At 38.7% G+C, this 54,844-nt stretch overlaps 2 protein-coding genes across 2 annotated transcripts; one reads left to right on the top strand and one right to left on the bottom strand.

Annotated features, from left to right (window-relative positions):
• Positions 1-1,518: 1,518 nt before the first annotated feature.
• On the top strand, positions 1,519-43,851 carry LOC133983851 (ankyrin repeat and IBR domain-containing protein 1-like). The gene is made up of 20 exons (XM_062423062.1): positions 1,519-1,653; positions 4,175-4,460; positions 5,864-6,164; positions 7,219-7,401; positions 8,338-8,455; positions 11,126-11,334; positions 14,642-14,730; positions 14,813-14,957; positions 15,394-15,560; positions 18,288-18,376; positions 24,042-24,172; positions 27,772-27,906; positions 28,466-28,552; positions 28,935-29,001; positions 31,034-31,179; positions 31,668-31,846; positions 32,025-32,076; positions 38,064-38,175; positions 39,461-39,504; positions 40,521-43,851. The coding sequence occupies exons 2-20, from the start codon at positions 4,273-4,275 to the stop codon at positions 41,445-41,447; spliced, it is 3,369 nt and encodes a 1,122-aa protein (XP_062279046.1). The 5' UTR covers positions 1,519-1,653; positions 4,175-4,272; the 3' UTR covers positions 41,448-43,851.
• A 137-nt stretch (positions 43,852-43,988) lies between these two features.
• zgc:110410 (uncharacterized protein LOC553618 homolog) lies at positions 43,989-50,311 on the bottom strand. Its single transcript, XM_062423066.1, has 10 exons — positions 50,116-50,311; positions 49,791-49,941; positions 49,333-49,411; positions 48,859-48,912; positions 48,466-48,556; positions 48,270-48,307; positions 47,548-47,635; positions 45,829-45,918; positions 45,090-45,137; positions 43,989-44,476 (listed from the first exon to the last, which is right to left on the bottom strand). The coding sequence occupies exons 1-10, from the start codon at positions 50,242-50,244 to the stop codon at positions 44,324-44,326; spliced, it is 921 nt and encodes a 306-aa protein (XP_062279050.1). The 5' UTR covers positions 50,245-50,311; the 3' UTR covers positions 43,989-44,323.
• Between the last annotated feature and the right edge of the window lie 4,533 nt (positions 50,312-54,844).

Genomic DNA, 54,844 nt, shown 5'->3' with positions numbered 1-54,844 from the left:
CAGTGTGTTTAACATTGTTACGTACGTTTCATTGTGAATACATGACTGTATCTGCCTTTACACTGAGGAAATGTGTTTACAGATTTATTTATTGAAGGCCTGTAAGAAACTTGTGCACTGTTAAATGTGAGGCTAATATGCTGTACATACCTTAATTGCAATGTTCAAATATTTGATAATAAAAGACGTGTGTTCTATGGACTATCTGAGTGGTTATTCAATACCAGCATATTTTTATGCGGTAATAAAGACAAAGAAAGATAAAGATAAATCATTTGTTTTTCAGTAATGGATTATGTTTGGTAGACATTTGATAAAAAATTGCTCATTGCACATTTAGACAAGCATAAACAGGAATGTGATGGAATGCCATCTAAATTGAGATGACCCTCCTTATTAGACTTAGTTTAAAAAAAAAACAAAAAAAAAAAAACAAGTCTAAACCAAATCAAGCAATTTTAAGATTGGACTGTTTAAAGGATAAAAAACACAACTTCATGTTCCGCCAAAAGCTTCTTTTTTTCGTGGACTCTGTCGCTCTCTAGTGTTGGTTTGTTGTACTCACAGTCACAACTATGATCAGAAGACAACTTCAGAAGCCTGAGACTGAGTGCATCTGACAACGTTGACTTAAATACTCATTTATTTTGGAGCTTATGACTGAAACATGGAGCCTTGGAACTCTTTTAAATGAATGACAGATACTGAGCTGGAGAGCCTTTTATGTCTTTCATATTGCCATTGCAACACAAACGTATGTACAGTTATAGGCTAATGCTGTGTCTTTGTGATAGCTGTAGCCTATATAAAAGACCACAGAAAAAAGGAGGATTAAAATAAAAAGATGCAATTTTCTCATCAGTGCATGTCATCTGACCTGTTAAGGACAGTCCATCCAGACCCATCAGATCATCTGGTCTAATTGCACCCAGAATAAGATCCAGGTCTTCGGAGGGAGCTTTTAGTTACACTACGTTGGTCCCTCTCTCTGGAAGAAAGTAAATGACTTGATATCAGTCACGTCCGTTTCCACGCTTAAAAGGAAACCTAATACCTGCCTGTTTTCTCATTCTTATGAACAGTCAACTTCTTAAATGAGTGTGTGCGGCTGGACAACTGTTTTTCAACTTAAAAAAAAAAAAAATGTATCGCCCCCCCTCCCTATTTTTATTAGACCATTACGATTTGTGTGAATGTGTGTGTTTGACTTTGATTTTGTGTTCGTTTTCGGTTGTATTTCTGCCTTTTTAACCTTTTTCTTTAAAACAATGTTGCTTTCATGCTGATATTAAGCGCGTGTCATTGTAGCCTATACGAAAGATGATAGACCTACAGATGAAATGACTTGACTACTGTGTGTTTGTTTTAGATGTAAAAGTAGCGACACATATATAACATGCTATCATTTATGTCTGGGAATATATGCCATGTTTTCCCACCTGTTTTGGGGGGTTGTGGTGAAACCTGGCAGCCCAGTAGCAGTCAGCAGAGAGCCAGCGGAGAGTTGACAGGAACAACATCACCGATCTGAGCACACACATTATTTATGGAGAAACGTCACTTCACGTAACGAGAAAAGCCTCTGTTTACTGCGATAGCGACTGACACTTAATTCACAAGCTCGCCTCTACAACAACGACATGAATCATATGAGTAAGTCGTAATACTTGTTACTCATTGTTTACTGCGAGTTTATCAACTGGGGTTAGCTTTGCTAGCTGAGCCGCTAGCGTATCCACTGACGTTAGCCAACGCAGATGCTAGCGTCATGATGTGCTTTTTCTTTTTTTGTTGTTTTTGAATAACAGTGCTAGCAAGCAATATAATGTAAGTAGTGATTAACACCAGCCCTGGCAACAAACAGAAGAGTTTGCAGCTAACATTATCTAAGGTCAGTTGGCTGATGAATGTTTTTTTTAAGCCAGATATGTAAAAAAAGCTTTTTTATCGCGGACTGTTAACACAACACACTAGCGTCGTTTTTGAGCTAGCGAAAATGGTAAACACCACACAGCGTGGGGAAAGGCCTTCGTGAAGGAGTTTAGTGACAAGTGGCGAACTACGCAGACACACTGTTATATTCCTTTATTCATAACTGCGACTCCTCGTAGCCATAGTTAGTAATGTTGTTGTTTGGCGCTGTCATGGAGGAGCGTCGTTAACTATTGCCAGCTTAGTTAATTAGTTATACATGTGGAGAGTCGCCTTATAAAGTAGTTTGTATAGGCGTTTATGAGGTTAGATAAGTCTGGTTAGATATTACTGTGTGTATTATCAGGTGTTTACACTGTCTGCTGGTCTTGACCTCTGTTTGTGGTTTTGAGGCTTGTCTTGTCTTCACATAGTACACTGGATACAGATGCAAGTTCACTTCTGCCACCTGGTTTCACTGTGTAAAGATTGAAGATTGTTTTTAACGTGTTATTAGTGTATCATTAGAATATAGGGTCACATATTGAGGATGGCTACAGATTATTTACCCTCCTGACATTACCAAGCATTAACATAGTTGGGATAAATAATCAGAATTGAGCTGTTTAGCTGGACAAAATTATGAATAAATGATGAACTAGGTAGCTATGTGAACTTATTGTGGACTTGTTTTATAGTGAGGGGAGCTGAAGTCTACTTGTATACTGGATTTCATTCGGAGTTTCTCCTATTATTATTTCTTAACAACCTAAACGTGATATTGGGGAATTATGTAAGTTACATATTGCAAAGCTAAGTGGGTTTTTGCTGTTCTACTTGATTTGAGCACCTGTTAATTTTATATATATATAACACAATATACGTATTGTTTTGTTAATCAGTGAACCTCTTGATTCTTGGCCGCAGGTGCAATGGAAAAACCTCATCATTCTACAGCCGCACTAATGAACTCCATATGGTCCACTGTGTACATGTGTATGTGTGTGTATGTGAATGCATATATTTGCATGATTATTTTGTATTCAACTTCTTCCTATGTTCATATTGTTTAAGCGTGACTCTCAAAATTATCCAAAGTCATACCAAGTAATACATCTCCTTGGGAAAAGATCAAAGGTCACCAAGATGACCTGGGAAAGTCCCTCCTTTTACAACGTATCTCTCTCTACACACACAGTGTCTCTTGTGGTTAACATTGCTAATATTGTGTAAATATTGTATAATTAGGCCAATGAACCAAATGCTTTCAGTCTTCACTCTGTTATCATAAACAGTGGAAAATCATTGTCAGGCAAATGGCATGTCAACATTAATGTACCATTTTATTAATCGTACTTGCCAACCTATGGGTAGTTGGACATTTTGCACGTATACCTAAAAGGTTTTCCAAGAGCTGTATTTATCTCTCTTGTACACAGAACTGTCTACACCAATGCAAAATAATTAGATTGGAAAAATTAATATGAATTGATAAAAATAGCAGAAAACTGAACTCTTATGGTTTTGTTTTTTTTAAAGTTTTCTTCAGAGAACAGCAAACTTTAACATAAAAATGTGAGCTTTCTAACTTGGTAGAATAAAGTAGAATATAATTGGCTGATGGAGATGGTGTTATGTCCTCATGATCTGTGCTGTACCTCACCAGAAATACATAAGAGCATCCCTTTGCCCAAACAGTCATGACCATATGGTGCTCTGGTGGAAGGGAAATGCTGACTCGCTGCATGTTGTTCTTGAGTTGAGGATATCTTGCTTCACAATGACTCCTGGCCTCAGTGGGATGGGCAGCTTTGGCACACAGAGGCGGAAGCTCCTAGTGATGCCAGAGGAAGTCTTGTCCCTCTCTCTGTGTGAGCTTTGTTGGCACTATGTTGAGTTACACAAAACAAAAAAATAAAAAGAGAAACACAAGGAGGTGGTTTAGAGTGCAGTGGTGAAGTGGTGAAGCCTGTGCTGACACACAGGCTTGTGGCAGAGCAGCCTGACCAACCTTGGACGTGAAGCTCTTGTCCTTGTGATTCAGAGATTCAGAGGGAGTGGAACTGATTAATTCTGTAAGACAAAGGGGCTGGTTTTCTTGAAAGAGTGGTAAAAATATGTTTGGCTGCAAGTTTTTCAATGATAGCTTTCTTTGCGTCAACTGATGTTCATTTATTTTATTTTTTTAGCTATAAGGCCTTGTTGGACTCGGACATAGCCGTGAGGGATTTTAACCCCTGTTCTTCTTCTTCTTTTTCTTTAGGGCATTCAGTATGTTAGCCTTTTGGACTTGAACAAGTTGAAGACGACTTAAGAGGCTCCTGTGTCAGTCAGAGCTCTGAACCCACAGTAGGGTAAGACATGGGGAACACGGCGACCAAGTTCCGCAAGGCTCTCATCAATGGGGATGAGGTACTGGCCTGCCACTTGTACGAGAGCAACCTGCAGTTCAAGGAGGCTCTGGATCCCAACGCTACATATGGAGAGTCCTACCAGCACAACACTCCGCTACACTATGCTGCCCGGCACGCCATGACACGCCTACTCAGGTCAGGATAAGTCCCATAAAGGATCAAAACAAACAAGAAACAAGGCATAAATGTGCACATTCAGAGCCATATTTTTGGATAGGCTGCTTTAAAAATGGGGAATGAATATCTAAGGGTTGATAGATGAGGGACTAATTTGTTAAGTGCTGTTTTTTTTTGATATGGGTCTATTGAATAATTAAATTATTATTCGCATTCCTTATATGGCACCCTTTTAGACATGAAACCCTTCTTTCACTTTGTTGCACTCTGTTGTCCCATCTACTTATTCATTGCTGCATTGTAAGAAAAAAAAAGTTCATGTTTTCTCTCTATATGTCTCAGTCCCATCTGTCTCTCCACTTAGCCATCTGTTAGCAGCTCTTAGGAATGCAACATGCTGAGATAGAATAGGATGGGGCTCCAAGAACATCCCATCCCACAAGCTAACAACCTTGCATGTGTTTATATTAACCACTCTCGTTTCTCCCACCAAAAAAAGGATGCTTGCGCTCATTTTGAAAAATGCTTTAGGGGTTGTAAAATGGAAGCAGATAATTCAAATAAAGTGAAAGCAAATATATGAGTTGATACTATGATGGGTGGATGGATAGATAGATATAATTGATGATTCTAGTTTATGCTTATTGCACTGAAATTCAGAGACTGAAGTACTGTAAGAAAGAAATCATGGAATTCACTTGGAAATGATTCATTTGAGGTTATAATCCAATGCAACAGCTGTGCCACAAATTCTGCTTTTATAAAGTTTATACATTTTCAGGGTTTTTTACATTGTCAGAAAGGTGATCATTCTACTTTATGTTTATTATTGAGGTCGTAATCGGTTGTGGTGGTGTACTGGATTGCATTATTTTGAAAAGAGTATCATATATTTTGCCCCCCTGTTAATGGAGTGGACAACATAATAGGAACACTGATTATACATAATCATATTTTTTATATTATTTATTTTTAATATTATTATATAGAATATAATGCACCCCAGCAACACCACCACCATTGCATTAGACTGCACAGGTGTACCTAATGAAGTGGCTGGTGAGTGTATATATATTATAGTGAAAAGCTTTTTAAGGGTGTGGAGATTTCTTATATAAAACAAAAGTTGAATATATACTGTGTTTCTCATAACTTGAAAAAAAGAAGAAGTTTCTTTTATATCTGTTTGCTTGCAAGTCGTCTTCTTCACTGCTTTTATTAGTGCATTGCCACATTTGTTGGTGTGGTACTGCCACCAATCGTTAATCAGCAGAGGAGCATGAAACCAAAGGCTTTGAATGAGGTCACCTGTGGGCTCGCTCACATATATGAGCGTGCCCAGAGGTGGCCTGATTCACATCCTGTAAAAATGAGCAAAACCTTGAAATGAAGTGGTATTCCTGTCTGTCTTATTCTTTTAGGTCTTTTCTCCGAAACAAAGATGGGAATCCTAACAAGCGTAATGTGCACAATGAGACATCTCTGCACCTTCTCTGCATGGGGCCCCAGATCCTGACTTCAGAGGGGGCGCTGCAGCCTAGGATTTCACGGCCATACGAAGACGAACAGCGTCGGGCTGAGTGTCTACAAATCATTCTGACATGGACTGGAGCAAAGCTGGATCATGGAGAGTATGAGACTGCTGATATCAACGCCACTGACAACAAGAAGAATACCTGCCTGCACTATGCTGCTGCCTCAGGCATGAAGATCTGTGTTGGGGTAATATTACGCAATCTTTTGGAAATTTTTCAGCCTGGGCTAATGTAAAATATTTCCAAGTATGACATTTTTAGGTGCAGATCAAAGGCAACATAGATGGAATTGAAGGGGCCCTGAGAGGCAGAGAGCAATTTGAAGGGAAGGAAGATAAAAGGAGACAGAGGAACCCTGATGTTAATACAAATTATTTAATATCTGTCATTTTATTTTAACGATATATCTTTGGAGAATAGTTGCTGGTGTGCTGCCTTATGTTGAGTCCAGTTCCTGGTTAAGAGACAATAATATGCATGCTCACCACACCCATACGTAAAGTTTTGGTAAAAGCACTCCCGGGTGAGTTTTGGAAAGATGCTGTGCAATACAGTACATCTTTATTCATCTCAGGGCCAGGATGCATCAAATGTTGAAAGACACACATTGTTATGAAGACCCTGAATTAGTAGAGCGAGTATAGTTTTGAAATGGATGGTGTGTAATCTTCATGATGAAGGATTTAAAGTTCAATGCGAACAAAAGCAATCATCAAATGGATTTAACTGTGACTGCACAGCTAATCGTAGATAATCAAATTGCAGTGCTCATGCAGTATATGATGCACTTGTATGGCTCTTCATTATGTAATTTAATATAGTAAAAAAATAAAGATATTTTATCCTAGAAGCCTTACAGTGGCATACCTTGCAAAATCTTATGTGCACCATTGCCAAGACCAAACGTCAGTGTTGAAATTGCATATTCTTAGTTAAGACTACTATGTATTTAATTTTTTCATCTTGATGAAACATTTTTATTTGAATTTGATTCAGAAGCACAACAATAACAACCACAAGAAGATGTTCTCTCTGCTGCTTCTTTGATAATATTTATCAGAATAAATGGGATTAGCATTTCTGCCATGATTTCTATGCCATGAGTATTACAGATTAAGTGGTCCTCAACTGTTTTTGTAGTTTGTGTGTTTCAAACTACATAGAGGCCAGTGAGCTTTAGCATGTGTCTCTGCCTATAGTATGTGCCCCTCGATCCAAAAGACAAATTTTCATCCTCACAGTTCCTGGTGCAGAGAGAAGCGGACCTTTTCGCAGAGAACGAAAACCGCGAGACTCCATGTGACTGCGCAGAGAAGCATCACCACAAGGATCTGGCCCTGTGCCTGGAGTCGCAGATGGTCTTCTCTCTTGCCCCCGAGGCAGAGGGTATAGAGGCAGAGTACGCAGCCCTCGACCGAAGAGAGGTACATAATAAAATACCCAGAGGCAGTGGGTATACAGCTTTCATTTTGTCACACTCAACTGGTGTCATTTACAACACACCATTAAATAACTTGTACTTTCACTTTATACCATCATTTCATGAAATTCTCTTTATGATAAGATGACACTTAGGTACACTTTTCACAGATTTGTCAGTTGTGTAATATCGGTACTGATAAAAACCTACAATACATTAAAAACACAACCTCTTCTTCAGGCATAATTTAATTTTTTAATTTAAAATTTAGTTAGAAAAGTGCTGACCAGCCCACCACTTCATATTGCAGATGCTTTGGTTAAAAACAAACACACACACACAGAGATTAGTCACAGAAAAATAGTTTGCTACAAGGCATGTGACTCCTATCATCATCAGTCTGTTACCTCATTGGGGCTGGCTGAGTAATGCGTCATGCATATTCGATTCGCTTTTAATACCTCTGTTCTCTTCCGTCACTTTGCCCCATCTTTCTTTCTACTCCCACCTTCATTCCTTTTTTGCTGTCAGAGCTCCGACCCTGTGGAATTGCTTAGAGGAAGTTAGACTAGAAAATCCTCTGCCTTCTTTTAAATCATCTCTCAAAATGTACTTTTACTGTATGGCTTTTCCTTAATTTATTTTATCTGTTACTTATTTTATCTGTTACTTTAATGTGTTACTCTTATTTTTATCACTACTTTTAACTGGTTTATGTGTTATTTGCTGACTGTGATTTTATATATGATTGTTTCCCTGCTTTCTTTTATTAGTTCTTGTTTGTGAAGCACTGTGTAATTATTGTGTTTTAAAGTGTTATATAAATGAGGTTTATTATTATTATTATTATTATTATTATAATTCTGTTCCTCTCCTGTCTTTATCTTCCTGTCCTCCTCTCTTGTCTCTGTCCTCTCCTCTCTCCTGGCCTCCTCTCTAGCTGTATGAGGGCCTGCGACCTCAGGATCTACGCAGACTGAAGGACATGCTGATAGTGGAGACAGCTGACATGTTGCAGGCCCCACTTTTCACTGCAGAGGCACTTCTTCGTGCCAATGGTACATTAAACACACACACGCAAACACACGCAAACACACGCTACTCCTTATTGGTACTGAATATTAAAATTCAAGGCTACATTCATATATTGACTTTATAGATATTTAATGTTTAACTTGTAAAGAAAACATTAATTGGGGTTGTCTTCAGATTAGACTGGCATTCTCACACATAAACTTCACACTACACTCCAGTGACTTCTTTACAGTCAAAGAGGCAAGATGTCACCAGCTGGCAACAGCTATTGTTATCTAAAAGAATTTCATTTGAATTGCTCTCACTGTCACATGCCTCGGATGCTAATTTCGAGGCTTGTCTTTTCTATCAAATATGTGAGGAAGAACACTTGTGTACTGTAAATAAGATTGCCGCAACACACACTGGCTTTTCATACAAATGAAAGTGTGTTCACAAACAAGAAGAACCAATCCTCAGTACGTGTAATTACATAAAAGGTTTTTTTGCAAAGAAAGTATACTAACAAGTATGTTACTTGTTTGTATCGCTTGTCTTATTTTTTGACAAATGAATAACTGTAATGACATTGAGTTGTAATGCTGTCAGGTAAAATATTAGCAAAGCAAAGCAATGTGTCTGACACTTTAATTATTTGCTGTTTTATTGCTAACAGAGTTGCTATTAAGCAGACAGTGTGTCTGCAGTGTAAATGCCATAAAGAATATAAAGTATGAGAGTTTGAGTTTATTATTACAACACGGGTTGTAAAAATAAATGTGTAACATCTATTATGTAAAGTAATGGTTGCTGTGAATTAAAAGCGGAGATACACGGCTTGTTAAGGGTATGAATGCATCCACACAACACACATAATATACACATTCACACATTCACACAGTTCAGCTCATGTAAAATGACTCAGTACATATGATTCTTTCCAGACAAATGCATGTAATCAACTCAATTACTACCTAACAGCACACCAAGAAATGTGTTGCTGACACGCTAAATCAATGAAGGCCTTTTAACATAAAGAGAATGATAGAATTTGGCCATGTTCTCTATACCTACAAAACTACAGCTTGGCCAAGTACTGAGTAAGTTTGTCACAGTTTTGATTTGATTTGCAGCTTTAAGCAAACGGTTTCTCAAACAAGCTTCATTTAACCTAGCTAAAATAATGTGTGTTAGGGCATTCAGATGTTCAAAAAGATTGTTATTGGACTTAAAGCCTTTGAAAACCACAACCCCAGTTAATTTAACTTGGCTCAGATTATGTCAGTAGAGGAGTTCAAAGAATATGCCTTTAAATACCACCTTCTGTAATTCAGTGGGCTGAGAAGCTGGTTTTTAAGCTGTGTGTGCTACATATGAGACATACTTTTGGGAGCATAGAGAGTGACCCCAGAATGGTGCTATATTTATTCAGCTCAGTTTCCTGTCTGTCTAATAGGGATGGAACATTTCAGGATTTCTGTTAATCTCCAGGAGAAGGGGGTTTGGGCCTTTTCATGAATTTCTTCACACATGTTCATACTTACTAGCACATATTTCTGTATAAGTCTTTTGTGTTCTTACCAAATGTCTTGCTCGCCTGCCTAGTTGCCTGTCAGTCAGTCTTTGCTTCTGCCAATTTGTATTTCTCAAGCAAAGTTTTTATATCTAAGATTAAATGTGAAGACTTTTAATTTCAAATTCCTTTAATGGCCTAATGCATGGAGATAGGGTCATTATTGATGAGTTTTAATTGAATGGAGTTGGAGGAAATTGTTGCAATATTCATTATCTAAACGAGGCCATTTAGGGTGTGAGGCTTTTTTTCTTTCAGTGGTGAAACATGTCTCAAGGCTGATAATGGCCTAATTGCACAGTTGACCGGGTCATGTCCCTTATTTTAGGAGGGGACCTTTTCATCAGAAAATTTAGACTGAGGCACAATCCAGAACTCATTCAATATTTATACGGAAAAGCTCTTTTAATGTCAGATTGAACAGCTATTCTAAAACAGAAAACCAGATGGCAGCAGGTCTACACTGTTCACTGTTTGAAAAGGCTTTGCTGGAATTGTTGTGACTGAAGTGGGATTTGTGTGTGCTTTGGTGTATCAAATAGATATTTAATCATATATATTTATAAAATTAAATGAGAAAACCTTTTTGTGGATTTTAATAGAGATAATCAAGTGTTGTTTTATCAGTCATGATGGATTGGTGTAATAGATTGTCTTTGATGATTGTCCGTATCTGTCTAAGGCCCACATTCATGAAGTATTGTAAAATATTATCACAAAAATACACTGTTTTTGTTTTTAATGCTCTGGTGATCCAGCAAGTCTACATCAGTGCTGCTATGGCCTGTGAACATGTTTGCTTATCACATAGCTTAAAAGTCTGGGTTATAGTAAAAAGATATGATGTGAGGAGGTCACCTTGCTTCAAAAGGCCATTCCAAATACCTATTCAAATCTTCTTCTTTTTTTTATAACTGGCTGACTGACCGGCCTTTTACAACATTGTACACTTATTCAATAATAATCTGCTAATAATCTCCCCTCCCTTTTTTTTTAAATTTTATTCTTGACTATCTTCCAGACACTTATTTTCATGCACTCATAACAAACCTTTAACATTTCTCATTTACCTCAATTAGGCTCCTCTGTTTTGTTTTGTGTTAACTTTTCTGTCTCTTTATTTATGCCCTTTTTGCCTCAGACTGGGACAGGGAGAAGCTCTTAGAGGTTTGGATGACCAATGCGGAGGAATGCTGTCAACGCTCAGGGGTACAGATGCCCAACCCGCCTCCAAGTGGCTACAATGCCTGGGACACCTTGCCCTCACCCCGGACGCCACGCACTACCCGCTCCTCTGTCACTTCCCCAGACCAAATCAGCCTCATCCCTGCCGATGACGAGTCTTCTCTGGTGAGACAAGTCTTCAGATCCCCTTACACTAATGTTTCCTAAATGAATAGAATAAGATTATGAAAAAAAAGAATCACTTTTTCTACCAGCCAAATTGGTGCTAAGCCTGACAAGAAAGTCATATATGTAAATGAAAAAGGAGGGCCTCTAACAACACTGCAAAGGGTAGGAATCTAATTTTGACCAGGCAAAGTCATCACAGTTTCCTCCAAACTCTTTTTAGTTTTTAGAAATTTTGAGTTAATAAGTTTAAGGAAAGTTTTTGAATTGCAGTGACAGATATGATAGATGAGAACATCATTTGAGTGAAATCTGTCATTTAACTGTACTGTCAGTGAGAAGCCATCACATGAATTTAAACTACAGGAGCTCCAGGGAGCAGCATGATTTCCTGTGCAATAAGCTACTACAGTGGCAAGGGTAAAAGCTAGCATGGAACGGCACATACTAATAGTAACTGGTAGTGAAGCCATGAAAACTATACACCAATGGCTATTTAAATTAAGTTAATGAATTCATTCAAGGGTTTCTACTGAATTCTTTATATTTTCTACCACCATGCCTGTCTTCCTGCATTAAATTGTCTTATTTTCCAGCTAGCAGTCATTAGTATTCATGCCAGGGGTCTCCCCTACAAACATAAGCAGGAGTTCCTCTACTCCTGGGAGGATTTTGTTAATTACAGTGTTTGCAAGTTATGAATATGAGAGAATATGAAAATACTCACTTCTTAAAAATGTTATTATTATGTGTATAAAATAAATCTTTCCTTCGGCCAGTGAGTAAGACAAAATGTCAGTATCAGACAAGTGTTAAGGGTCAAACTACATAGACGTCCAGATGTGTTTATTTGGTGTCGAATTGTCATGCTCATCATGCGGGTTCCCAAATAGGATGCTGGATTTACAGGGCATAGGGAAATAATAGATTTTTTTTGGATGGTGGTTGCCTTTTAATATAGGGACGGTGTAGATATGACAGGAAATGAAGGGAGAAATGGCGGCGGATAAAATCAATATGGTTGTTAAAAAAAAGTATTATGTTCCTAATCAAAGTTAATAGACTTATTTTTCACCTTTCAGCCATGTGAGATGCAATTTCTTCCCTCCTCTTACTGAAGTGCCAGTTGTGTTGCTTTATTCTGCACTAACTGGAGCTCATCACTTGACCTAATTACTGAGCAGTAATCAAGATGAGACAGCACTATAAACCTTCGAGATGCATGGACTAAGACATCGGGAGCATCGTCTTATAATAGATAGTCTTCTTCCCATTTTTGCTGCTATTTTGTTTATGTATGTGCCTATCCTAGGACAGTTGCTCATCAAGAGTGACCCCCAAAAGTTTAACCTCACTGAATTGTACTATAGAGGTGCCCTTCACTGAGAGACTAAATTCGTTATTCCTCCATATTTCCTAGCTTGAGCCAAAAACCATGCATTCAGTCTTGGACACATTTAGAGCTAAATACTTTTTGTCTCTCATATTACAAATGGAAATGAAACTCAGAAATTCAGTCTTCAGTGTATTACTTAATTAATTGACATTAGTTGATGAAGTGTACACAGTGGTGTTACCAGCAAATATTGTTAAATTTGCTAAATCTATAGTCTAAATCAAATGGCATATAATAATTAGATATAGGGAATGAAATAGGTAAGTTTAGTTAATGCAGGGCTACATACAAAAGTGTCAGCCCTCACTGTCTACTTATTGTTTTCACTCTGCGGCTAACCCAAACATGCATCAAGTACTATCTGCAAATTTAAATTTGAGCACCAAAGAAAGAAACATTATTTTGTTAGCTTTCAGCAACTACAGCACCCATGAGTCACAGATATGACATTGTGCTGCAAATCATATGCTGTTGACAGTTTGTCTCATTCAACCACTCACTATAAAAGAACACCAATAGAAGTATAAAGAGTATTGGATAAAAAATCAGGGTGTTCAAGCATGTGTTCTCTTTTATATTGATTTATTTAAAGCTTATTGTGACTTCCAGTGTTAACAATGTGCAAAATGGAGATAGATTTCAATGTTGAAGACTTTACCAGCTTTATGCTAAATGTGAGCCAAGAAAGAGAAAAATCCATGTCTGTTGTGATTCTTCTTGTTTTGTGCACACAGCACTCCACTAGCTGAGGATGTTAGAGTTAGTCACTGTTTGTTGCATTGTTTGCATTGTTTTGTAAACAAGACTAAGTCACAACCTAGTATAAGGCTGGACCGTGTTTGAAATGCTAGAGGGCTTTTAATTTGGAACAGATACGGGAAGTGGTGGCATTCAGTCGGCCAATGGTGTAACTTCATTACCCAGTCAGTGACTCACTCAGTCAGCCTGGAACAGACATTCGCTGTCCCTATGGTGGTGGTCCAGCCAAAAATAAGTTGGGACTGTGCTGTAAGCAGAAAAGTGTAATTTTCCTGGTCAGTATTTGAGAAATTGTATACAAAATAATGATGAGAAGCTGATCTTTATAATCAGTCAGAGTGTTCTACAAAAACTTTAAAGTAGCAGTGTTTGATACCTGACATTAATCTGGGGAAAGTCAGCCTGTCTGTCTCTAAAATGTTTAGTTTTAGAGGACAAAATCTTTTTGTTGAGCTGTCCTGTAATCCTTTGGTGGATGTTTCAATCCAGAGTGTTCTGGCCTGTGAGCTAACCTTTTGATTGATGGTAGCTCAAGCTGACAGACTTGATTTATCAATTACTGTATGAGAAATTATAGGTTATGCTTGTCAGACAATATCTTTTCATGTGGCTCTTAAAAGGCTTGCCTTGAACTGTGCCAATCAACCGGGGTCTAGTCAGGGGCCCATTTAAAGGTTACAGTTGATTATATCATATTATGCTCTTTCACAAATCAATACTTTCATTGTTAAAGTACACTACTAGGGTCAGTCTTTCACTGTAACATGGATGTGTGTGTGTGTCTCAAGTTTCTGTGTGTATGTGTGTGTGAGAAAATCATTTAGCCACATTCTAAGGAGAGGTCATCATCTTAACCTGCGCTGGCCTTTGGCACAGTGGTTTTTCATAAACCATGGGTATTATTGTGTGTAGTTACACACACTCAAATATCTATTTATTAAGGGCATAACTTTCCCTGCCATTTCATTCCTTTGAATATTTAAATTGAATCATAACAACATTTTGAAAAGATGGCCCTGTCAGCTCGTTGTTTAGCTTGTTAAATTTCAGGCAATGCTTACTCGGAAAAGGGTCTTGCATGGTAGGATTCATTTACATAGACTGACAGACTGCATCTTGAAGACTAATATTACCTCTTCTTTTGTCTGACAGTGTGGTATCTGCATGTCTTCCATCTCCGTCTTTGAGGAACCTGTTGACATGTCCTGTGGCCATGAGTTCTGCAGAGCATGCTGGGAAGGGTATGTTATATTTAGGTTTGGTCTTTGAATTGGCTTGAGGAAGTCTTAGTTTGCTGTCTCCAATATATGTATGTTTCTTCAGGTTTCTAAATCTAAAGATCCAAGAGGGTGAAGCCCACAACATCTTCTGCCCAGCCTTCGACTGCTATCAGCTTGTGCCTGTGGAAGTCATAGATTGTGTGGTCTCTCGAGAGATGGATAAGCGCTTCCTTCAGTTTGACATCAAGGTAGAGAGATGAAAGAAATGGACACTTGCAGATTTCTATAAAAATTAGCATTCAATACAGAATAGTGAAATTGTCTTATCACCGACAAAGACAAACGCATGATTCCTGCAGTTTACCTTTAAGGCAGAGAAAAGACTACACTGTATGTAGACACCAGTTGAGTGATGAAGCTGCTGTGAAGCATTTTTTTATTTACCCCTGGTAGAAAGTTTAAATTAATGTGACATAGTGTTTATAGGGGATATCATTTGTGAAATAGGAATTTTGAAATGTCATGGTAGAAATAAGAATAATACAAATGAATGCATGTGGTATGTTTTTATGTTTTGCATATTGACACCATATTAAGTTGTAGTTAAACCAAAACACCTCACAAAAATACACAATAACTTCTTTTTATTGAACTATTGATTAATTTTTATTCTCCTGTTGACAGGCATTTGTGGAGAACAATCCAGCAATCCGCTGGTGTCCTCAGGTGGGGTGTGAACGGGCAGTGCGACTGAACACCCAGGGCCCTGGAGCATCCACTGCTGACACTCTAAGCTTTCCCTTACTTAGGGCTCCTGCTGTAGATTGTGGCAAGGGCCACCTTTTCTGCTGGTCAGTAATCAATGCCATCCCCTAGATATATGAAAACATTTATGAAATGTTAAGTGTAGGTCTTTGCTTTATAATAGTAATGATATAGGGTACTGAAAACAAACAAATAACCTTCTGGATCATCTGCGGAGGTTTGAATGCATATGTGGGGAGGCCTGCCAATAAGAAGTTGCAGTAGTCAATGCGTGAGCCTGTACCAGGAGTTGTGCTTCATGCTTAGACAGGTAGGGTTTGGTTTTAGTCATATTGTATAGGGCATGACCAGGCAATTGAGGCCATGTGAACCTTAAAGGTTAGTTGATCATCAGTCATGGTACCCAAGTTTTGGGCAGACTTAGTGGGCATGAGTTGGGTTGATTCAAGCTGGATACTGATCTGTTGTGGTATAGAGGGACTGGCTGGGATGACAAGTAGCTTGGTCTTAGAAATGTTAAGTTTAAGGTGGTGGTCTTTCATCCATGGCGAGATCAAAGTCGAAACTGTGTGATCTTCTGGACGGAATAATAGGAAGAGCTGGGTATTGTCAGCATAGCAATGATATGAGAAACCACTGGAGCAGGTAATTGCACTGAGTGAGGTGGTGTAAATTGAGAAGAGAAGGGGACTGAGCACTGACCCTTGAGGAACCCCTGTGGATAAGCATTTCTCCCCTCCAAGATACTCTGAAAGATCTCCTTGAGAGGTAGGACATGAACCAGAGGAGGGCAGATCCTGAGATACCAAGCTCAGTGAGCATGGAGAGGAGGATTTAGTGGTTAACTGCAGCTGACAGATCTAGCAGCAATAACGCTGAGGACTGACCAGCAGCTATAGCCGAGCTCAGTGAATCTATTCCCAAAAGGAGTGCAGTCTTGGTAGAGTGACCCCGCTTAGAGCCAGTTTGTTTCACGTTAAAGACTGTGCGCTCAAGTATTCTAGATAGGAAGGGCAGGTGTGACAAAAAGCAGAACTTTTTTTTCTTTTTTCTTTAAAATAATTGATTGTGCTCTGTTGAGGTATAAAAATCTACTTTCAGAAACATTTGATGTAGCATATGACCTTCAGTGAAGACGCATTTTACATAACTACATTTGTTGCTATTACGATAAAAATTGATTTGCTTGTATAATCAAAACTGACTAAAGTAATTTCTTAAACAACTTGGGATAACTGGCCCAGTGGTTTCTGATGAGATGTTGAAAGGATTTTGAGAAAATTGAGAAGAAGTCACAAAATTTGACAATTTTAGAGGAGAAGACTAGTGGAGAAAAGATGCAGATGACTTGGGGGATTAAAATGATAAAATAATTTTGACACTAGGCCAAGCAATTTTTGAGATAATTGTGAAAATGCGAACTCGATTATTACAGTACCACCTTGAGTTCTATGAATGTAATTTTATGTGCCAACGTTGGTGTTTTTAGGTCTTACTGTTTTTGCTGCATGAAAACTTCAAGTGAAGAAATGTATGAATAATGAGACCAAAAACAATCCTATTGTTCTTATCTTCACTTGGATGCATGAAGAATAAAACATTTTTTTATTGGTTTGAGTGGAAGTCCGCTACGCTTATTTCAGGAGATATTTGACAGAAAAGCACTAAAAACATCAGGTGTCTTTGTCTAGAACCGTGTGTGTTTATGTATGAACAGATGCATCCATGTTTTGGTTTTTTTGCCATTCCTTAAATACACTATGTAAAATTAAAAATTAAAACCTCTCTAGGGCTATAATAATTTTAAAATCATAAGAAGTTCCCAGGTGCTTTATTGCTGTGAAATGGAAAACGTTTGAAATCGCTAAGACTCATGTAAGAGTTGGGTGTCCAGTCAAACCCTACAACTAGAAAAAAAGAATCCAATGGTCACTTCAACAGAGAGCTCTGAAGCTCTATTGGGAACAATTTCTCCAAAAAGCAGCACTCCATCGATCAATTCTTAATGATAGAGTGGCTGGATGGAAGCCACTGTTGAGTAAAAGGTGATGAATGACAGCCCTCTGAGAGCTTGACAAACAGCCCTTCAAGAAATCTGAGAGTATTTCCTCATCTAAGAAGACATCAAGCTCTTGGGTGAAAACCAGGTATTACTCGTGATCTGGCTAATACCAGCATTTATGCAAAGCTAAACTAAACTCCTCATAACTTGTACTCTGTACCTAATGCACAATCATGACATTAAAATTGATTCCCAAACTATCAAATTATTCTTTTGACTTGAAAGTTTAAAATCTATAACTATGTTGTCATGGATTATATGCATAGACTGGTGGATAAACACATGTGTGTTCTAGCTTGGTAGCATGCTAAACAGAGTAGAGCCCAGATACTATGTAGTCCTCCACCACGTCCTCTGTATTCATCCTCCCAGGACCCTGTAAAATATCCTTGCAATTACCTCACCCCAACACATATTAATTACCTAACTGCACTATATGATTTCTGAGAGTGGCTGTTATCTTCACTTGAGAATTCACTTGATAGTTCAGTTGACATGACATTTAGTAATGTAGCTGGATGCAATATAGGTTCAACTTTTATTGTTCCTTTGAAGCATTTGGTTGAAAGGCAGATTGGACCAATGAATGTTGGTTGACAGTTTTGACAGCATCTCTGGCAGCACTATGTGATTGATGTGTTTATCTTTTGTGTTAATTCCATGTATTATCAAGATACAGAATGCTTGCTTTGAAGAGTTCCTTTTAGCAGTCTTCATGACATGTATCTGTACCTGTCTGTGTGTATTCCAGGGAGTGTCAAGGTGAGGCCCATGAACCCTGTGACTGTGAGATCTGGAAGTTGTGGCTGCAGAAAGTCTCTGAGATGAGACCTGAGGAATGTGAGTATTGACATTAATTTTCTATCTGTAACTTTTTTTCAGTTTTTCAGTCTGTTTCATACATGGTTTTACAAAGTAATTACATAGTTTAATCATTTTAGTTTTTTTTAAACGTTTGAACATCATCTAACTCAGTCTTTTTACCAACTTGTTTGTAAACTTGTTGACACTTCTCTAAAGCCTGGGACAAAGAGAAAATCACACTTGGAGTGTTTGTTGATTTATCGAAAGCATGTGATACAGTCAACCGTGTCATATTATTACAGAAGCTCTCTCTTTATGTTTTAAGTGGAACTGAACTGTTATGGTTCAAAAGCAACCTATCACACAGAAAGCAAATTGTATCATGGAATAATTCATCATCTGTTTACAGGTTGATTTATTGTGGCATCCCTTAAGGATCAATTCTTGGCCCTTTATTATTTCTTATTTATGTAAATATATACATGACCTCATCAAAAGCACCCAAATGCATCAAAAGCAAGCTTAAGGCCAACAAACTATCACTCAACATAAAGAAAAGTGCATACATGATGTTGCCTAGAAAACCACAACCAAAATCACTTACCCTACTGTACATATAGCCAATAATATTTTAGAATGGGTTTCAGTCACTACATTTTTAGGAATTCTTACAGATAAAAACCTGGAAAAACTTGGAAAAATCACATAACATTTTTTTCCAATAAGATTGCAAAAGTATTCAAGTCTGCACTCTGCAAAAGTGTATCAAAATGATAACATTTTCCAAGAGTTATACCAGTTCCACTTTTGTTCAAATGTTTATGCATCCTCCCTATCTTCGATACAAACCATCTCTTAATCTGTTGTTTTTCAGTCTATTCACAATTTACTCAAGTATGTTTTCAAATTTTGTTGTCATTGGTACAATTCATGGTCAGCCAATAACTACATTCCGAGGTCCTCTGTTGGAACCATTTACCAGATTACATTAGAAATTCCACCAGTCTAAAATCATTTAAGAAACTAACCATACCTCTTCTTTTTCTATTATGTGTTGTGCTTCTTTTTTTTTTTTTTTTACTTACGTGCAATAAAAAAAACAAATTCAAAATTCAGAATTAGATGAAGCTACCTAGTGGTAAATTGTTATAATAAAGTGTATTAATCAATCCCCTTACATACCCAAATTTTTTGTGATGCAGTCAAGTGATTGATTTGAAGCTAAATTGCTTGGAACTCAACCACGGTAATTACAAACAGTTTAGTGCTAAGCCAATTAAAACCCACCATGTTGATGATAAATTATTAATTAAAATGAACAACCCACACTGAAAGTAAACAATGTTTAGAAGCAGTAATTGCACTGTTGGCAATCTAATAGATGATTAAAGATGGTCCATGTCCTTCCAAATTGCTAGTTCGTTGATGTGACAGTCAAAATATAAAAGCAATTATTTTGTCTTCCCCTTCAATTTCCGCATATTCTGTTTTATCTTGGCATTTATCTTTATCTTGGCAGAGCTCTGGTTCCGTTTAACAGTTGGTGGGTTGTTATGCTCTCTTAGGAAACATTAGTGGATTATTAAGGTTTCAACATATGCCTGATCAACATCAGCCTGATCTACTCACAGATATGTGATTTTATTTAGCTTTTCCGAGTTGTATCACATTAAAATGATCGTGCAAGACTAAGGACAAACATTGGGCCAGATGCAAAAACCACTCGTACGCACAGATTCGTTCTTAAACCATGCGTACCGGTGATTTACGCGGATTTGCCGCATTTACCAATTTTCTCGTATTGCGGATTTTCTCTTAGGTACGAACAACATGTACAAGTGGTGCAGTCGTACCTGTCACGCACAACCAACCTGCAGTCCTCCAAAGCAATAAAACATGACTGTTACTGTCTAATTGCCTAATGCCAGTGTGCCAACGATATCATGTCTTTTGGGGGAACTAACATTTTTCCGGGGGGGTTGACATCATATACTAGATAAGCAAGATATGATAATCACTTAATGTGACTGTCATAGCTGCATCTGCGTCAATTGCGATGATCGCTGAGCTGGACCACTGTATCAGATATTGGAAGACAAGAAGCTTCTCTATACCTTGGTGTCCTTTGGTATTGAACTGGCAGCTGCAGCAGGGGACTTGGATTCAACCATCCTGTACATAAATACCATTCCAACCCAGTCCAATGATCAATGGGTCCTACTGGGAATAAAACGCAAGGCTCCCTTCGACTCTACCCCACAGGTGCCAGAACCATGGACTGTGATTGGCAGGAGGAAATGTGGTGGAAGGTGTGCCTCTCACTCTCCTTTATCACAAGACATTCAGTTGGCAAACAGATTCAATATCTTACATGATTGCAACTTCACAGTTTGGTTATTGTGCCTGCCATTTCTGCTGCACCCACAGCAAACTTGGCCTGGTGTGTACTAAGCAAAGTACCACTAAAGTACGACCAGGTAACAGATGCCTCCTAAGGTCTGATACTTCATTCTGGAATTGATCCACTTCACTGCTTGCCCCATCTCATCAGATCGATCCCTACTCCCTCCTCCCCCATCCACAAATTGGTGGTACATAGGTTTCTTCACTCTTTTGATGCCAGTATCCTGACATCTCTTGCAGTACTCACCCTGGATTGGGTAGCATCGTCTCCAAGGTATGCAGGCACCCAGATGGTTGGTATTGTTGGTGGAGGCGGTGTTGAGGCTTTGGTAAACTCCACCAATTCTGCATATAGCTTCTCCCTGAAGTGGTTCTGGGTAAATGGCCTTTTCATTGTGGGATTGTTCTTCTTTTTGTATAGTTCCTTGTAAAAGAAGGTCTTGTACTATTTCATAATTTTGTGGTACGCACTGTAATAGCCAATCAAAGCATCACACAGATCCACAGCACCAATTATGCTCTGTAGTCGTTGTAGTTAATGATACTCTAAAACAAGTCAGAAATGGTCACATTCTTGGTTTGCCACACACTAGCGTCTTTCATTCTCCTCTTTCAGACTGTCCGTAGAATGCTTCATGCACAGTAGATCAAATGGTCACTTCAAGTGTGTCCATCCATTTTACAAACAGAAATTTGTTTTAGCGTATCCACCACATATCTCTGCATTTTTTGGTTGGTCATTCTGTTAGGCCTTTGGAAATCCAATCCGGTTTTGTCTGATTGTCCCTCATGCACCAGTGTTTTATCTGGACAATTCCTCAAAGAGGGTAGTGCCAGAATAGACATTGTTAACAAAAAGTGTGTAGTCCAAACCAAGGAGAGGGAAAGTCAAAAGGTCCATTACTGAAGTGTAAGTCAAACCCTGGCCTGGAACATGCACACTCCTCCCCTCATACTGTAGACACAAAAATTCCTTCTGTAGTCCGTTGAGTTTGCATGCACATATATTTTGTACCCTCCTTTTGTGGGCTTTGCCTTAATATATTGACTCATACTTATGCAAGCCTTAAACACAGCATCCTTTCATCCATGTTCTGATAAAGCTGGAAATGTACTTTGCAGGAATGCACTATCTTGGTGTACAGGGGCTTGATCTTGAACAGTCTATCATACTCTGCACTGTTCCTCTCATGGTTGTTGGCCTTGTCTTGTGCTTGGTTGCACAAGTGCAGGGCCCATACGATAGATTCAAAGAGATCCCATGTCATTGTATTGCCAGGGAATTTGAAGCTCTAGGGCCATTGCTTTTTCCAATAGTCCCAACCCATCATGCCGTTTTATAAGCTTTAGGAAGAGGATAATGGCTAAGAAAATGCAGAAATTAGTTTCCAAACTAATTCCAAGCTAGTATGCTTGGCAGCAGTTGCATTCATGTTTTGCGATGATGGTGCAGACAACAGAGGTGCTAAAAAACAACTTGAAAAGTGAGAGGGGAGACCATAAGGTGGTGATGTCCAGGGAGGGCCTGGCTCCCCGATGGACAAGAACCTTAGTGGGTCTGGTCTTTTACCTCTCTCCTCACCTTCATGCCACCCATCTTCTTTTCCCTCTCCCTGCTGTCTCACTCTCCAAGACACACCTCAACAGCACTTCATTGGATGTGCTGACTTTGTTGTTGGCCCTTTTGTATTATCTTCATCATCTTCATCTTCACTTTGGAAACAAGACATAAGAGAAAAAACAAATACAAATGTATTAATTCACTGCCCTATAGTTTTCAAATTGTGACTCAAAACAAAAGTAACAATATATAGTGAGAGGTGGTAATAACAGTGACCAGCTTTTTTGTCATGCAATAAACTTACAGTATATATAAACTAGTATAATGTAAAGATAGCACACTCTGGCTGAGGAGGATGGACTCTGACACAGGAAGGGGAGGCTGTGGCTGAGAAAGGGGTTCTGGCATGCGTCGAGTAGAGCAGCCTAGTCGTGATTGAGAGGGGCGAGAAGTGATGGATGTTGGTGGCCCTGGCATGTAATCTTCACCATCCTCATCATCAACCCTGTCCTCATCTGCACTTCGGAAACAAGGCAGAGGAGAAAAAGAGGAGAGAAGTCAGGACTGAAACACATGTGTTCATTCACTGGCCTAAAGTTTTGAAATTGTGACTCAAAACATAAGTAACAATATATGGGCTTTGGTGGTTTATAGTGAGCAGTAATTATAGTGACCAGAAATTGTAAAATATTATTGTTATTGTCAGTGACTTGCCTTGTGAATGGCCTAAATGTAGCCTATAACCTTTTGTTGTCATACAATGAACTTGTAATAGCAGTAGCGCATTCTGAATAAAAATTCTAGTCAAAGGCCACAGTTACACATTATGATACAGCATTTCACAGTGATGGCCATTGACACATACATGCTTTGTCTCTCTCTCTGTAGGCGGCATCTTGGCATTGCCAATGGCCTAGGTAACACAAACAGATCATTCAGAAAAATTGCTGTTTGTGAGCATAACATGAATTAAAAGATATTAGGAATACTGTGATTGTAGACATGCACCGGGCTCAGATAGAGCGGGCTTTTTGCTGTAGTCAGTTTCTTGGTGTCTGACTTGTGTTCGATTTAAGTAAAATTGGTTATGCTGGGCTACTAACTGGCTTCTTCTGGTCAAAACAATATGTCATGTGACTTTATTTTAATGTGTCCAACTAGCAGGGGCACCTCAGCTTTGGATTAGTCCTCCAGTTAGTATTTGGTCTGCTGACACTGTTTTGGCTTTTAAAACCTGTCTAAAGACACATTTCTACAGACTTGCCGTTTCGCTTCACAGCTAGTCTTATGTGTTTACATAATACATCTCTGTTGTGCAGCCACCTGATTGTAAGTTTATTTTAATTGTTTCACTTGGTCTACCTTTTGGATGATTTATTTATTTTCTTGTGTTTTTATTTTTATATTTGTTTTATTTGTTTGTGCTGTCTATGGAAAGCACTTTGTGCTCTTAGCTTTGAAAGTTATATACAAATAAAGTTATAATTATTAATAATATTATGTCAAACAGCGCATCAGAGATGATTTAAAAATAGCCAATTATTCTGTTTGTGTGCGTGAACATCTTAAGAGACGTGTATATGCCTGACTAATGCATATAAGCAATACACATTATCCAGGCAGAACACTTTCCCACTCAGTGCAGTGGTCTGTTTAGACACTGTGGTAACAGCCATTCTCATTCTGTCTCATTATGCTTTTATTTATTCTGTTCATCTCCCCCTCCTCCTATTTAAGTGGCTGGTGTGAGCGAAGCTTATGAGGATGCAGCCAACTGTTTATGGTTGCTCACTAACTCCAAACCCTGCGCCAACTGCAAGTCTCCAATACAGAAAAATGAGGGCTGCAACCACATGCAGTGTGCTAAGGTAAGTTTCCCTTACCTGTAATTGGTAGACTGTTTTCTGATGAACAATCTGTCCACAACTTTTTACATTTAAATTCACAAAATAGCCTTAAAAAAATCAAGATTTTGACACATTTTGGCCTTGGTGACTGGTTTATGGCTTGTTCAGAGCTTATCACTCAGTAATTGCTGCTTTATTGAAAACAGCAATATGCAGTGCTTTGGCATCACTTAAAAATACATCGACTGCATTATGCCTGTTCTGCTGTGATGTTGTGCGTACATGTGTAATTTCCCCATTTCCCAGACACTGTATTTTCAATAATGGTTGAATTTTGAAACCTTTACAATTTTCTGTGGATACAGCGAGGGCCAGGCTCCGGAGGGGGAGACATTTGCATTTGTTGCATTTTGCTACTATTCTTGTTGATTGTACGAGTAAAAGAAATATACTGGGGCACCACAGCCATTTGTAGATATGCCTCCATTGCAGTCATTTTTCAAATATTTAATACCATGATGGTGGGAATTGGTGTGTGTGTGCACGCCTGTCTTTCTACCTTTTAGAGAACCAATTTCATTTGAAAACCAAAGTTGTGAGGACATATTCGCCGGTCCTCACAACTTGGGTGTAGGTTCATTTTGTGGTAAGGGTTGAGTTTAGGCATTTAGTTGTGATAATTAAGTTTAGGGTAAGGGGCTTGAGAATGCATTACGTCAACAAGTGTCCTCAAGGATATAAAGAAAAGTGTGTGTGTGTGTGTGTGTGTGTGTGTGTGTGTGTGTGTGTGTGTGTGTGTGTGTGTGTGTGTGTGTGTGTGTGTGTGTGTGTGTGTGTGAGATGGCGAGATAAAAGAGTGAAGTACTATTGTTACCATCAGCATATAAGGTGGGCGATATGTACAAAATGAATATCCCAATAATTATTACAGAATTATCTTGCTATCAATGTGTATTTTCTGCATTTATTAAATTATGTACTCAAGTATCAAAACAATAAAATAAAAAACTAAACTACTGTTTATCCCATTAAATCAAACCGCTAACACATGTGTGATTTGTTGTCTAGCCCGAGCACCTATAATGTGCAGGTAGCCTTCAACTTGTGTTCAGTGATGGTCCGTCTGGTCAAAGCTCTCTAGCACTCTTTACCTTGGCTTCTCACCATCAGGCCATAATTCACTATCGGCCCATAATTTCCATTTTTATAGAAAAATTGTCAGAATCTAATGTGCAGATTGCTATGAAAATTGCACAGCCGTGCTTTGAACCTTTTTCACTCTGGGTATTCCATGAGCTTTCACCTTCCACCAAGCAAAAGAAAATGTCAAGTTTACACACAAGATGCTTCATAATCTATTTGGCAGGCGGCCATCAAATTTGCAGAGCACATTCATGCCAGCTGTGAAAGTAGCATTCATCTTTAGTATGTTGTTGTTGCTCCATCCTGCAGTTTTATATTATAAGGCATATAAAGGGGTCAATTAGTGGAGCTTATTTATGTTATTGTATGTATGTGTAGTATGCATTCATCCATTCATGTTTGATCAGTTTCCTGTGATTGGCTTATTGTATGTGGTCTGCATGTGGACTACATACCTCCTGTGTTAGGATAAAAAGCTGCATTTTGTAACTTGATTTGAGCATGCTGGTTTGAAGTCAGTACCTTGCCTATGGTGCTAAACCTAATTAAGGTTTAACTAACTAAGGTTGGGGTGGGAGCATCACTAGGGAAATGGGTTTACACACGGAGGGAAGAAGAGCGGTCAATACCAGCATACAGTTCACCTTAGCAGCATGCAAATGATTGTTGTGACTTATTCAAGTGAAAGGCTGCTACCTTGAAACTTCAGAAGTCTTGTGGAAGTAAAAGATCTAAAAGTTAGGCTAATTAAGTATTTTACTGTAGGGCAAGTTTTGTTGTGTTGTAAAATTTTTGAATTCTTGTGATGGTATGGCTTATTTAACTTTAAAATATCACATAGCACATCAGACAAATTTGCTATTGGTTATTCACTTTGGGGCAACATTCGCTCATTACACAAGATTTTCTGTTGTCTGTGTTATTGTTATAACAGTCTTTTGGGTTATCATTTAGATTGGACTTCTTTGACATTCACAATAAAATGATTGTAATAGTAATATTTAATAATATAATTTAACACAGTTCTTGTGTTAAATAACTGATATTGCTGGCTCTGGTCTTCAGCATATAATAAGCTTGTCCAATTTCTAATTGCATTCAAGCCTATTGTCAAGCCTATTTTTTCTATTCAATATAAAAACTTTCTGTTTTGTTTTAAAAGTGTCTTTTGATACGAACAACCCATCAAACAGCTGGGTAGCCACTTAGTTATTCACTTAGTCTTCTATCTTACTGAAGTGGACAAGAAAAAGAACAATACAGAGGTGACTAAGATAGAAGAAAAAAGACACTCTAGTCAGTAGTGGAGGGACAGAGTGTGAGACTGATAATGACACAAAGTCATGTTGCCTGACTGTGACTCTGTAACTATCGCTGTCGCTGAAGGGCAGGCCATGAAAGGAGCATGGTGCAGTAGTACAGCCAGGCTGTTTTTGTCCCTGTGACAGCCCTGTCACTGTCTCCATCCTGGTTAAAGAGGCTGACTAGAGATGGAGATTAGTTTGGGGGGTATAGAGCAGTTTTCACAAGCTGAGAGGCCATGCAGGGCTCAGCCTCTCGACCTATTATTACCTGGTAAGAAATGGCTCTGTTGCTTGGAAACACAAGACTCAGTGTTGCCAAGGAACACCTCTTTGTCTTTCCATTGCCATTTCCTTCCCTCCGGTGTGGCTTCTCACTTTTTTAATCTTAAGTCTCTCCATTTCAGATGTGTGTCTCTGTCCTTCCATTCATCCACCCTCTCACATTTTTTACTTTGTATTGATTTTTTTCTGAAGTGTCATGTAAACATAGTGTTTCCAGGACAACAGAGGTCTCAGCCTTTGGGGTTTTGTGTTGCTTTGGCTATTTTGTCACCCACAGAAGTGCTTGTGGCATAGGGAGAGAAATCACTTACTCCTTAATAGGCTGCGAATTGGATTGGCTGTAGTGTTTTGTTGTTCAACAATACCCAATGGGAGTTGCTGATCTCAAATGTCTGAGTGCTTTCTAGTGGCAGCAGGCTACAAGGAATTCACCGCAAGCTTCAAACAATGTCCGTGTCCTCTTTCACTTGCTGTCATTTATTTAAAAAAAACTAAACAAAAAGAGCAGAGAGAGAGAATAGATGGATAGAAAATTGAGATAGAAATGGGACAGGTAAGTAGATCTTGAGTCCTGGGTTACAGTTTTAGTGACTCTTGAGGACTCCTTCACCTTTCATTTTAATTTGTTTCTTTTCGAGAGAGCAGTCAAAAGGGATGTAAAAAGATTTTTTCATTTAAACTTGATGTAAAATAAACTTTCATATCCTTACATGTGACTGTGGAGAAGAATGATTTTAATCATCTTTTCACATATTGTGACATGTTATTTACGTACTGAATGTTTTTTAAGATGTCATAAAATGTAAATGACATCAGTGTTGATTTAATTTTGATGCCACAGCTGACCAGAATAGATTTAACAAAATGTAATATTTCCATGTTCTTCTGTAGTGTAAGTATGACTTCTGCTGGATCTGTCTGGAGGAGTGGAAAAAGCATAGCTCATCTACAGGAGGCTACTATCGCTGTACCCGCTATGAAGTCATCCAACAGGTGGAGGAGCAGTCCAAAGAGATGACTGAAGAGGTACACAACCTTACATATACACTGGATTGGGCATTTGTCTATATTGTCAGATCATCCTGTGGTTGTATTAAATCATAAAAATCCTACCCAGTGTGATCAGGTGATGGGGGGACTCACACGTAGTTGCAGCACACTACTACAGCTCAGCTATTCCTCTAATTAAACTTAACACAATTAAGAAGCAGAGTGGTAGCAGCTAAATGTCCCGTTTACAAATTTGGACTTCACAGTAACAATAGCTAATAATAAATGATAATAGATAAAGTTGAGTGGTTGCAGTTGTTTCTGCCATAATACACTGAAAAAAAACACATACACCCCCATCCCCACAGATTAAGTCTAGACTTTTGATCATGGAGACATTCACGATCAATTCCGCCCACCTTCAACAAAGGTGAAAAGAAGTTCATTCTCAGTCTTCAGTACTGATTTCATCTGTTGCACTCCTCACTTATTTTGACTGCTCTCAACCAGATTACCCACACTTTATTCTGTAAGGGGGAACAACATAGCTCAGTAGTTTATTGACTGTGACTGGTGTCTCATCACGGTTTTGCAGGCAGAGAAGAAGCACAAGAGCTTTCAGGAACTCGACCGCTTCATGCACTACTACACACGCTTCAAGAACCATGAGCACAGCTATCAGGTAAACAAGACTGGTTTTGCCTTCCAATGGTGTCTGCTTTGCATAGTGTACAAAAAGTCAAGTAGTGGATATAGCCAGCGGGAACTTGACATTCATTGTACAATTGGCTCATGGCCTCATAGGTTGGCATGCTTTATATTGCAATATACTGTAGAATGATGAATGCAAGTATTTATTTCTTATGTCCATCTACAATATTACTGAAAAACATCCTACTTTTGATGGTTGGTGTTAGTCCCTTGATTAAAAAATGTATGCTGCTCCGAAATGTGTTCATTTATGTAGCCTCACATTTTGGCATTCTCTCCTTTTTTTGGTCGGGCAGTCTTTTCAAGAAATGTTTTCCTCCACATTAAAACAGCTTCTGTCTCCCTCACAATAGTTGGAGCAGCGCCTGTTGAAAACAGCCAAAGAGAAGATGGAGCAGCTCAGTCGAGCCCTTAGTGGAAGTGAGTGTGCAGTCTGCCATAACAGTGTCAATCTTTATTACACATTTAGACATACGTATCTTAATCTAGTCCTGTGATATTGAGCTTTGGGAAGTAGGCAGGAGGGAGCCAAAACACATTTTAATAATGTATTAACAACAGTGAGTATAGTTATTATTCAGCAGGCATGTCTAAATCACAGAAAAGCTGTACTTTGTGAATAAGCTTTGTCTAGAGCCCTTTAAACCCCATCTGTATAGGCAATTACAAGCTGTTTAGCATAACCATGTTCCACAACACTCAGTCTAAATGTCAGCAGGCTCTGATTGCAGTCTTATTGCTTTTGTAAGTCTGGCTGCTGGCTGACAGAGAAATAGCCATAACTCAGTGGTCATGATTCTGGCTCAGTTGAAAGTAGGGCTGGGCGATATAGATAAAATCATATATCACAATATCTTTTACCAAATATCTCGATATCAATATCACAACAATATTGTCGAGATGACTGTCGGTGCTTTCACAAAATATTTACACGATGAGATTTTTGATAAATAATCATCAGTAATGTGATATAATGATGAAGTGGGTAAAAGGTAAATAATAGAACAGCTAGAACAATCTGGTAAGTTCAGAAAATTACATCATTTTACTTTAATGCAGCTTTTGAAACCAGGAAAAGAAACACTTCTGCCGTATCTTTATATTACGATATCCAAATTCTGAGACGATATCTAGTCTCATATCACGATATCAATATAATATTGATATATTGCCCAGCCCTAGTTGAAAGTATAAGTATTTCCTGCACAGTATATTTGCACACAGGTTTCATTCTCCAAGAATCACCATCAACAATGATTGACTATCACTTATCCATTTTGATCCTTATCTGAATCTGAGTTCCATTAATTAAAATTTAAAAAATAGAGGATTTTGTTGGCTCAGTTTGAGCATTCTGATAATTGTTTTCTTTTGGTCATTTAAAAGTATAGCTTACTCACTACCAAGGTGTACACTTTTTGAATTTTTATAAGGAACATGACAGTCACCAAGGATCCAAAAGAATGTATACCATCAGGAACCATTTAGGGCCCTATTTTAACGATCTATAGCGCATGGCGTGAAGCGCGTGTTGCAAGTGCGTTTGGGCGTTTCCAAATCCACTTTTGCTATTTTAACAGCGGAAAAATGGTCACTGCGCCAGGCGCATGGTCTAAAAGGGTCAGACCTAAGTCCCCTCATTAATCATAGGCGTGTTTTGGGCGTAACATGCGGTAAACCAATCAGAGTGTCATCTCCCATTCCTTTTAATATCCAGGCGCGCTGTCACCTTGATTTACCAGGATTGGTCACATGACTACATTGACAGTTTCATTGATCATTACTGCGATTGAATGATTCTGATACATAGTGGCACGTCATTGTGACTTTTTTTTAATATGTTGATGTACATCATATTACGAATTCACATTGTGGTCCTTTTATTTGTGATGTTTTGCATGTTTGTGTGCTGCTACACGCCCTTTAGTTTGTAACAGGCACAGTGTCTGCCTCAAAATAGAAACGCTCCACCAATGCGCCTGACCACACCTCATTTTGAGACCAACACACCCATAGGCACACAGACTGTTGCAAGTGCATTTGTTGTTTAGACAACGTGGGCGCAGGGCGAGAAAATGACAACTGCGCTGGGGGAAACTAACAAAGACACATGCGCCACGCCCGCCATCCGCTGTGCGTCGACTGCAAGATGGGGCCCTAAATGTTTAAGGTTCAGAGTTCACTAAGGCCCCGGAGTTTCTGCCCCTCCCTCCCCATTAAGTTAGACAACTGATTGTAATTTAGAAGAACATTGTCTACAATGGATATAGCACAATGGAGCTGTTCTTTCATATGCTTTGTTCTCGGATTGTACTACTGATTTACTTTCTCATCATTTTGTACTGATCTGCTTAGATGTGTGAGTAATTTAGGCTGAAATAGGGATATATTCCGCAAAAGTGAAGCAGATATTCAATTTTATTATCTGATTCTCTCTCACTCTGTCTCACAGGGGAAGGAGGTCCACCTGACACTACATTTATTGAAGATGCAGTCCTGGAGCTACTAAAGACTCGCCGCATCCTCAAGTGCTCTTATCCTTATGGGTTCTTTCTGGAGCCCAAAAGCACAAAGAAAGAGATCTACGAGCTTATGCAGGTTTCAGTCCCTCTTATTAAAAAAAACAGCGTTCACAGCAACCAGTCTTATATGGGCCATTGGAGATATGGGAGTAAAGCTTTCTACCTCATGATATTCACAATCTGCCCCAGTTATGCCTGCACATCTCAGCTTCTAGTTAAAGATATCTTGTTATATAATTAATGAACACCAGTGTAAACACAGAATATATGTACTGTACCTGCTGTCTTTTAGGTTGTGGCTGTTAAATTTTACTTTAAAATAAATGGGCAATGATCCCAGAGGTCTTACAATTTTGTAAAGGCTTGTAAAATTAATACAGTATTTAAAGTGGACACATACACAGTAACCTCTTTTAGGGGTACTTCTACTTTGTCTCTCTGTCCTTGAATATCCCAGTTTAGGGTTATTTTGTGAGACAAAGTATAACTTGAAATTGTGTATTTATTCACTTAACTCACAGAGTTTCCTAAAGAAAGAAAGAAAATCTCACTCTCTGTCCTCAGACGGACTTGGAGATGGTGACTGAGGACCTAGCACAAAAGGTTAACCGGCCTTACCTGCGGACCCCACGCCACAAGATAATCCGTGCAGCATGTCTGGTTCAACAGAAGAGACAGGAGTTCCTAGCCTCAGTAGCGAGGGGAGTGGCCCCCAATGACTCTCCTGATGCCCCCAGGCGCAGGTAACATACAGATGTGCAGCTCACTAAATGTATCAACCTAACCCTCACAGTGAAACTCAGTGCCATGATATCAAACTACTATAGTTTGAAATCATCAAAAGTGACTAATTAGATGTAAAATTTCAGCAATTAATCACATACTGACAAAAACTACTTTCTGTGTCCTGCTCACTTGCAGTTTTGCTGGTGGAACATGGGACTGGGAATATTTAGGCTTCGCATCACCTGAGGTAACCAAAACAAGTTTTCATTTGTCTCCAATGTCAACTCAACTGTCAACTATGCTTTGCACCATGTAATATGGACTGACAGAGATCAGATGGATCTTAATTTTCCGATAACATATCCAGTGTTTCCCATAGAATTTTGAGAGACTATGGTGTTGGGGGTCTCAGTCAGACCCTCTAGGGGGTCCGGCGGCATGCTCCCCGGAAGAAAATCTTGTACAATAAGTCAAATGCATCATTCTGGTGCACTCTGATAGAAAAATTAAGAGGTTATGTCTAGAATTTGTATTTGTGTTTTGGTAATTTAACTACTGGTTGAACGGTGATGACACAGCAAAAAGGTGCCAAACTATCAAAAAAGACTAATACCCATATTTCAGCTCTGAAACAAAGAAAGAGGAAGTTCAACTAGTTAATTACTTATGAACATATAATTGATATCCTTCCCATCGGCTTCTTTAAAGAAGGCCTGCAGTTAGTCTGTCCTTTTATTTCAATCATAATCAGTTCCTCTCTCACAGTTGACACTGTCCCCAGTCATTTTAAGCCTGCAATAGTCCATTCTCAAAAAACCCTCACTAGGCCCTACTATCATTTCGTCCCATCTTCAAACTTGAATTCATGTCCAAGGTACTGGAACAAATAGTTGTAGAACAGGTAATATCATTTATGACCAGAAATTAGCTGTTTGATTTCAATCCAGCTTTAGAGTGGGCCATAGCACAGAGACTGCACTCCTCAAAGTGCTCAGTGATCTTCTTTTTGCAGCGCACTCTAGCCACTCTCTATTTTAATCTTTTTAGATCTCACTGCAGCCTTTGATACCACAGATCATCCGATTTTAATTGAGTATCTTAAACAGTGTTAACTCATATCTCCCAAATAAGACTTTTATGGCGCTTTTCCACTACACAGTTTCAGCACGACTCGCCTCGACTCGGCACGGTTCCTTTTCCATTACAAAAAAGTACCTACTCAACGTGGGCGGGGTCGTCATAGCACGTCTCCGCGAAACTGCCGTGACTTTGTTTTATACGCGACACAAAACACATAAACAATGGAGGACATTGAGGCAGTGGTGTACTTGCTGCTGTATGTGGCTTTTTGTTTCACACAAAGCAAGAAAATTGAGCCGTATGGCTGTAACTATGGTTGTAACGCTGCTGCCGGTATTTAAAAATGCCGGGTTTGATTCTTGTGTGGGACAGCTCATGACTCTTCCAGCAACAACTACCAATCAGCGGCCAGCAGTGTGTCGACGTCACATTTTAGTACCAGCTTGGCTCGCTTGGAACCTCACCAGAGCAGGTACTAAAAAAGGACCAGGTACCAGGTACTTTCCCTAGTGGAAACGCAAAAAGAACCGAGGCGAGTCGAGGCGAGTCGTGCTGGAACGGTGTAGTGGAAAAGCGCCATTAATGTTGCTGTTGGTGATTGCACATCTTCCTCAGAATCTCTGCTTTGTGGAGTACCTCAGGGGTCAATGCTTGGCTCCCTGCTTTTCTCCATCTACATGTTACCACTAGGACCCATAATACACAGTAACAGTATTAGTTTCCATTGTTTCGCAGATGACACACAGCTTTATTTCTCTTTTGACCCCACCAGTAACAATCAATTGATTTTCTCTGTTCAAACTCAAATCTGGCGGTCGAATAAATATATTCAACTGAATGCAGAAAAATCAATCAAAATGGTCATTATCAACCAGACACCACACATAATTACAACTCACCAGTACCACCTCTAGCTGGTTTCCATTTTGATAATACTCTTTCATTTCAACCAACATGTTAAAACAATTGTCGAATTTTGTTTCGCCCAGTTATGCAGAATCTCTAAGTTTCGGCCCTTTCTGTCTTTCTGTCTCCCAAGAGCCTGAAAGTGTCATTCATGCACTCAGAACATCCCATTTGACTACTGTAACTCCCTTTACCCCTGCTTAAGCAAACATAATCTTTCCAGACTTCAGTTAATTCAAATGCAGCACAGGCTTGTCACGAATTCTAACAAAAAGAGTTCATAAAACCCCAATTTTAGCTTCATTACACTGATTACCAGTGTGTTTTAGAATTGATTTTAAAGTTTTTATTTTTAAGGCCTGGATGGGACTGGCACAGGAGAAGATCAATGAATGATGAATGCTTAATCCTATATTAGCCAAGGTGTAGCGGGGGATCATCCAGTAACTAGATTTTGAACAGTGCTATACAAATAAAGTATAATAATAATACTATTAATAACAACATCAACCACACTATTACTACTACTACTACTACTACTACTGCTACTACTACTACTACTAATAATAATGATAATTAATATTACAGGAGATGCAGTAATCTTATACTTGCATCTCACCTTAATAGTTACACTGTTGGACAGTTTATCTGTGAATAGGGAACGCTAATGCATGCACGCTGCATTTCATTTCAGAGGCTAAAATCATCATAATTATATGATACAGTATACTCAACTCAACTCAACTCAACTTTATTTATAAAGCACTTTAAAACAACCACAGCTGAAACAAGGTGCTGTACACAAATAAATAAAACAACACAGGAACATAAAACAATTAACAAGAAATAAATACTAAAATAATTGTTTATTGTTTTTAAAACTAATTAAAAACAATAAAACAACAACTAAAAACAAACCATAAAACACTAAAACAGGAGCAGAGTCTCATGCATGGTTGAAAGCCAAGGAATAAAAATGGGTTTTAAGACTAGTTTTAAAAATGGGCAGTGAGGAGGCTTGTCTAATGTTAAAAGGAAGCTCGTTCCATAATTTAGGAGCGGCAGGATACCTTTTCTTTAACTCATTATGTATATCTAAATCATTTTAATATCACAGGTTTGACTTTGGCTGTGTAACAGCACTGACAAACCATTATGACCCAAAGATCACCATGTTATTCAACACACTGGGGCATGCCAGATGGTTCAGTGTTCCCCTGTGCACCCAGTTGGAATGATTAAAAGCCCAGTACTCTGGCAAACACCTAAGCAGGTTGCTCCTGATCATTGTGCATTAGTAACAGGCGTTTGTAGTTAACAGTTATAGTCATAAAACTGTCAACCACATAATGGTGTGATTATTGAACTAGCTTTTTTTCCTCCAAAGCTCAATGTATGTATTCAATAGTGGTGTATTAATTCAATACATTTATTAATTCAATGCATTTATATATTTATAAAGTCAATTCATTTAATACTCTGAAGTTTCTATTACCGTTTACTTTCTGGACTGTGTCAGGTTTTAAACCTACAGGCTTTTCATCTGGAACATATTCACATATCGTGCCTCAATAGCTCTCCATCCTGTTGTCTCCTCTATCACTCCGTAGGCTCTTAGGTGTTGCTTCCATCTGAAGTGTTGTAATTTGCAAATATGCAAATGACATTAAAATTAAACCTCTCAGGTTATTGTGCATATCTTTTTTTAACAGCACAAAGCAGGCATTTCACTATTGACTGGAAAAGAAACGACAAGGTCAGTCACTTCTGCTAGTGTAATGAATACATTTTAACACTCCTTATCCCCTGCCTGCTCAGGACCTCACACAGAGGATTAAGTAGAGCTTGTGTTTTCTTAGGATTCACTGAATCAACGGTCACTGCTGTACTAATGATGATAATAATAATAATAATAATAATAACAACAACAACAATAATAACAATAACAATAATAATAATATTGTTGGTTGCAGACATTGTAGCTTCTCTGCAGTACACACAGATGCTAATGATGTCTGAAATCAGTTCTTGTGTTTGTAATCTGTTTCTACACAATCCCATCAGATCCCTTGTTGTCTGCACAGCATAAACTATTAAGCTGCATTGCATCATGTTACAGGTTGTCTGCTCTCTTTCTTTATCTTTTGCTACTCTTAACACTTTATTGAAAAGTTGAGTGGCAGTCAGCTTTTAAAACCAAAGAAGATTCCTCTCTTTTGTTCTCCGCAAAGATTTTTTTTTTTTACTATCATCAGACCTTTGTCAGACCTTAATGTGTATCTGTTTGATCACTGTAATGTGCTAAATCATCATTGATTGTTGAGAGTAATGTTTAATACAAGACAAGGAGACACAACCACTTCAGTATACAAGCCACAAGAACCAGTTTAGTTAAGCTAAGGACACACTACAAAGATGTGCATTATCTTCAAAGAGCAAATCATCATCCAAGTTCAGGTGATATTTTTATTTCCCTGCAACCTCGTTTCTCCTTTAGGTTTTAAATAACAAACAAGCCTGTCAATATCCCATTGCTGTCAGCAAATTATTTTGTGAACCTCAGTCTATAAGGAAGTTAAAAGTAAATGTTACCACCAGATGCTGAGCACCAAGCCGCTCTAAAATGAAGATGAAGTTTTTATTTTTGTTCCCTAATTAAGAGGCTCTGTCTCTCAGCTGCAGTCGTTAATGGGAACACCATAGTAATAATCAAAGCCTGATGACACAGCCTCACAGGCTCAGCTACAGATGGTCCGCTCCATGGTTCTTACAATGCCTGCAGATCACTTCATAGTGGGCTTATTTTTAGAGCGGTGGAAACATGAAAGACAGAGTTTGGGTGACAGGCTTTTGATTATATGAATGTGACTTAATGACTTGTGCAAATGTATGAGATGAATGAATAGAAAATGCAGTTGATTATTTCCTGAGGTACTGAAATATGTGTAGCCTTTTTTAATGTTTGTCTAAGACCAGTACATAGAGTAGTCATGACAAATGACCACAACAAATACCTTATGATACTTCTGTCATCACATCATAACACTGAAATAATGAGTCCTACTATCTAGAAATATTAATTCTAAAATAACTATAGCTTTGGTTGAAGTTTAGTTTGAAAAAACTTGAGAGACATGTACTGTGTTGTTTTCAGTTTGAAAAGTATATGCCTAAAATAGGTATGTACTTCCACTGAAACTTTGTATTACAGAAAATATAAATAATTAGGCTAATATCATTTTTTGTTGATGCCATCATATCATGGGATTATGATTATTGCATCTCAGTCTCTTGGTATATATCAGCCATTGGGAAAGTAATTGAAAAAAACATTACACAGTCATACATATTCATATATGTCCTATATTTTGAAACGTGTGTACACATAAACACCTACTACACTGTAGAGCTTATTTATCATTTCAGTTGGGTATGCTTTTGACACAGCCTGTAATTGAATCTACATCATTTAAATTTCTCAAAGTAACAAGGTGCCAGAAATATCAAATTACTTGGTTGTTTGTCATAATAATTAAAGATATGCTACATGGATTCTAATGCAGAGAACATACAGGACTGCCTCCGGGCCAGTTGAAAAGTGGGACGTGCTATTATTTCACACAAATTATAACTACACCCAGGCAAAATATACACTTTTAATTCATTTTGAATAGTGTTGTTTAAACTTGCCAGCAACATGACATTCACTTCTGATAATGTATTCTGGTTGCTTGTGAGATATGTCTGACATATACACAGTAGTTTCAAACATCTGAATCTTAATTCCCATGTTGCTTAATTTCTAATTCCCCTCCAGCGAGAGGAGAGTGTTCTCTGGTTAGATTCAGTCTAGACTGGAGCCCAACGATTGAAGGTTTGGTCTGTAGATGAAAGTGTTTGAAGGCGTCTCTAGGTGCTGATCTTTCCTGGAACAGAAGACTCAAACAACACTTGAAGCAATCTGTGTTAAAACTTGAGTCAGAGCTACTAGTTTACAAATTCACATAGCATACTTACATGTGAATCAAGAGAACTGTGCAACTGGGGCCCCATATCAGCAATATGTAACAAGTTTCTGCTGGTCAGAAAGCATTGAGTTGATGTTTAGAGTTTGGGAAGTAATGATTGGATAAATTGTGTGATTACAGCCTCTGTTGAAATGAAGCTATCAAAATGAATGTGAACTATCAGTGTTTCTTGGTGATGTGTGCTTTTTTAAAGCGGTAATGCTTTTTTTGTTTTTTCAAGGAGTATGCAGAGTTCCAGTACAGACGGAGACATAGACAGCGGAGGCGAGGTGACATGTCCAGTCTCCGTAGTAATACACCCGACCCAGATGACCACAGCGACAGCACTTCAGGTACTCCAGTGTACAGACAGGACTCGCCATTGGGAGTTTCTATCTTTTTTTGGGGGATGGTGGAATTTAGGTCATATTTGAACCTTCATTCGTTGGGTTACTGGTTTGTTTTTTTCACTTGCACAGGTACATTTCTTATTAAAGGGGACATAGTTTGCTTTTTTCTGGTTTTCTGCTATTCATATATTTTTCTGTCATATATTTGTGTTGAACATCATCAAAGCTCTAAAACTTGAGGTTAAGATTTGTAAAAATGCTCCCTGCTAGTCAAATGCTAGGGCTTCAGTCTGCTCTGAATGCTTCTCATATGATGCTTTTTTCTACCTTTCTGATGAGCTGACGTTTGCTCATAGCGCAGTCCCAAAAACTGCCACCTGAAGGCTTTTGCTACGGTTTTTTACGTTGTCCACTCTCATATTTTGTCTCAAACATCTACTTGTATTAGAGAAGTTGACATTTCGAATAAAGAACGAGAAAAAGTAGTAAAATCCTACTACTATAGTTGGTTGACGTAGCCTCCCGAGTAGCCGAAGTCAGCTTCTGGAAGTTAATCAATCAGAACAGATCGGGCTCTGAATTGAAGAAGCTGAATTAAGGGGCTGTGTAAATGTTCAGTATTGTATGTCATACATAGGAGTTTTCTCTTAAACTGTAAATCTTTTGTTGTGATTTAGCACTATATAAATAAACTCTAACTAAATTGCTCTATTTATTGCTGGCAGTAAAGCAGTAACAGAAAAAGAGGGGAGAGAATAATTAAGAGAGAGAATTAAGTGAGTATACTTATACATTGAATTAAAACTCTTTGATCCAGTCATCCTCCCTTAGATTTTTGACACACTAATTTTTCAAACCCCATTTTTGAATGATCTGAACCCAACAAAGGGTTTGGATTGAGATCACTTTGGAAAAGCATGACTGTTCAAGTTCAATAAGCCAATATTTCTAATCCATCATTCTTGTCCATCGCAGTGCTGCTTTGTTTTTGGCTGTGAAAGATGGACTACGATTGCAGTTTTAAAGCCAACTAATAGGTTCTGTTGTGCCAAGAAGGATTAATTGATTTTGAAGATACTGAATTAGTGAATTTCCTGGGAAATTGCTGAAGGCACATACTCAGGATGCTATTACTCGATCATTTTGCAGTGTTCACTTAAATGATGATTTTCCTCTACATGTGGTAATCAGCAGTGGGTTAAATTGCTATCAGTGTATTGCTATAAAGATTTAGTTTAATGACGTTAATTTGACTGTGGGCGTTTTGTCTTTTTCTTTTTCTGAAAAGACACACAGGATGTTGTAGGTGGACGTAGACAAGGTCCTCTGATGGTGAGTTCACAGTAATGCTTTTCATCTCAACCCAAGGATTTCAGCCTTTGAATTTTTTCATACATTGTCAAAAAGTACAGCTTTAGTCTAGCTGAATTGATTGCTAAAGGACCATTTTACAGTCAGATGCTTGATAATGGAAAATAAATTGGTTGACCAGTTTTGTTTTATTTTTTTAATGACAGCAATCTTAAGAAAAAACTCTTTTAAAAGCCTAAGGCACTTCTTCCTATTGTAATTTTGCACCGTTTTCAGTAATATAAAAAAGTGAGAAGATTCACTTTAGAGTCAAAAGTCAGGGGAAACAGTGACATAGAAAAAAATTGTCTGATTGTTTGAAATGTTAAGATTAGAACAGTAAGTTTAAAGAAAACAATAACTGAACCAATTTAAAGAAATAAGGAGTAAAGTCTCCTTTTTGGTGTTTCAGATCTTTCAGGTCTCTGGTGGTCTCAGTCTGTCAAAATAGCCAACATGCACCACCATGTTTATTCAAAGTTTATTAAACATGTTGCGTGTCCAAACAACTTCACACTCAACACTGCACTCCCTTTCTTCCGCATCAGCTCACCCACCAAATGTGAAGTCAAGTTAGAGTTCAGAAGCCCCACCCCACTGTGATGTGACCGCCCCTGTTGCACTCAGACATGGAGTTAAGCGTGTAGCATATCCAAATTGCACCAGATTTGACATTGCATGTCCTTGCAATAAACCTACCAAGTGTGAAGTCAATCAAATGAATGGTTCTCAAGATATGCGAAAGACGGACAGAGATTCTTAGAATATAGAATATGTAATATATGGATAATATTCTTTATCAGTTTTAAAATGTTTAACACACTCACAAAACAACATATATATAAAACAAAACAACGCGGTGCACATATGTATTTCTATCTCACTTCTGGTTTTAATTTCTATACCAATAGGTAGTGCAGGTGTAACTGGATGATTTTGACTTTCAGGTGATTTGCATCATTGACACTATGTATTCTTGTTGGTGTGTATCCTTTCAGGGTCTTGGCTCTTTGGATGATGATGATCCTAACATCCTACTGGCCATTCAGCTGTCACTCCAGGACTCTGGGATGGCAGGGGGTGGATCCACTCATGAGGTCCTTGCCAATGAAGCGTCACTTGGTGCTATTGGCACATCCCTGCCTTCTAGGCTTGAACAGAGTGCTCCAGGTGTAGAGGTCCTGTCCAGAGTTTCCCTAAGCAGCTCAGAACTGCTGGAGCTGGGAGATAACTTGGCGAGACTTGGCAACATCAACATCAGCAGCCAGTACTCTACTGCTGGTGTTTCAACCTCTGTACAACACTGTGACAGTCACCACAGGGCTTACGGGGCGTCTGTGCCAATACCAGTGGCTCCAGGAGGCAGCAACTCATCAACTGGCCTCTTCTCTTCCTCCAGTGACACAATAGACTCAACCACATGCGGCAGCCATGATCCATCCTCTTCCTCTGCATTAGCGGCAAATGCTAACCTTCTGGGCAACATCATGGCTTGGTTCCACGACATGAACCCTCAAGGTATCACCCTGGTCCCCTCAACCTCCTCCGACACTGACACAAACCTGGATGCACTCCATGGAAGCGGAGAAAGGTGCCTGCATGATGAAGAGAAAGCTGGGGTCGTTGTCCTCCCTGAAAACAGGAAACCTCATGAAGTGATGGCAGATGTGGGGTTTTGCTCTCAGAGACTGACCGACATGGAGGAAAAGGAGTCAGCTGTCGCAGAGAGACCAAACCAGCTCGATCTAGTGGGGCTGGACACCATGGCACTACCTTACATGTCCACCCTTGACACAGCTGGAGACTACGCTGAGCGAGGAGGCTCAAAGGTCTGCCATGTCGACACTCCGCGATGTGACTCTGTATCTGACCAGTTGCCAAGCACCAGCTCCTCTGAGTGGGAGGATCAAGTGCACTTGGTATGATCTGACTGGCAGGAATTAGGAGGAGATTTCTTGGAAGGCCAAAAACCACTATAGAGTACAAATGAAATAGAGTTGATATGTGTCGCAGCTATACAGGAAGAATGTATAAAGAATGAAGAATGTGTCACTTTGTACCTGGTTGGAAACTGGAGGGAGAAGTATTTAGCCTAATATTGCAGTCAGACCTGTTTCCTGTCTTTACTGTTCTATTAACCCTCCCAACAACCTGAAAAGAAAGCACTAACTGATGGAGAGAGATTTCATTTGATAACCATTTTCAAGGATATAGTTCCTAAAATTGATTCTGTGCTGATAGAAATATGAATAAGTTTCTTTTTCTGAAATCAATTACACAAAAATTGATAGAGTTAGAGACTTTAGCGTAGGGTAGGTATTATTTTTTTCCACTGGAGTAAAAGCCTACTCTATGTGTTGGGATCAGGTGTGAGGGAGGTTTCTCAATGTGTGCAGATTAATGTCTTGTTTCAATATTCAATTAGTAGAGTACAGTCTGAGGAGTAGTTCTCTCACTCCTGTCCATATCTGCCACTTTATGGGTGCCAAATACTGACTAGCAAAAGCACAGTTTGCAGTCACTAAGTGGATTCTTAAGAAAGGAAATTGTGCCTGCTTGTTACAATCTCAACAACTCAGCTAAACTTCAATGTGAAAGTCTCGAGCCATATTTTTATTTCAGATTTCAGCTGAGTGATATTTTCAAATCTCATTAAAGGCTGTAGTAGTGTGCTGTGTAAATCTGTAGTTTAAAACCATTATGGTTGTGTATTTTACTGTGTGAAGCATTCACACTCAACAAAAAGTTTGATTAATTATTCAAATGAAAAGTAGATGACGTGCTTGAAAACATTTAAAAAACAGGCTTGACAATGGTTATTCATCTCAAAGCCTCAATCCTTACATAGCTTTCAATGGCAAATGTCTGCTGAGCTTCAAAAACAACAAACGCTGTCAGGCCCAGCGGGGCTGCTGGATATCATTGGATTCACACCTTTGTAACAGCATATTCTGAATTCCATTGTAGCTTGTCTTAAATTAATGCTTTGAGTACTGCAGCTGAATGTGGAGCGTCTCAAAAGGCACGGCAGACTACGCAGAGAGCGAGTAGTCATCACACACTGCAAGAAAAGCCGGTGAAGGATAAATCAGGCAATCACATTGAGACTTTGGTGAATTAATGAATCAAGCCCAAGTCACTGTAATTTATCTCGGGGTCCTATTTAAGTGTAATATAAGAATAGCCTTCATAGCGCTGTGCAGATGTCCTGGACTGCATGGAGAAATCATGAATGTGTATTGCATCTAAAACACATGGGGATCCATGTCTTTGAAACAGTCCTCTACACAGTTAGAGATACAGTGCCTTTATGTCAATCACCGTTATTTAATTCTTCTTTTTCACAATTTTTATTTCCTGATTTTTACACAGCATTTACAGTGTAAACAAAACAAACACCTGTTACCTTAAAGTTATTTCTCTCACAAAAAGTTTATAGTGTGCAAACATGAACTCTTGATTATTTTTTTCCCCATCTAAATATTTGTAGCATGAGACTTTTTAGTTGGTTCTAATAGTATTATGTTAATGGCTAACACTGAATTAATATGATTTTGGATAATGGCTAACAATTATTGCATATTTTCAAATCTTGTTCCAAAATATTTTTGAAAAGGTTTCATTTTTCTCATCTTTGTGCTGTGGGGCTTCTTGACCCTGCTCCTTTTGAAATCATTGGTTATTCTGTGGTTCAGAAATTAAAATCACTGTATTGACTTTGGAATGATCTACTGTATGTGTACCTTGTATCTTACCTGAAGACACTAAAATGAAAAGTTGCAATATAAAGTAGATATTTATTTGACATAAAACAGATCCATTGAAGAAAATGGATTAATTGAAACACATTGATCAGTGTTGTACCACTAAGACTTCATTCTGACGAATGTCTAATGAATTACCTTTTCATTCTAGCAGACGAACAGAGCCACATTAAGTCTAATGATAGTGACTGCTTTGACAAGTGTCTTGAAGTTGTGAAACTGTGAGTGCCATATGGTAAATGGAGCTAACTTTGTTGGCTGTGGTAAGATGGTTAAACAGAGGAGATAATATATTTTCCCCTTTTTGTGTAACAGTATGCTGTGCATGAACTGGGTATAAGTCTAAATGGAATTTGTACTTCCTTTGTATTTCACCTCTAATGCCCAGGTGATTTATTTTAAAATGGCATATAACATTTTGTAACTCATTGAGATTTTCTATTGTAAAGCGACTAATTCTTGAAATGCTATTTGCACTTTCGTAGTCTATACTTGATACATTCCCTCTTTATATGAAAAAATGTTTGATGTGTGATGCCAATAAACTGTGTTGAGTTTTAATGAATATGGCTGTTATTTTCATTGAGTTATCCACAGTGTGAAAAAGAAAAGACTGAAAACAACAATCAAGTTAAAGCAACATATTAACACAAATATTATTACAGACATGAGTCATGAGTTTTAGATGGAAATACACACTAATGCAGAATAAAAACCTCTTTATAAGTTTTCAAGGTTACAAAAATAAACATTTAGCACACAGTGTATTGCAGTGCATACCATTATTTACATTAACCTTGATTTGTGACACTTACAGAGATGTTAAGAAAAAGAGCTGTATCTTGCATACATCACAGACATCCCTTCCTATTTAAATGTGGTAGCAGCTGTCTGGAGGACTAACAAAGGGTTGTGACTCTTAATTCACTATCAGTCTAGATGCATGTTGTACAATTTGACATTCAAACAGCAGTAAGGTTTTAGTGCGTAGTGAGTTTCAGTGTTGCTTTTGGGAGGTCTGTCATGGAGGCTCAGTGTCAGCGGCTGAGGCCAATGATCCTCAGCAGGAAGAGGAACATGAGGACAATGTCCAAATAGAGATTTAAGGCAGCAAACACATACTCTTCAGGAGAGACTTCATTCTTCCTGTGTTTACCACCAAGGATAAGCTGGGTATCAAACACCAAGTACTGCAGAGAGAGAGAAAAAGATGAGATGCTTCAACACTACCAACGCTGACATCTGATGACAGACTGTTTGTGTGACAGGAGAGACAAGGCGCCGGTTACAGGGATCAGTTAGAAAGAAAACATGGGCAGTATTTCTTGTCTTTGAGAGAGGGGACTGTGCAGATAAACATGCCATATAAGTAATTGTGCAGTCAATGTTGTGCAGCTGAAAATAAGTTGTGACTTGCTCCTGACAGCCTGTTTCAGCTCTGTGTGCACTCGCAGTTTGTCCCACCAGCTGACGAGATAGGTCACAACATTTACTGTTAATGCCAAAGGCACGCAGTGAAATAGCTGTGAAAATGAAGCCTGCTGCTGTTAAGCAGTGCATAATTGAAATTAAAGGGCACAAGGACATCAGAGTCTCTCTTTTTACACTAACTACTGTGACAGACACTGGAGGTAGGCTATAAGGCCCTGGGATCAAATCTTACATCACATACATACCCACTTGACATTAAGCCCTTTTTTATGATGATTTATTTGATTTAAAAGGGTCATTTTTAGTCTGTTCCCCACTCAACGTGTGATACCAGGAAACCAGATTCTGTCACCAAAGTTTGAGTGTGCTTACCAAAGAAAACAGCAAGGTTCCCAGGCAGGCGTATGTGATGTATAGATACTGTTAAAAGAATCAGACACAGAATCAGCAGAGGCATTCAGCAACACTAAATGTGTAATTTTATACTGATTTGTGAAGACACAGATGGGAATGATATGTAATCTTATTCAAAAACCTCTGTTTTACAAGTCAGAATAACATGTTCTGCTATTTTTTGCCTTAGCAAAATTATATACTACATGCTTGTTGCAGCCACAATTAATCAGCCTCACATTTGACTCAGTAGCTGAAAAAAGTGTGCATATTATTCTCCTTTCTTCTATTCTAGCTGTGCTAGATGGCAAATATGATGGTAAAAACCAATAAAAGGTGGACATAATATGCATTAAGAGAACAGTGTGTCTGTGTTTTTTTTTTGTTCCAGTTCATTTGTCTCATGTAAAAATAGCAAATGCTTCTTTCTGTAAATACACTGCTTGAGGCTAATATACTAACAGCTGTCACAGTAAACAGACACACACATTTAAATGTGTCAATCTGAGATCAGTGCAACTCCTGCGAGGTTTGTGAATGCACAGTTTCCTCCTTCTTCTTTACAGTCTGCTCAGCACACAGGCCAGTGGCAGTACATCCTGAAGATGAAAGCTATGAGACTGTATGCAACGTTTTCCTCTAACTTAGCACTGCTGCAATTGATTTCAACACATTCTCAGTGCAAACATGGGTTTAAACACATAAGCTCCTTATTTACCTGTGATCGAAGGATGGCACAGAGCATTCCAAACGAAATGAGGGTCCAGGCAAACGCCCACAGGCACCCACTTCCCATGGTGAAGTCCCACTGTTGCCAGAAAGAAGGGGGGGGGGACACTGAATGTGACAAGCCTCTCAAACAGAAAGCTGTTAGACGGAACATCTCTCATTTACACTCATCATCGCCATAAAAGCCAGGGCACTCAAGGTCGTCTGCATTGCAGCTGTGCTGCGAGGCGCCACACATTAGTGAATGATGAAGACATATTGCAGCACGATTCAAGTAAATATTAACGATTCTGGATATAATGATCCTGGATAACTAGACAACAAGATGCAATGCAGACACAGAGGAGGGGAGGTGGTCTTTTTGGCCCATTTCAGACATTAGAATCTCTATCACTGATCACCTGAGGAGCTATGAGCCAAACATGAAAGACACTCTGACATTTATATCACAATGACAAAGACAAAAGCTGTGCAGCTTCTACTGCAGAGCTGGCATCGTAAAGACACAGAAAAACTAAACCACCAATAAACCAAGACCATAACACTTTTTTATAGCAGAGTGATTGGTCTCTACCACAAATACTTTGGATTTTTTTTATTTTATTTGTATAACAGCATAAGACTCTATTTGTTGGGTATTTAAACTTTCTGCACGTCTTCCTTCTACATATGTGTAACTAGGAGACCATTTAGGACTAGATATATTGTCAGTATAATCGTTACACACCTGCTTTCTTGTTTTATCCAGAGCAGGAGAAATCAATGTCTGTAGCTCTTTCAGATTCAATAAATTGCAAAATGCGTGAAATGTATTTAGAAGCAATTAAGAGGGACTCTAAGTAGTATCTGAATTCAGCCCACATCTATCTCACTTGTCTAATTTCTTACCCCACTGACTGTATGATTACTTTTGTTTTGAATATGAGCCATTCATTAAAGCAGCACACCAAGCTATCAATGGAGAGATTCTCAAAAGGTCTCTTCACTTATGCCGCATGACTCTCATATAATAAAATACATCACAGCTTGTAATGAGACTTTAAAAACGATCAATATGAATATTTTGTCATTTTTAGATTAGGTTCTTGGTGAGAGTTCAGTCATTTGTATTTCCTTTTTTTTTTTAAAGTGTAAGTGCATACTACTGCACGAACCTCACCAGAAATTACCTTTGCAATATTAAAATAGATCTCTATGGAGGAGCATCAAGTCTCCTAGTGTGTTACTGAAAGGGCTCTTTTAAAGATTCATTTCATAGCGTGTTTGCTATATAAGCTAAGTCACAGTGAAAGGAGACAGACAGAAAAAGGAAGAGGGGAATAGGCTGGTCTCATGATGTTGCATGATGTTGTTTTATGGTAAAAGCGTCAGCCAGCACCAGGGCAGCCCAGATGTTTAACTGTGTCCCAACATTGAAAATGAGGAATTAACTTTGATTGACAAACAGACTGATTTCAGCACTAATCATAGTTCTGCCTGGACAGCAAATCCATCAGTGTTTTAAACCTTTGCTGGTGTCTGCATAGCAAACACTGCATAAGGAAACCTGGCCAGCCGCTCAGCTTAACACTTCTCCTTTGACTACACAGGAAAAACGGCTCAGTGTACGGACATTTACCACTGACTGCATAGCAAAGTCACTGCAGTTGATGAAATTTCACTTTTGGCTGCACTGCAAACTGAGCCCAGAATGTGTGACAGATCTTACCTTTGACTGCATAGCAAATAGACTCAAGGCAAAAGACACGAATGCTGTTGCCCCGATGGCCCACAGTACAGCTTTGGCATCAAAGTACCTGCAGACAGAAATATCAAACAGATATGCAGTAGCAGTGGCACCCCGTAGTATCATGTCTAACGAGTCAGCAGGCAGAGTTGATACATGAACAGGGGGGTTCTGTTCAGTCCAGTAAGGGAAGCATTATTTTCTTATAAGAAAGGTGGTATTTTTTTTCATTTAATAATCTGTATTATGTGTCTCTACTAGAGCGATAGCAGAGACCCCCACTGGATGTGCATTGCATAATGTATTGTCTATGTTCATTTCACATCAGCCTCAGTTATGGCAATATCCTATAAATATGATAATTTGAATGTATCATAGATATTCAGGCTTCAGCTGATGCCTTTTTTTGTCAGAGTGACAAGCTGCTAAAAAGCAATATGTCACAGATGGAAAAGGTAACTTGTGTTTACAGAGGCACTGGTACAGAAAAAATGGCTTTTGAACCATTTTCAGCCTGGAAAAACCTGGAAAGATTGATTCAATATGCTTTTTAATTTGGTAAACCAGCAATGATAACATCTTATCAGGTTTGATGGCTTCATTGCTGGCATCAAACACGCCACCAGATATAGATCAAATAAGGTTATTATTGTGTAAATGAGTCAGCATCAGGTGGGGATTCATCCTGGGAAAGAAATACTCACACTGATAGAGATCCAAGCATCATACCCTCTACAATAGTCTGAGAGAGAGAGAGAAAGAGAGAGGGAGGGAGAGAGAGACAAATAGAAAGTAAACACATGACACTAAAAAAAAACAACAACAACAGTGAATGCAGTGAAATAGAGCAGGTGTGTTGGGGGTTTAATTTGATGCCTGGCTGGTACTGCTTCTACTCACAAACAGGCCCAGGGCGATGAAATTGAGGGGGACTCGACGACGGAGGTTGTCACAGCAGGACAAGGCCACGATGAACACAATCTGCGCCCCCCTATTTCACAGAGAATATAGAGTGTATCGTAAATAGCAAATAAACAGGCTATAAACAGAGAAAGGCACTGCGTTCGATGTGTGAATTCACTGAGTGTATTATTTATGCACAGTGCAGCTGGCAGTTTCTTGGATTGGGATTCAGAGAGGGGTGACAGCTTCTGATTTACTCCAATGGATTTCCATGAGCGACATTTTCATTTAGGTAACTTACCAACAGGAGATTTGTCGGCGGTCAAACCGGTGAAAACAAGAAAGTGTGAAGTGTCTAGACAATATAACTGAATGTTGTGGATAGCTTACATCATGGTGTAGGTGAACCAGTAGGTGGCCCGCGTCCATTGAGAGAGAGTGTCCCTGTTTTGCAGTAAGAAAAAAGGAAGAGAGGGAGAAGCAACTGTTTAATAGAGGCGCCATTTATTTTATAGAGGCAGCAGAACGATTTTATTAAATATTAAAAGAGCACAGAGCATTGTGCACATGGGAGCTCGATACAATTTATGAAATGACTGTGGCAGCATTCTACCACATTCATTATACAAAACATATAAAGCTCAAACATATAGCAAAAAAATGATGTAGCAGAGATGATTTTTTGTTCTCTACCATCTTGTCTCACCTCACATATTTATGGTGATTGAGTGTAGGGACTACTTTAGCTTTTTTGTGGAGTACTCGTACAGGCTGCCAGACTACACTAAAGGTGGATAGATGGATAACTGCCTGACATGGATTCATCTCTTTTCGAAGGAATTTACTTCTGTAATGGCACCTCACCAGTAAATAAAAGCGCAGATGATCCCGACTGTCATAAGCAGCTGAATCATCAAGGTCAAGTAGACTTTCCTTATGAATCCTGTTCAGAAAGAAAGACAGAGAGAGTGTTACAATACAGGCAAACAAACAAAAAAATCAGTCTGGCTGCCAAACAGTGAGGCAGCCATGCAGGTGTGGTTGTTTATGCTGCGCAACATTTCTAAATTGTTCAGCATTCACCCAGCCCACATTTCATCCTGTCATTTAAAATGATTTGTGTTGTGTGGGAGGGGAAGAGCTGAGGCAGGGTGCAGGGGAGATCAGGCAACAATTTTCAATTTCAAATCAATTTCAAGAAAACCATGCTAAGCAAATGAGGCAGTAAATATTGTTTATTCTTGTTCAACTCTGACTAGTCAAAGAAAAACATAAGTATATCATATCGTTCACATTTATTTCTCCCTCCATCCATTCCTTACCTCTTCGTATGGCAGGATCACTGAACGTGCTGTCCTCCCCTTCTTCACTGTATTCAGGTGGAGCTTGATTAAACTGCTGGTTGCGGTCATGATGGACCATGTTATCATATGTGCCAGAGGGAGACACCACAGCAATGTTCCCCTGCCCCACCTGGTTCATACAAACCATCAGCATCACAGGTAGTTCAAACAATCTATTTACTTTAACTACGTATTAATAAACACATAAAACAATGTGAATACTTTGCCCTGACAGTGTGTCAGCCTTAGCCCCTGTGCTCTTCCATTACTTCCCTTTTTGAGTTGAATTAAATGTTCTACCAACCTGATACTGCATTCCTGTGTAACGCCTCTGTTCATAGGCCTGAGGGTTGTAGGGTCGGGGGTTAGATCTATATCCACCATTATATCCACCATTATATCCACCATTATCTCTGCCATAAGCCTGGTCCATTCCACCGAAAGTTACGTTTCAGATTGACTGAGGCACAAAACTAAGAAGGAAAAAGTGTGAGACAGTAGGTTTATAGGACTGTTACACATAAGTGTCCCTTTGAATGGACTTGATCAGTGGCGTTTAATTGACAATGAGGTCAATGTCTGTGTGGAACAAATAAATGTAATTACTGATTGACACATCACACACGCACACACAGCAAGAGCCATCCATGATTAACACAATTATAGCCTCAAGCCTCTATTTAATAGAGCTGTATGTACATTTAACAACCAAACAGGTTGTGGTTAATTGATCTCAAAGGAAATTCAGTTGTCATCAAGAAGGACAGATATTAAATCCTTTTTATAGTGAAGACATGAGAGAAAGAGGTTATCTTTAACATCTCTGGTTTTATGTTAGTCATTAAAGACATGAAGTCATAATTACCCACACAATTACCAATTCTGTAAGATGTAAAACTGCAGTAAAGCAAACTAAATGTAGATCAAAAGCAGTATTACTGAGCCAACACAGCATTAATTATTAGCATTGCATAAGTGCACCCAAAATAATCTAAACTTCCTGTAATATCAGTGACCTATGCACTCATGGCATCTAATACCACATATTGACGCCTATTCCTCGATTTAACTGCCTCAAATTCAAAAAAACAATCCCCCAAACTAAAACATGAGATGGATAGAACAAATAGAAGACATATCTTATCAATCTCAAATTGCTGAGGACGTGAAGTTGACTTTGTTTTTGTTCGCTTGTATTGCACAAAAGGCTTAAACATCACTTCCGAGGTATGATGTATGAAATACTTCCAAAAGTACCCCTCGTGTTTTTGAAGTCATACAAAAAAAGTCATCAATTGTTGTTTGACTGTTTGTTAGGGTCTGTTGATGTCAATGAATTGAAGCTCTAATCCATTATAACGTGTCTTACCTCTGCTGTGACAGCCGGGAATCTGCTTGGCAGCTCTTCCTGTTCCCTCCAGGGGCAAAGTCTACCTGCTATCAGTCGGTTCCCACAGAGGCAGGACTTTAGCTCTAGAGGGGAAAGGATGTATCCTTCATTAGACTCAATGGGATATTTAGATGTTATTAAAGTTATTAAAATGTCATTAAACCAAGCATGCAGCTACTTTGTCAGATCAAATCATGTTTTCACCATTTCTTTCACCAATACTGATCCGCAGGCCTGTAGAATAAGTTAATATTTTCATAATATTTTACTTTCACATACTTCAAAAGGTGTATATTTTTTTAAATTTCAGTTTCCAGTAATAATAAACAAGACATTAATCTGATGAGTTCATTCTGTTTTTATCAGAAAGGCAAATACTGCTCAGAAGCACCTGTGAAATCTTGAGTGTCACATGACCTCCATGGCTCACCTTGATTACACATTGATAGGAACCTGCATCCAGTGACGAAATGAAAGAATGATGTTCGCCGTGTATCAATCCAAACCTACACAAAGGGATTATGGATATTGAGTCATAGTGTGGAAGAATAGCTCAAGACATACTATACGCTGAAAATACATTAAGTAATGTAGGTCAATACAGTCTTAGCGCTTCTCCATGGAGAATTGCCACTGAAGGGATACAGTGAAGACTTCATCCATGAATGAAAAACTAGTCCAGGATGAATCCATTTTCTGTGTAAAAAAAACAAGACTCAAGCAAAGTGTAATGTCCACTTCTTAGCCTTCGATTTAATTTGATTACACTAAACATTAAGCTTTAATGTGATATTTAAAGTGATTATCCTCAATGCTATAACAATAGGCACTTAACATCTAGATGGTAAAGCCTCTTTTAAAGTCATAGATGAACAGCCAGAGAGTTCAATACACCTCTCCTGCTTCATGTATGAACACTCAATATCTGTCTGGGTTTTGATTCAAAAGACAATGAAACTGCAGATGACACAGACAAATTGTTATGGATGACTGTATTGGTAATTAAAGGTATGCTGCTGCTAAAAACAAACCCCAACTACCAGATTCACTGGAACAGGTTGTGTTGCTGGAAAGAGAAGTGCTACCAGATGACAGTTTTTAGTCCAACTATTTCTCAACAGCATACAGAAGATATTCATATATCAAGCAAACACTGGGGGGCACTAGTCTCCTGTGCTTCAACTACTAATTGCAGTGATTTGGTTGTGACTCTCCCCCTCCTCATGCTGCCACCATCCCACCCAACCAGCAGCACCAAATCCTCCAGAGAGCTACCTGAAAATGACTGCCTCTTCATTCTAACTGTGGGATCAAATCCTTCATTTCTTTCACCTGCATGTGACGTGATTTTTTTTATTATTATTTCAAAGTGTGGGTAAAGAAAAGGTAACATTGTGTTTTGTTTTTTTCATTTTTGGACAGCATTGAAGAATAATCCAGACAGGGAAAGGGACAGACGGCTTTACTGCCTCATCTACAGATTCCTGCTCTGTTCTCCACTGATTGGTGTGTCAGTCAACATGGGTTAGATTTGCACTGTCTGCTCAAATCTGATGAGCTTGCTCTCACCTATTCATGAGATCTCAGTTGGATTTGAATGGGTGGCAACAACAAACAACGTCACATTTGAGCAGGCAGTCGAAATCCGGCCTGTGTTGACACATTAATCAGTGTGGAGCCCAGTGTGAGGCCGCATTTAACACAGATCTGATTGTCTTGGTGCTGTCCAAACAGGAGCAACACATGAGGATGAAGCCACATGGAGCGGAATGTTTGCAGAGCAGAGAGCTGTGTCCAGACCATGATACGCAAGATGGATGGAGCGAGGAAAAGGAGGAGTATAAGAACAAGAGAATGATAGATAGATAGATAGATAGATAGATAGATAGATAGATAGATAGATAGATAGATAGATAGATAGATAGATAGATAGATAGATAGATAGATAGATAGATAGATAGATAGATAGATAGATAGATAGATAGATAGATAGATAGATAGATAGATAGATAGACAGACAGACAGACAGTCTGTTCTCTGTCTCGATGCAGACAGAGTGTGACAGCTGTGTTTTGTAAGGCTGGTATGATGCTCTTTTGGGCTTTTGGGACTGAGGATCACAGAAGGGAGTGTTCTAGTGTCACTAGAGAAGGAGATGCAACCATCATGTGAGCCTCTCTTCCCACTACATGCAGTCGTGAATTACTGCTGTCTGGCCATCGTGGCCGTAGAAGGATTTATTTGGAGAATTGAAACAGTGGATTCTGTTGCCTCAGAGAGCCACAGTGCAGGTCTGGAGGCTTGAGTTGCTAGATGCCTCTTCATTTCTAATTTACAACCCTCCTAAAGCTGCTAACATAGAATTTCAGCAGGATCTATGGCTGATGGGAGAGTTCCACAATGGCTCGTACAACACTGTAGGACCGCATGTGTTACTGTAAATAATGAGACAGGGTGCACTGTGCTCCATTTATTAATATCAACTAGTCCGGCTGTGTCAAGAAAGGAATATTATGTCAGTAAAATTAACAACCCTAACACAGAATTTTGACTTACTCTGAGGGCCAAGTCAGCATTGCATTGGTTTTCACATTGACTTGCATTATCTTGTTTGGAAAATGAGTCTCATACAAAAGGCACAGCTGCAGTCAAACTAACTCAATGGACATAATTAAGTGAATAAATGACTGTTATCCATAGTTGATTTAATATATTACCACTGTAGCAGAGAGCACAAAACTGTAGATGAATTTATCTTTATTAGTGTCAGAGTTTACATTAGCTGTGTCTACAATGAGCACTCCATTACTGAATTATAAATAATCTCCAAGAAACTTCTGTCTAAACATATGCAACAAGAAGCTTAATTGATTATCATCAACTGTGCTTTAGACATACCTCAACTATTGTATGGTTATTGAAATGGTCCAGGATAATGACGTTATTTTCATCTGTGGCTCTGCAACAATTTGTCTTCAAAATAATCACATTAAGGGGAAATGAAGAAGTAAATACTCTTATGTCACGTCTGATAAAATAAATAAACTCACAGATTCTGTTTTAAATAATGCAATTACAGCACATGGATCAAAATGCGCAAGCTTAAAGTGTGAAGAGTAAAACAATTTTTAAGTGTAAATTGTTCATGGAGGGACTCAGTTAAACATCATATTTATATTCAGATCTTGTATAATAATCTACTCCATGATCAAATGTAGGAGAGAACACAATAATGCAGACACACAAAAATAACGATATCACAACATATCTCCTGCAGTGTAAAAATGCAGGTAGCTTTTGTTCATCTTTGTTTTTTAACTACAGGCTGACTCATTTTTACTTTTAAAAAGACTTCATCATATTACCTTTTTACTATGCTTCAAGTTAAGCCATCACACTATTGTGTAACTTTCACCAACAAGGCCGAAATAGTACAACATCAGTGCTGATAATGAAGATTGCTATTACTGCATTATTCCTCCACATTGTGAGCTTATAAATAGCACTCACATTTCCACAATACTCAGACAGTGAATTCACCAAATTGAATTCTGAAGTGTTTCAAGTTAATCCAGTCTGACACATACATGGCCTGAAACAGTTTTTAAGCATTGCAGACGTCTAGTGTCTAATTTATTTCAGC

Source organism: Scomber scombrus, chromosome 7 (assembly GCF_963691925.1).
Source record: "Scomber scombrus chromosome 7, fScoSco1.1, whole genome shotgun sequence".
Taxonomy (NCBI): Eukaryota; Metazoa; Chordata; class Actinopteri; order Scombriformes; family Scombridae; genus Scomber; species Scomber scombrus.
Note: the sequence above shows the minus strand (reverse complement) of the source record. Positions and strands in the feature narration are given on the sequence as shown.

What these genes read in the sequence shown, in the direction of transcription:
- LOC133983851 (XM_062423062.1), top strand. Translation starts at nt 4,273, where the DNA reads ATGGGGAACACGGCGACCAAGTTCCGCAAGGCTCTCATCAATGGGGAT. An exon ending in CCGATGACGAGTCTTCTCTG is followed by an intron (nt 11,335 to 14,641) that starts GTGAGACAAGTC and finishes TTTGTCTGACAG; the next exon opens with TGTGGTATCTGCATGTCTTC. An exon ending in TGCAGAGCATGCTGGGAAGG is followed by an intron (nt 14,731 to 14,812) that starts GTATGTTATATT and finishes ATGTTTCTTCAG; the next exon opens with GTTTCTAAATCTAAAGATCC.
- zgc:110410 (XM_062423066.1), bottom strand. Translation starts at nt 50,244, where the DNA reads ATGGACCAGGCTTATGGCAGAGATAATGGTGGATATAATGGTGGATAT. An exon ending in TGGTTCACCTACACCATGAT is followed by an intron (nt 48,557 to 48,858) that starts GTAAGCTATCCA and finishes TCTGTGAAATAG; the next exon opens with GGGGGCGCAGATTGTGTTCA. An exon ending in GTGCCATCCTTCGATCACAG is followed by an intron (nt 45,138 to 45,828) that starts GTAAATAAGGAG and finishes TTCTTTTAACAG; the next exon opens with TATCTATACATCACATACGC.